Genomic DNA, 72,089 nt, shown 5'->3' with positions numbered 1-72,089 from the left:
ATGTGCCGGATTGCTAGCGAAATTCCCAGGAGTTCCACTTCTTCCACAAGCCCGTATGTATTGGAGACGTGACGGGATCCATTTATTTGGGGGATATCTGTAGAGGTCCAGGCTATGGCCGCCGTTCTTCCGTCAACCGTAGCGTCCGTGTAAATGTCTGCCTCATCTTCGGCCTTGTCGTTGACGAGGGTTCGAACATACTGCTCTCGGGCAGTTTGCTGAGTTCTCCTAATTGGTCTGCGACGCGGGATGCCGATCGAAGGTCGCTCCCACGGAGGAATGGGCGGTGGAAAGTTCATTTGGTTAAAATTACTTTTTAGTTGATCCCATTCGGTAAGCACTCGTCCCTGAGGAGAATGCTCCACATGATTCTGGAATCGCAGCTTTGTTTCCTCTGTAAGGGTATGAAGGGGCGGAAGGGGGACCACTTGATGCAGAATATCGACTCGCGTGAAGTTAGGAAGGCCACTAACCGCACGGAGAAGATGGCGATTTAGCTTGTGAAGGTCATTAACATGGGATGGACGTAGATCATACCCTGGGAAGCCGTAGCATAATCGTCCACGTGCCACTGCGCGAGCGAGCATGCTACAAGCGTGTTGGTGTGCCCCACCATATTTACTGGACAACCGGGTGACAAGGTGTAAAGTAGGGCGCCAGGTCTTCCTAAGTTGGGCTACCCACTGTTTCGGGCTGTTGCAACTGCTAACGGGAAGACCGAGCAGACGAATACTGCCATTGTGAGACTCTATGGGAGTGTCTCCTACTTGAAGAGAGATGGTCTGGTCCTTATTCGTTGCACGTTTACCGTCGACACTGAGCAGTTGCGTTTTGGCAGGGGATAACTGGAGCTGGAAGCGGGACAAGCTGTTCTCCAGGCTGAATATCGCAGCTTGCAGTTCACTCTGCATGGGCTCTTTGGAAGGGAAATCGCTGGCCTCGGGCCATACCACGACATCGCCCGCGTAGAAAGCAAACCGGGCGGCAGTGTCTTGCTCCAGAGTATGAACCACGCGATTCATCGCAAGATTAAAAGTAGGGGCCCCAAGATTGATCCCTGAGGGATACCCCTCAGGGATAAGTGGTAAGCTGATGTGTCTGGGGGTTGAAACGAATCGGGCGGTGCTGCAGGAAGTTCTGAACCCAGGCTTGAGCCTTCTAACTCGGAAAGGCAAGTGCGAGTTCTTGAAGAATGTCTGGTTGACTAACGTTGTCAAAGGCTTTATGGGTATCTAGTGCGAGGAAGTAGTCAGACAATTCCTTGCGGGATGTGCTATTAATGACACGTCTAAGCAGCCACAAGTACTCATGAGTGCCAATGTGAGGACGAAAACCTGTGAGTGCAGGATGAAACCAGCCTGCACGCTCGAGATGATATTATTATTTATAAGTCGTTCAATACCCTTACAGATGACGGGTGTTTGTGAAATAGGGCGGAAGTTTTGGGGATTGCGAGAATCCTTGCCGGGTTTGGGAATGGGGTGGATGATGGTGACCCGGAGGACCTCCCCTGAGTCCCATAGCTTGTTCACCAATTGCAGTAGAACATCTAGGCCTTGCGGGGTGAGGTTGCGGGGGTCTTGCCACTTGACAAGATCATGGCCCGGCGCCGACTTTGGTCTTCCCTGCGAAATGGCGATCCCATGGTAAAAGGGGAATCAAGTTCTTGAAGTGAGTGGTCGATATCGATGACAGGAAGAGCCAGGAGAGTAGAAGGATCATCCACAGCATGCGGAAAAAAATGTGTGGATAAGGGTGTCTTCCACTTGACGGTAGTCCATTTGAAGACACATCTGGTCATCAAATAACTTTGTATTTGGCACTCTTTGCCCATGTCGGCCTTGCGCCATTAAACTTAAAACATCATCATCATGAAGACACATCTCGGCCAGTATGGGGAGGCGGGTCTTCGCACGACCACTCATACCGCGAAAAATGCGCCATAGTCGAGAGAGTCCGGTCTCGTGGCCAAGTTCCTGACAGAAATTGTGCCAATTCTCACTTTGAAGCGTAATTTGATATTCCTGAATAACACGCTAATGATGTTTCAACTGCATCAAATGATGGTGACGTTTGCCCTGTGTTCTATAACGCTTGGTAAGGCGTTCAGCCTTGCGAAGAAGTTGAAACATGTGCGAATCCAGGCGGTCAACTTCAGCGGTACTGGTGGTTGTTTCAGTAGCGAGCGAACGGATCATGTTCAAGGACGAGACGAAATCATCCAAGGTTGAATGTGGGCCAACCGCGAATCGCTCGCGAAAAGAGTTCCGGTTTACGCGATGGTATGTCGTGCTCGTTCTTAATTTCTTGCCGTTAATTTGAAGTAGAATCTGGTAGTGACCACTTCCCCAGGTGCTGTCCAATGTGCGCCATGTCTTCAGTGCTCCGGGGGTGGTGATGGTCAAGTCCGGTGTTGTATCGTCCTGGGAATGGTGGAGGCTAATACGGGTGGGGACTGCATGCTCATTGCGGAGTTGCAAGTTCCCGAATTCGAGGGTTTGCTCTAAGAGCCGGCCCCGGCGGTTCGAGGAGGAATAACCACAGAGAGTATTTCGGGCGTTAAAATCCCCCCTATAATGATGGGGCCTGAAAAATTAAGAGAGGTATCCAATGCGGTATCCAATCATACAGAGTGGAAGGGATGGCGCCCGAGTTCGGTTTATAATACACCGACGCAATCAACATAGGTTTACCGCCCGGGGGTGTAATACGTGCAATGATGACTTCTCTGGTTTCATTGCAAGCGCCATCCCAGCGGTGTTGTACCGCTCGGCAGGAATTATGCACTGAGATCGCAGCCTGTCCCGGGGTTTTTCGATTACGGCATCGAGTATAATGAGGTATAGTTGGATCCATGAATGTGGTGTAGTTGGGTATCTTGCAGGGGCCTCGTGTTTCTTGGAGTAGGAGGGCAAGAGGACGCAGAGTTGACACCTGGGATTTTAGGAGCGGTCCCGACTGTTCCACTGTAAAATGCACCGATTTGGGGGATGTACGGACGACATATTGGGTGTTTAATGCTTCTTATTCCTTTTCGATTCACTCGGAGAGGGCGTTAGGGGACAGGGGACTTGAATGCTTTGCTTCACTAGCTCCATGAACTGGCGAAGTTCTTCTTTAATCGAGGTAACCTCGCCTTGGAGGGCGACTATCTCACTTGACGCTCTTTGCCACTCCTTGCTATTTTCGAACTTGATACGGGCGTCCCGCTGTGTAAGCATCTGTTCGGTGATGTAATTTGGGCTAGGGTCTCCAGTTTTCAGCACTGCATCAGAATCGGGCTTGCGATGACTCGTACGCGAGCGACTACGGCGTGTAGGGGCGGACTTATTCGGCGCTGGAGAGACCGACTGACGGCGCGTTGAGACGTTCCGAAGGGCTGTGAGCTCTTTCCTCATGGCTGCCATCTCGGCGCGTAGCTCGAAGAGGGTGCGGCGAAGTTGAGAATTTTCTATCACCAACGGGTGATTGTCGAGCAGAGAGACAATTGGAGACAACTTCGGGGGGGGGGGGGGGGTTCCTGTTACAGTAGAAGCCCAGGTGACAAACACCCTGCGGTGTAGAGCGTGGGCCAGTTGACAAAGCCGCGTCAGGGAGTTCTTTCTTAGTCGACATTGACCTAGTGCTGCGCTCGTCCTTCTTGGGCATGCGACTCGGGCAGACTTTGCTAACGGCAAGGCGACCGGTTTCTTTACATGCGACGCAATACGCGGTAGAACCACATTCCGCGGTCTCGGCATGGGAGCGGCCACACTTTTTACACACCCTCGGAAATGGACAGAACTTGGCCATATGTCCCAGACTGTGGCAGTTAAAACACACCAATCTCAATGGTCGGTACTCAGCTACTCGTACCAATTCCATGTAGTACTTGACTGTTTTAGGAAGGGTGGGGGAATCAAATGTTAGAATGGCTCAATCTGTCTTTCCGATTTTCTGGACCTTAATGACATCTGCTCGTTCACAGAGCCACCAGTTTAGAATTGCCTCGTTGCTATCGGCGGGGTCGACTTGTATGACACCGCGAGTAGTGTTCCTAGTCGAAGGGGTCAATTCTACCACCACATCGATTGTCTCAACTTTGCCGTTAAGCCGGACGGTGAGGTGGTCGATTTCCGCGAGGCGAGCAGCATGATTTTCGTCATAAAGTGCAATGTGAGCACTATTGGCCGCGTCGTCGAACGTGACCGCGGCCATTTCGGCCTGTTCTGCACTAGGAGCTGTGCGTCCGATTACCGTGGCTATATCTTGGCGGGGAATTTTGCTTATTCGGACTTTGTTGAGTGGTCTCGATTGTAAGGTGTAGCGCGTCCGACTCACCCTGTCTGTGCGCGTAGGCCTCTTCTTCGGTAGATGGACGCGCTGCCAGCCGTCGTCGTCGTCATCTCCAGTTGGTGGCTCGTCGGAGTCTTCCATGTGCCCTTCAGCATCTTCGGCATCTTCTCGGTTGTCCATTTCTGAAACGCCATTGCAGGGCGGTGCTTGGTGTGGTAGGGAGGCCATTTGGATCGCCGATTCGTTCTGCAGAGCACTTAGTCCGTAGGCAACCTGTTGCGGCGTAGTCTCGTGGCTCATCGTCGTCGTTGTCCGCGCTTCGTCGTTCCTTGCAGCTGGGGTGGCAGCCGCGCCGGCCGCTGGGGGCGCGGCAGCTGCGGCCGATGGAACACTTGATGAGCGTCGCAGCCGGGCCGTTAGGCCTAACTGGCGGCCTGCCGCGAGGTACAGTACTGGCTGGGTCGATTCCGAAGGTCTGGTAGGCTTGATTGGGCCAATCTTGGTGTCGATCAAGTCAGCGCATACTCATAAACATAACAAAACCACAGACGGTGACAGGGACGCGTTATTTACGCGCACAGAGCAGAAAACAGCGGGAGCACATGTGGGGCGCAACCGCTCGACGTTCCAACGCCGAGAATATAAGAACGAGGCAAATAAAACAGATGCGCCACTTGATGGCGATTACTCACAACAAACTTTCCATTTTGCATAAAACGGCCGGCATTCATTGTGTAATTCTAACATTTTCAACGACAGATATCAAAAGAAGCAATCAAGATAAAACATTACAGAGGCTAAGACACTTGAAAAGAGTGAGAAAAAAAAAAACAATTGAAAACGCAAATATTTCATCATTGAAGATTGTGATACCTCCCGAGAACTAGGGAAAACACAGGCGGAACACGTGGAAATTGGGCAAGGGTGCGAAAGAATTACACTTTTTAGTGAGATAATAATCAATCGATAATAAACATGTGTGTCAGCCCATAACACGAGTTCTCAGGAAAAACAGTTTAGTGTTAGCTTTCACTTACCTCATCAATTATTTTCGCGAATTCAGCTGATGAAGTGATTTTGGTGATGTCAGGATCCAACTGGTCCCATTCATGCATCGCATGCGAGAAAAAATGAATATTTAAATGTATCATTCTGACAGAAGTATTCTGTTAAAGTGTAATCGTGTAGATGTCGCGTTCGGCGGGACCGTGAAAGTGAAATATACTAGGTAACGTCGATTTTATAAGAGTTATGAAGCATCTGGAACAGAAATTGTCAGTGTATGCAGGCAAGAGGGTGACAGTAGGTTGGTGGGTGAATCAGTGCGCCTAGACTTATTATGAATGAATCTAATAGCTTGTAGCTGCACATTTTCTAAAGTCATGATATGAGTTGTAGTATGTGGGAACCACTCTGTACTGGCATATTCAAGAATCGGTCGAATAAACGTAGTGTAAGCTAATAGTTTGGTAGATGGTGGTGACAGTCGTAAGGATTTTTTAAGGAAAAATAGTTTTCGAAGGGCCGATTCAGCAATGTCTGAGATGTGGGTGTCCCACCTGAGCTCGGACGTAATGGTTATTCCTAAGTACTTATGTTGACTTACTTTATCTAGAGGGGTGTCGGTAATTTTGTGCGTGAAAACAGACGGACTCTTTCGTCTAGTTACAGACATGGATACAGACTTTGATGTTAATGGACATTTGCCAGCTAGAACACCGCTCGGCTATTTGGTTAAGAGATTTGTTAAGTTGAATGTGGTCATGGTTAGTGGTAATTTTTCTGTAACGAATACAATCATCGGCAAATAACTTCATATTACAGTCAATGTCTGAGGTGATATCATTAATTTAAATGAGGAATAATACTGGTCCGAGAACAGAACCTTGAGGAACCCCGGATGATACAGGCAGTGCTTTGGATGCCACGTTCTCAAATAAAACAAACTGTGATCTGTTAGTGAGATAATCTTTCATCCATTCTAAACTTTGTCCAGTACCAATAGCATTTTTCAGTTTGGGTAATAATTTGCTATGCTAAATTCTTTGCTAAATTTGCTAAATTCTTTCGTTAGGTCTAGTAGGATGATGTCAGTTTGGCCGCCGTTATTAATGCTCAGGGCAAGGTAATGGACTCCTTCGATCAATTGAGTGGTGGTAGATAGGCCACTGCGAAATCCGTGTTGGTTGGGAGCAAAAAAATTATTTACTCGAGAAATAAAAGCAAGTGCTTCAAAATAATACGTTTCAGTAGCTTACACGACGTGCACGTAAGGGAAGTAGGCAGGAAATTTCTAGGCTCAGCTGTGTCTCCCTAGTTTTGCAATTTTCCATTCGTGTGGTAGCTTGGATGTTGAAAGTGACATGCGATAAATTATTATGAGATACCTCCTGCACCACTCGGCGTATTTTTTTAAGAAATTCATTTGGGATATTGTCCGGACCATTCAATTTTTTTGAGCTCAGGTTTAGTAAAAGGTTTAGGATCCCTTGCTGTGAAATGTTTAGAGGATCTATGCGTAGGGGATTGGGGGGTGGGAGTGGAGGAACAATGTTGTTGTCCTTTGTAAACACAGAGTGAAAAAAATTCATTGCAGTAATTTGCCTTAGTAGTTTGTTGTTCCAATGATAAGGATGAAGACGGCGATTTAGATCTGCGAAAATTCCCCCCAAACTTATTTGGGCTGTTGATAATGAAACTGGGAAGGGTTGTATTAAAGTAAAAGTTCTTGGCGTTTTTACTTTTTTGCTTAAACTCTGTTGCCTCGTGTGATAATTTCAGTGGTGCCGCTGGGTCGTTCCCGATTTTGATTGAACGTCGTAATCGCTTACTCGACGTTTAGCTTGTATCACATCTCTTGTGATCCACGGATTATGCGTCTGCCCTCTTCAATGTTTTACAGGAATGAAGTTAGCGATGCAATATGATACAATGTTCCTAAATTGGAGCCACAAAGAATTCACGTCGGTGGTAGGATGAGAAGCCATTTCAGAAAATTTGCCGTGCTCATGCGCAAGGAAAGATAAGATACTACTTTCATTTGCCTTCTTAAAATTAAGTACAGTGGTTACGGCTGGCTCGGTTCTGATTCTACAACCAAGTGAGATGCTGCACATTGGAATTCCATGGTCCGATATGCCTTCTATATATCGACGGTGTATTGAGTGGAATGAAAGTGGTTACTGAGAAGATATAAATCAAGAATGTTACTAGTTCCGCCTTGTATGCCTGTCGGGTGCAATACAATCTGTTGAAGTTTGGAGTTAAACATTAGCTGTATGAGTGTGCTAGAGACTGCAGTGTTGTAATTCCTGGATCCCCAGTCAATATCTGGCAGATTAAAGTCACCTAGCAGGACAACCCTCTTATTCCGCACATGTATCTGCTTGAATTCCTGAATAGCAACTATGCACTCGTGGTCAGAAGACGGGCTGCGGTAAAGAGATCAAACAAAGATATGAAAAACGGCATCTGCTTCATCACAGTTAGGGAGAACTACAAACTGAATAGATTTTTTAACCAATATGGCGACACCTCCCCCTCGTGATGGGCGATCCTTCCTAATGACAGAATAATATGGTGGAAAAATTTCATCACTACAAATATCTGTTGACAACCACCTTTCGGTAATCTGGTTCATAATCGAGCAAAACGTTTTCTAGCTCCTCTACCTTGTTTAAGACACTGCGAGCATTCACAGTGATAACAACTAGGTCTTGGACTGTGCGTAGCTTCTCGTCACAGGCCCGGTGTTTGACTGGTCGTTTTTTGCTGCTACTGCGCTGTCGCCTTTTCCCAACGGTACCTTGTCGTTCTATTCATCCATTAAGATATACGCGCGCTTATTAAAATATAACTTAAGGCAAGAGATACTTTCTCCTGGTTTTCCCGGTTGGTTTTCGCGCTAGCCTAAAGTTTTTCCCTTATATCGCGGACTCTCTTTGAGAATTCTTCACGTATGGATACCCAATTTCCTTCCTCTTGCCAGAATTTGTGATTTTTGTCTCCAGTCCAGTAATTTAAAGATGTTTTGTTTAAAGATGCCTAGTTTTGTTTGGATCTTGTTTTCCGATCCTATGTACGGGTTCGATTTCCACCGGTTCATTTCAAGTATGTCCTTAATTACATTTTGGTTGATGGTCTTCTCTAGCATCTCACTCGTTTCGTCTTGTTCCTCGTTCAAGCCATAAACGATCAGGTTATTGCGTCTGCTACGATTTTCAAGATCATCGATTTTACTTTAAAGAATTTCAATAGCTCTTTTCACGTGTTTCATGTCTTCTTGAAAAGTATCAACTCTCCTCTCAAGTGCGGTTAGAGCATGTAGTTTTCTTTCTATTGGGTTAAACGTTGCAGCTTAATATCCTAAATGTCCCGATCTATGTCATTTAGTTGTTTCGCCAGTAGTTCCAAGGCAGGATCCGGATTAGATTCTATGTTACCACTCCGGAACAACAACCTTTTGAGAAATATTACAGTTTTCAACAACAAAAAGCATGGCCATAGGCACGGCAGCACTACCAGAAAGGGATCACTCGAGCGAAAACATTTTTCGTGTGGTTTTATTACCTGCACGATGAAAAGGAACGGATTTCGTCCGAGCAGCATGCTAGCAGTGCCGGCGTGCCCAGTTTAGATATGTTTCCCCGAAGGAACAAGTTAAGACCATTTACAAACTAAAATGCATCATTACGTAACTGTGATGTAGTTGTGTGATTGTTGAAGCATAAGTGGGTGAATGTTTATATGCGCACTTTATGCCTATGGTTTGTATAATACACAGGAAGTGCATTCGTGCGTGTGCTTTTGTGTTCACATTTGTGAACATCAGTTTTCTGGCTATGATTGGAGTGATTGACGCCTCTGTCAGGTCTCATGCGCCTGTTGGAAATAGTAGCGAGGAGGAAGAAGTGGCCCCAGCAACATACCTCTCGAATCATCATCATTGCACATAGTGTTCCATCCTGTCCCATTAAAGCGGCGGCTCCCGTTCGTGGTCCCGACTCGGTCCTTTCCGCGACATGGTGCCGAAACGACGGGAAAAGCGGCTTTCACAGACGTGAGACACCTGAGACGTGAGACACGTGAGACGTGAGACCCTCGAGAAGAAGTTTACGCCGCTGCGTTTGTGTCCTCGTTTGGAGCCGCGCCAGGGGAACTGAACGGTGGAAAGTCCGAGCGGGCTACCAAACAATGACAACGTGAGCCGTGGGGCAAGGACCGTGGAACCTGACGCAGAACGAGCTTGAAGCACGAGGGAACGACCCGACGGGAACGATCTTCAAGCACATGAACAAAAGGCAATCACAATCAAGGCATCACATTCCTCCCATGTAACGACGCATGCTTGATCGTAGCCACCACAAGGAACGCCTAGCGGATTTTCCTGGACTTGCTCCCAACGATCTTTAGGACTAACCAACGCCGAGAAAAACGATGGATAATCTTTTTTATCAACGACTCCAGGTACGTGAAGAAGTAACGGCGATTAATACGAGTTGATCTGCATCTTTCATATGGACCACCCTCGCTAGTGCAGCTCTCTAGCTGGAACCAGTCTTTGATAGAGAAAGAAAGGAAATGGACGGTAAAATCGAAGACCTTGTTGCCATTGACAAGATTGCCGAGGAAATCGAAAGGGCCAAAACATGGGCAAACACCATCGTAACGACAAAATGGAAGTGTTATTAAGAATTTGCGAGCCTGTCTAAAAAGCACAATTCGCGAACGAATGAGACGCAACCTGAACCATGGAGGCCTACCTCCGTTTCCAGATTACGGGTCAAACAGTGAGAGCACGTCTGTCGGCGGCATTACTGAGGGGCGTAACTGACGAAGCATGCAACGATAATCCTATTCATGAGCTTGATAGGCGAACCGGAAAAGGACCTTAAGCGAGAATCGGACACGGGTAATTTTTCAAAGCGCTTTATTTCCTTCAGCACTGCCAGCAACTTGGAACTGCCACAACCCCAAAAGTGAATTACCCGAAAACGACACAGGAAACGACCGCGCCACCCAAAATACGCTACCCCGCATGGTATCTCCTGTCGTCGCGGACAGAAAGGCTTCAACGAATGCTAACGTTGCTGATTGTCGGGGACGTTCAATAACTACTACAAGATAAATACAGGACGCAACGAAAGTGCAAACAGAGAGAAAAAGGGAGAAGCACCAAACAACAAGAAGAAAGGCAGAAGAGGGGCATCTTCTGGATTTTCTGGCAAAAAAAAAAAAGAACCGCTCTCACGGCGGCAGCGAAGAAGGTGCCCCGACGAAAAACGGGGAAACATTCCAAGCAACGATATGCAGGCCAGATACTACACCACCTCAAGGCGTTTCAACGACTTCAGGCGAACTCTTCGCGCGATGAGCTTCCTATGCACTGTTGCCGTGACAAGGTGAGCTATGTGCCCTACCTAACATGGCTCGCCTCTACACTCCGTTGTTTGGGCAGACGGTACCAGCACCGGTGGCGGAAGAAGTGCGCTCGGCGCTGCCCCAGACTGAAATAGGACTGCCCCAACTCGGCTTTGTGTTAACCCCAAACATTGGAACGATAACTCTGTGCTTGATATTATACTTTACCTCTTTTCTTCGAGGTCCGCAGGATGTTGGAAATAGTAGCGAGAAGGAAAACGTGGCCCCAGCAACATACCTCTCGAATCATCATCATTGTACATAGTGTTCCATCCTGTCCCATTAAAGCGACGGCTCCCGTTCATGGTCCAGGCTCGGTACTTTCCGCGACAGCGCCTTTAGTCTTGGCCTCCGCTTCGTTTCGCCAAAAAATCAAATCAAGTCAAATAAGAAAATTAGTAGTGGCTCTGCTATGCCAGGATATACGTAGCGTGAGCTAAAGTTCAGCAATCCAGTCTAGTCCAATCCAGTCCAATTCAGTCTAATCCAGTCCATTCAAGTCCAGTCCAGTCCTGATTGATTGATTGATTGATTTATTGATTGATTGATTGATTGATTTATTGATTGATTGATTGATTGATTGTACGGTTTAACGCGCCGACGCAACGCAGGCGATGAGGCGCGCCGTAGTGGTCGAGTCCAGTCCTGTCCAGTCACTGCTCCTCGCGCATGCTCAGCATGGCTCTTCACGAGCCACGCGATACGGCTATCAAGCGACTCCGGTGCAACGTCAGACTTGCCTACTGCGGAATTGAGGCGCACACCTGGGAACGCGCCGGCGCCAGTGCGTCTGCCGCGGCTATGACGCAACACAATCCAACACAACCCACTTTAATTCAATTAAATACAATCCAAATCTAATCCAATCCATGCCAAGCCAAGCCAATCCAATGCCCCTAGCGCTTGGGCAGAACGGCCCTTCACGGCACACGCGAAACTGCTCAACCTCGGCCAGTGTAGCTTACGCTACAAAAAACCCTTGCTGGTGCCAGGCGGCTGGCCTGCCATACGTGGTTACCGAGGTGAGCGTCCACCATGGCTGCGCATGTCTCCATGTGCATTCGTGGGCCTTGGTGGCGCTTGGAACAGGTACAAGGCGGCGCTGGGCCTCTGTGCGGGACTACAACGCTTGGGAAGTTCACGCGCGCCTTGCACGGGAAATCGCTCCTGTGTTGCGGGGTGGTTCAAAATGCGACATCCCCCCCCCCGCCATTTAAATTTTACGCTTCTGCGCAATTACAGCGAACTATAACTGTAGCGCAGTGTATATCCTGCATGTATCCTGAGTTGCCAACGCGTGATAAAGAACGGCACAAGGTCGCGGGTTTGATTCCCGGCCGCAGCGGCCGCTTTTCTGATGGAGGTGAAAAGCAAAAATGCCCGTGTGTACGAGATTTCGGCGCACGTTAAAGATCCCCAGGTGGTCAAAATTAATCCGGAGCCCTCCACTACGGCGCGCCTCATCGCCTGCGTTGCGTCGGCGCGTTTAACCCCACAATCAATAAAGAACGACACGGAAAGTGGGTGCTAGCGAATACGCGTTCGAAGGCGACCGAAAAGAAGCGCGCAGCATGCCTATTTTTGTCTGCACCCTTTGTTCAGATACGGAAGTAGGCGGCAAATTTTCACTTTGCGACTACCGGACGTCTTCTGCAGGCAGAGCCTAGGTCCTAAGCCACGCATGTCGTGCTTCCTGAGGGCTTTGTGAGCGCCAGCCACCCCTAACAGACGTGGTGCAAGCAAATGGATGTAGAAATTCGGGACTGCTGATTGCTGAACTTTCAAACTGTAGCGCAGAAGACCAGGGGCAAGGTGTATTTCTCCTCTCGTGTGGCCAACAGTGCGTTGGCCAAACTGGTCGATATCATAATGAGCGTCTTCGCGAGCGTAACCGCAACGTGGAAAGTAAAAATGAACAAGACGGGTGACCATGACACCGGAACAGGTGTAAAGGTTGCGGACCGCTCCTTGATGAGTTTTCCGGAGTTGGCAGAAGCAACGACGAGCGCACAGGGGAAATTATTGAAGCAGGAAAGACCGCCAGACTAGAAAGTTTTCGTGTGAGCTCCACTTCAGTCAAAATATCCCAAAAAAGGAGATTGCCGACTTGCCTTCACGCTTGTGTACCCATGAGTGCGTCGTCACGGGATTGTATCGCTTATGTAAGTGCGGAAATCTCGTCCATAAATTTGTTGGATGTCGGCGCTGTGTGCGTCTGCCCGTTCTTTTCCCCTGGCCTTCTGCGCTACAATCTGAAAATTCACAAGTGGAACGAATGCCGTCGTGCGGACAAGTGCTCTCGCCGTTGCAAAACAAACAAGGAGAGAACAAACCAGCACTCCGACTGTCTGTTTCAAAAGTGCGCTGTGCACTACTTTCCATTTTTGAATCTTTGCCATACCGACGTTGTCACGAGGCTTGACACTTCTATGACGAAATATTCGGCATGTGGGCAAGTTGGTATTGACTTAACGTCTGAGGGGCAGCGTACGACGAATACGCGAAAAAAGAAAGACAAGAGGACGCTCGTTCTCTTCTCTCCTGTTTTCGTCTAGAACGCTGCCTTTCACGATGTTAAACACTTCTGTTATCCCTGTTAAATGTAGCTCGAGAGCAAATTTTTGGAGGGACTTCGTCTCAGAATTTTCGCTTTACAGATTTCCGTCGTTGCGATATCACCTGTTTAGCGCTAGCATGGCTTGAGGATGGTGCTTTATTTCTAAAACAGCCACTACCAGTGCAAAAAACCCTGGTGTGTATTTATTTAGGTGACAGAGAACTTGCTCTCTCGACGAAGGTCGCGATTGAAGTTTCCGACGAAAGTCAGGAGATACAGACTATCCTCCTGAATCCGCACCTGACCGCATACCGATTGAAAATAGGACGCATTCGCATACCGCAAGTCGCGTTGCTGAAAGGCTCAATCTCATGCAAACACATCTTCATTGTTGCCCGATGTACGATTTTTCTTTCAACCTAACACAATAGAAGCATGTGAGGAAGTCCTGGCCAACTCTTCCCTCGAGACTCAGCGAGATCCGATTCGAAGATCGGGGCAGCCGAAATGGGGAGCCTGTGGAGAGGGCTCCATTCACTTGCCAGTGTCGTTACTGCCCTTCTGGCTGACTAACATTCCCCGCCGACGGCTTGAGCTTTGCAGGCGGAGCAGGGCACTAAACAGCGCACGCGTCACCTGTTTACGCGCGCCTCCTGCGCGTCACTGGCACTAGGGAGGCCTTCTTTTTCCCGCTCATGTAGTCAGCTTCCTTTCAGACACACACCGTCTGATTGAATCGCTCCGTTTAGTTTTCAAAGCAGCGCCATGTTCCTGCTTTGGGTACAGACACGCATCGTCGGAAGACGGCATAATTCATTCCTGCAGCGCAGGACACGCTTGGCGACTTCCCGCTGCTACCTTCCTACGTTCGCCCTGTTTTGCTGCGCGCCTAGGAAGCCCCAGGAGCACATAACCAAAACGGTGCGCCCCGGATACACGGCCGCACACGTAAGTCCACTGGAGTCCCACGGTCTCTCAACAGCGCGCAGGTGAGAAGTACAGCCAAATTGCTGACACCGACCTGTTTCGCATGTCGGACAACCCTGCCAGCTCATCTGTCAGTTCAGTCAGAGGGTAAAAGCAAAGCGGAGAACCCGTCCCGGTACGGCACCCGGTAGGCGACCAGCGCAATGCGCATGCGCAAAGGCAGCAGGTGCGACGGCCGTGTACCGGGTGCCGTATACCGGGACTGGTTCTGCGCTCTGCTATGACGTATCGTTACGCCACGTACGGCTCTGTAAGAATCTCGCCGACGACTGTGTGTGACCTCCTTACTAGCGCTTCACGTATTTACCGTCATTTGAAGAATCTGCTTAAGAATTTGGTCAAGTGACTCCGTTATTGTCGTAAATTTGCTTTAGGATATGGCGAATGCGTTTTGTTTCTCGGCAGTTTGCTACGTGCTAAAAGCTTGGTTTGAAGTTCCCCTGTTCTTTCCTTATATTTTGTCGGCCCTAATAAAGAAGCCAGAGCTGTGACTTATTTGAGATATGCTAGGAAACGCCGAACTCCTCACATTTTTAACCATGGTCGCAGTTTTCGACAGCCGGGATACCAAAAATCTGTTGGTGCTTCTAGCTTGATTTACGTTTGCACGCGCTCTCAGATACCGGATATAGCGTATAGTTGGCGATTCCTTCAAAAGTTTTTACCAACGATTGCTGCACAGCGAAAGCATACTCGTTCGTTCCTGTTGGTTGTGAAGCGATAACTGAATCAATTGGTGTGCGTTGTTAGAGACAGGAAAATAAGTAAAAACGTAAAAAAACCATAGCGCTTGGCTTACATATTCCTTCGTTGTGTTCTTGTTTTCAGATGGTATTTGCACACTGGGCCCTTCAGTCAGTGAGGTGCGCGCAATACGGGGGCCCACACGGTGAATTCCTATGGGTTTTGTTCATTCTTGTTGAACTATTTGCGTGAAACCTGGCCCTTGCATCTCAAGGTCATGAGGGTTGAGTACGAATAAGTTCGCTTCTACACAAATGGTTTATTATCAACGCTATAAGCGCATACAAAATCGTTGCATTCTGCATAGTATATCTGAGATTGTCGCCCGGCTTAGTCACTCGGACGTCACTTGCAATTTTGTTAAAATTGCGTGAACTGCTACGTCACCATTTTTTCTACACATTTTTGTTTAAGCTGCAACAAACGTTTATCAATCGACTGCGGCTCCCTACAGAAGCAATTTTATTTCTGTATATTTTTCAACCAATCCGTTAACTTCTACATGATGATGATGAACAAACGTTTATTATAGAGCAAAGGGTTGGGGGAAGGAGGGGGTGTGGTCAGCCTCCTATGTCCAGGAGGCCGCGAGAGGACGCCGCCGTCACCGCCCGGTCGACCAGCATGGCTTGATCTTCACGGTCGGAGCTGGTCAGCAACCTCTCCCACTGCTCACGGGAAGGGGTGGGGGTCAGGCGGGGAGGGAGGGGTGGAGAGTGCGGGCATTCAATGACAAGATGGAAAGTGTCTAGTGGGGTATTACATGGTTGACAGGTTTTCGGGTAGAGCGTAGGAGCAATGTGGTGAAGTCGTGTACAGTTGTAATAGGTATCTGTTTGTAGGCGTCGCCAGGTGTATGCTTGGGCGTGCGTGAGAGAGGGGTGCGGCGGAGGATATTTGTAGCGGAGGTGCCTGTAGTGGGTGAGAATTGCTTCAGTGGTGGTCAGAGGTTCGGTGGTGATGTCTTCCGTGGCTGCCGATTCGGATGCTGAGGATACCCGGTTGTGGATCTCGCGGGCTGCAGCATGGGCTGCTTCATTCCCCAGCAGGCCGGTGTGAGCAGGGGTCCATATTATTGTGATGAATAGTTGAGGGGGAAGCTTTTGCAGAAGCAGAATAGCTGCGACAGGAGCTTGTCCACGACGGTAGCGTAGGCATGCCTGTAGAGAGTCCGTAACAATCGTGAGGGGGTGTTCACTGCGGTGCGTGGTAGCGGCGTGAGCTATTGCGATCGATTCAGCGGTAGTGGAGGAGATTCCACGATAGGTGGCAGCAGTCATGGTGGTACCCGTAGAGTCGAGAGCCACAATTGTGGTACGCCGGTCGTGGTGAGTAGACGCAATATCTGTATATCGGACGTGTGGATCCTTGTCCAGTCTTCTTTGTAGCATTCGGACACGAGCTATTCTTCTGCCCCTGTTATGACTTGGGTGCATGTGCCTCGGGATAGGAGCGATGTGAATACGTTGACGCAAAGAAATTGGGATCGGATTGGGCGTATCCTGAGCTCTTGGGGTGTCATGTCCCAGAAGACCGAGCAGGTGTCGTCCTGTTGAAGTAAGTTGAAGGCGATGGATTTGGGTCGTGCGTTGTGCTTCAAGAAGCTCCGAAATAGTATTGTGAGAACCCAATTCGAGGAGTTTTTGTGTGGGCGTAAAGGTGGGCAGATGAAGGGCCGTTTTGTAGGCTTTTCGTACTAATATATCAAGTTTTCTCAATTCGGCGGGTTTGAGTGCAACATACGGCGTCCCATAGGTGATGCGGCTAAGCAGCAAAGCTTGTATGAGCTTGCAGGATTCATTCTCCCTTAGCCCTGCATGTTGGTGGCTTACACGTTTTATCAGATGGGTAAGCTGGGCGCATGTTTTGTTCAGTTGCGGGATAAGGGCGGCACCAGAGCCATCGTGATGGAAAGGAACGCCGAGAATACGTAGAGTAGGCACTTGGGGGATAGAAGTGTTTTGGATTTTCAGATTAGGATTTATTGGGGGTTCAGGAGGTCTACCTCGTGTGCGCGAGCGAAGCATCAGCACTGCAGACTTCTCGGCTTGACAGCGAAGCCCTCGTGGTATGAGATACGTATTGATGGTGTTTATGGCTTGCTGTAGGGTGTCTTGTTGGGCTCCGACTGACCCTTGAGTTGTCCACAACGTGATGTCGTCGGCATAGAAAGCATGGTGAAGGTCCGGGATGTGGTCGAGCTCTACGGGTAGATGAAGTAAAGCAATATTAAAGAGGAGGGGTGAAATGACGGAGCCTTGGGGTGTGCCGCGCGCAGGCATGTTAAAAAGGGGGGTCGAGTGCGGGCCGAGTCGAAGTGTGGCCGTTCGGTTGTGGAGGAAAGCCTTGACGTAGTTGAAGGTTCGATGGCCGCAGTGTGTAGTGGCAAGATTGTCCAGAATTGCAGAATGGTAAACGTTATCGAATGCCCCCTGCACATCGAGAGTCATGATCATTTTGGGATGGCTGCGGCTAAGGGTTTGGATTACTTGCTCTTTGAGTTGTAGCAGCACGTCTTGAGTGGATAGTCCAGTACGAAAGCCAAACATGGTGTTGGGATACTGTCCGGTTGTTTCAAGATGCGTGGTTAGACGTATATGAACCAAGTGCTCAAAAATTTTGCCAACACAAGACGTAAGAGAGATAGGTCGGAGATTGTTGAGTCCTAGGGATTTGTGGGGTTTCGGTATGAGGATGATATCCGATCTTTTCCACTGTTCAGGTAGAGTTCCGTTTTCCCAGTGTTGATTGAAAAGGTCAAGAAGGGCTTGTATGGTTTCGTCGTCGAGATTGCGGAGTAGTCGGTTAGTTATTCGATCGTGTCCAGGGGCACTGTTGCGTGTTAACATTTGTAGCACCTGATGGAGTTCTTCCATGGTGAACGGGGAGTCTAGCTCTGCATTGTCATTTCCAGTATATCGCTTGGAATCATTTGATGGTGGGTATTGGGATTCGTGGCCAAAGATCTTCCGCCGAACGGATTGAAGGAGTTCCTCAGGTGATAAGTCTGAGGTTTGTACTAGGCGGTGAATTTGGTTTGAAGTAACGGTGCGCGTCTGTTCTTTGTCGATGAGAGAGCGCAGTATGTGCCATGTTTTCTTCGTGCTTAGCGTACCTTGAAGCTGGTTGCAGAAAGATGCCCAGTTTTGTTTCTGTAAAATTTTGGAGTAATCTTGGGCTTGTTGGTTTAAGATAGCAATACGTTGCTTTAAGCGCTTATTGTGCTTTTGTTTACGCCACCGCCTAGTAAGACTCTGTCTGGCTTCCCAAATGTGGAGGAGATGTGGGTCTGCTACAGGGTGTTCCGTCGTCAATGATATCGTTGTCGTGTGCTTCCGCAGCCGTTGTTCGAGTGCATCAATCCATGCGGCGAGATTTTCTTGCGGGGAAGGGAGAGGGGCGTTATCTTCGCGGAATTTTTGCCAGTCGGTGATTCGAGCTTGCCCGATTCGTATTGGATTAGTTTGGTAAGTTAGTCTGATGGAGATAATGGCATGATCACTGCCTAAGCGATTGGCTTGGCACGTCCACTGTATTAGCGGGCAGTTCTTCGTAAGGGTGAGGTCCGGAATAGTGTCACGCGTTACGCTATTTCCGATGCGGGTAGGTTGAGTAAGGTCGTTTTGGAGACAAAGTCTATGATCGTGGATGGCTTTCTGTAGGCGCGTGCCTTTCTTGGAGTTTTGGTGGTATCCCCATCCCATATGTGGAGCGTTGAAGTCACCAAGTAATACGAAGGGTGCGTCTCTTGCTACTGTAATAGCTTTTTGGATGAGGGTATTGACATCGCTGAGTTGATGGGTAGGTGGGCTATACACGTTGAGAATGAAGAGTGATGTTGAATTTGTTGTTGTCGGCAGGATTTCTACAAACGTGTTGGGGGTATCAGAGGCAATGATGTGAGTTAACACCGGGAGATGAGCTTGTACAAAAGTAGCCGTCCGGTGGTACGGGTCAGTTGTGAACGTTTGGTAGCCAATCAGTTTAGGTTGCGGGACATTCGTTTCTTGAAGGGCGACTACGTCTGCAGGATCAGATGCGAGGAAGAGATCTAGTTGATGTTTCTTGCTTGTGAAAGATCGGCAATTCCATTGAAGGATGTGCAGCGGTACGGTGGGTTGTGTCTTCATGGTCCAGGTGTAGTCCTAGTGTCCTGGGAAGTGTGTGTTTGTTGGATTGTGTGTGAGGGTGGAAATACGAGCTTGGCTTTTTTGATGATCGGTGTGGCAGGAGAGGACTCGGATTGTTGGTGCGGAATAGGCTGTGCATCCATGGATTCTTGTTCTTCGTTGGGTACGGATAATGTGGCGTGTTCTTCGTTGGGTACGGATAATGTGGCGTGTATAGGAGCTACTGCTTGGTGTATGGTGTTGGTAAGTGTGGCCACCGCGGCCTTTAACTTGAGGTCAATCTCAGTCACGAGGTGTGTTTCGAGGGCAGAAACCTGTTCGGCAAGGCGGTTGTGCCGCTGCAGGAGTTCCATGTGCTGTGCATAGACATATTCGAGTGTCAGTTGTGTTGACTGTGATTGGTGGTTGGTGGGAGGAGAGGGGTTGTCATGGGGGGGAAAGGGTGGAGCAGTGGAAGAGGAGGCAAGAACAGCTGACCAGCTCACCTGGTGGCGGGGCGCTGGCTGGTTGGTCTTGGGTAGAGCCGGGAAGTTGTCCTTGTCCAGTGGCAGAGTCGAAGTGGGCGAGTTTTTTGCGTAAGTCTGATCAGAAGTGCGAGTCGGGGGTCTGATGGGGGGGGCGTGAACGTTGTGGACAGTCCTTGTTTGCAGTTGGATGGGGACCGTCGCATAGTTTGCATTTCGGTACACAATGGTGAGTAGCAGAGGGGTCCACAGTTGCACATTGTCCACAGATGGTCTGAGGGGGTGAGGGGCACACATCTCTTCGGTGTCCAGTGTCTCCACAGTTGGTACAGACTTGCGTCATCCGGCGATAAGGATGGCACCTGACGAGCTCACATCCGAGTTTGACGTAGTATGGGACACGATAGCCGTCAAATGTTAGTAGAACCGACCTCGTCTGTCCCATAAAGCGGGCGTGGACCAGGTAGGGTTCATTGGGGGCTAGGAGTTCATGTAGAGTCGGCAGGTCAATTTCCTCCGAGACGCCATTGATAACGCCTCGCGAGGTGCCCGGGGGAGGCTTCATGTAGGCACGAACTTGGTATGTGGTGGAGAGGATGGTCAAGTCCGTGATTCGGGATATGCGGTCGATAAGATCGATGTTCTTGAATCCGATTACTACCAGGTTTGTCGTGTCTTGATTTATGATAGTTACCTGGCGTATGAATTCTGCGCGACCGAAGCCGGTGGTGGTGAGAAGGCTGTTGGTGATTTCAGATGTGGCCCAGTTTTTGACGCACACGTTGCCGGTCGGTCGTATTACCGCGACGAACTGGTCGGCCGGTATACGCGGAGTAGGAAGTCTTGACGCTTGCGTAGGGGGTGCTTTCTGGTCCGTTTTCAGTTGTTTGGAGGCATTGCGTTGCGATCGCTTGCTGATAACTTGTATCCAAGGGTTTGCCGGTAGAGAAGAATGCTCGCTGTGCGCTGTGAGCGCTGCACGTTCCTCGTCGCCGCAATCCATGGTAGAGATGTCACGAGCTCCGCACGTGGGATGCAGCCGGCAGCTGAAGGCAGCTGCGGCGCGAGGCGAGGCCGATGCTGTTCCTCGCTGTGGCGTTAGGGTTAGCCCTCCGTTGGTGGTCGTGAATTTTGCAATAGACAGGGTTACTCGCCTGTTGGATGGATCACGACGAAAGTGGTATCAGGGGAATCCGTGCATCGTACCGGTTCGATTGGTGGCGAAATCAGGTGGGCAGGAGGTGCCCGTCCGCGGGTGGCGAAGCGAGAAGCGGGAGCCGAAACGAAGCGCGTGTGGCTGTGTCGGCCCCCTAGTGGCGAACCATCTTAACTTCTACATAACTCGTTTCTTTTAAGCTAAGCATACTTTGCATTGAGTAGGTGGTTGTACTGGGTACCAACCATCTGATTTAGTCTGCGCTGACAGCCACGACCCTTCGCTAATATCAGTAACGTCCAGTGTACCACAAGGATCGGTGTTTTAGCAAGCATATTTAACAATATTTATTAGGAACCATACATAACAACCATGTATACCCGCAAGGAAGTAAGACAGAGAGATACCACCTCGTCAAGACTGTTCACAGCATGTCTGGAGAAGATGTTTAGAAAGCTTGACAGTGAATGGGAAACCAGCGCAAAATCTAGTCCAGCGTTGTGTTGTCTCGTCACTCCTTGTGTTTTGCGCCGTCTTTTTCGCTGATTTCCCATGCGTCAGTGTGTACCAACTGGCCCAGAAATCTGCACTTGCTGACTGGGAAAACATATGATTAGGGAAAAACGGGAAATACTTCAGCCATTTGAGGTTTGCGGACGACATAGTCTTCCTGATTGAGACTGCACAACACATGCGAACAATGCTTGAGATACTACAATCAGAAAGCACGGCTGTGGGGCTAAAAATAAATATGAAGAAATCTAATGTAACCAGGAATAAGCATGCCAAAAAACGTCCTCTTCAGCTTAGGAAACGAAATGCTAGAAGTCAAAGAATAAAACTACCTCGGCCAGATGGTCAGTGCTGACCCCAAACACGAAAGAGAAATCCGGCGCGAATAGGTATGGGTTGGGGAGCACTCGGCAAGCACTCACAAATGGAATGTGAGCAACCTCCGTCCCTCCATAGAAAAACCTAGAACATAGTGCACACTACCGGTGACGATATACGGAGCTGAAACTTGCCCCTTACTGAACAACTAGAAAGCAAACTTAGGTCGGCTCAACGGGCCGCGGAACGAATGTTTTTAGGAATAACACCCAGGGGGAAGAACGAGCTACCTGGATCAGAGAACAAACTAGAGTTGAGGTTATCCTAGTTCAAATAAAAAAGAAGAAATGGACTTAGGCTGGCCATGTAGTGAGACGAACCGACAAATGGGGGACAATTGGGTAACAGAGTGGATATAAAGATACCCTCGAACACTGCCGCCTCCAACGCCGCATCTTGGAATCTCGCCGCCCATGGCAAGTTGACTAAGGAAGAATGCACCCTACCGCCGCCTTCAAACCAACACATACCCGCACGGCCCCCTCCCCCACGCCATCCACCCCACCTGGCACTCCGTCACCTGCAAGTACTGTCCCCAACCCTGCAGAGTCTACCATATGATCTGGGCGTGCTCCCACACACCGTCCCTCCCCCATCCCCTCCTCCAACCATGGGCAGTGGGAAAGCAAGCTAGCCAGCCCGGACCCCGGCGATCAGCTTCGGCTGGTGGGAAGGGCCCTCTAGGCAGCGATCTCCCAGGGGCTTCTGGACTGAGAAGACCTTCCATTGCCATGACTCCAGAACTAATACGCAAATAGTTTATTCCTCCTCCTGCCCCTTCGGATGGCCATGTAGTGAGACGAACCGACAATTGGGGTACAAATGGGTGACCAAACGGATACCAAGAGATGTGTCTGGAGAAGGGGAAGGCCATTGGCTCGATGGGGGGATGAAATTGTAGACTTGGCTGGTCGTCGCGTAAGGAGGCGGGCCTCCCGCGCCCACAAATTCTGAGAGAGAGAGAGAGAGAGAGAGAAAGTGTTTATTAATATGAAAATATTTACAGGGCGAAGTTTTGCCTCTCGGTAGAGGGCACAGGTCTCGCCCGGGGAAGACGGAGTGAGAGGGAATTGTTAATTAAGTATGATAACAGGCTATGTACAGACTATGTATAAAAGGCTATGTACAGACTATATACATACGCTCTCAGGTTACCTACAGCCTATTTACACACACACGCACTCACACATACACAGCCACGCACACAAGAGGGCTAACAGACGGCGCCTGAGGCCGACAGGCCAGGGCCGCGGAGTACGGAGACGCAGACGCAGTGCTGGCGTTCGAGCCTCGGGGGCCTTCTTCGTTCTCTTCTTTCTAAGCCCATACAACAGCCGAGCGATAACGATGGTGCTGTTGCGGATGCTGCTACAGATGGCCTGTCCCCTAGTGATCAGGTTGAAATGAGCGATGAAAAGTGCTGAGAATGGACATGAGCTGAGACATAACTGCATATATACGGTAACTATGCGCAAGATGTGACAGAAGAAAGCGCTATAAATCTGTACAGATATGTAAAAACGATGTCCTTGTCATTCGAGATCGGTGGTTCAGTGTTCATGTCCAGTCGGGGTCCTTGCAGCACCGGTAACACAGCGAGTTCCGGACGTCTGGGCTGGGAGTGCGGCAGCGGTCGGGTGGCGTGACGGATGATGCTGTTACACAAATTCCGCAGGCAGTAGTGCATAAGTCCGGGAACAGGGACTCTCGCATGAGTTGGAGAGAGCATGATGGTGCGGGTACGCGCTCGAGAGTGGGCAGGTGCAAGGAGAAGCCAGGGTTTGGGATGGTGCCGATGTCGAACGTGGATTCGTCTAGAAGCAGACAGGGACGTGGAGATTGAGTGACCACGGCGGCGACAACACGCACGGTGCTTTGGACGTCGTTCCCTCTTTCTCGCAGCCAAAGCGAATGCCTTCTTCGCGCCACGGGGCTCAAGGACTGGGGAGAAATTCGCGGGTACAAGGACTGGGGAGAAATTCGCATGAGCAACATTTAGTTGAAACGCCGGGCACATGGAGACCACGGTTGCTGGTGCGAAAACCAATGGCGTGAGCTCTACGCTCGCCTCTAGCAGTTGAAGAGCAACTGTGGTCAGGATCGACAGAAGCACACGACAGTACATGGATTCCGAGAACTGTCGGAGACACTGTGGAGCTCACATCAGGAGTGGAGAACGGCTCTATAGTTTCAGGGGCAGAAGCGTGCCGCTCAAGATGAATGAGTGCGCAATCAATGACGCAAGGTTGTGTCAAGGAGGCACTCGTTGAAGTGTCAGTTCCGTGCGGTGGATTGGGCGTCTTCATTTTGGCGAGCATAGAACGGGTTTTAACGTCTTCATGATAAGTCACGGTGATTGGCAGCGACGGAGACGACGATTTCACAATTGACGACGTCTCAACTGGAGCGCCGTTGTCAGTGAGTTCGGGGAAATCGGTAGGAGGCTCGAGTTTCGGCATATGCGCTGGCAGTTGTGCCTTCGAAGTGGGTGAGCTCGGTTGGGTCGCGAGCGGCGGAAGACGAACCACTGGTATGCTGAGAGAGAGAGAGAGAGAGAGAGAGAGAGAGAGAGAGAGAGAGAGAGAGAGAGAGAGAGAGAGAGAGAGAGAGAGAGAGAGAAATTACCCCACCTTCCCGCGAGAACCCTGTGGAGATGTGACGCATCTTGGGGGTTCACTTGGTGTTCACGTTTACGAAGTTCGGAATAGGCTGCTCGCTTCAATCGCTTGCGTTCAGCATCACGTTCACGCCGCTTCGCAGCCTTCTCTTCAGTGGTGCTACCATTCCTGTTATCACAGTGATCGGTGCTTGTTACGGTTGTGCGGGCGATAGCAGAATTGTTAGGCTCCATTCAACGCATCGATGGAAATCGGAACGCCGCTAGTGGTACGACCGCGGCTATGACGCAACGTGGCGCGGCTATGACGCAACACAATCCAACACAATCCACTTTAATCCAATCCAATCCAAATTCAATCCAAGCCAAGCCAACCCAATCGAATCCAATCCAATGCCCCTCGCGAGAGAGTGTTCGCTATCGGAGAGGAGAGGAGGTGAGCGGCGGAGAGCGCAGCTCGAGCGGCGAGGAGAATGGGGGAGGGGTGTGGACGGACACCAACAACGCCGTATGGAGGGACAAGGCGAGTGAATGAGATGCAGTCGCATCTAAAAGAAACAACTTTATTTATGCTCAGGGATCAGGTGGGGGGTGTGGGGGCGGTCCACAGGGCCGCCGCGACCGCCAGGGCCCGGGTGGTCACCAAATCTTGACTCGATGCCTCCGGGTCGCCCAGCGACTATTCCCAGACGAAGGGGGAAGGAAAGGGGGAAAGGGGTCTGCTGGGCACTCTCACAAAGAATGATAGTGCGTGTTGAGGGCCCCGCAGGCAAGGCATGTTGGGGAGTCAAAAAGGTCTGGGTGGGTGTGAATGAGCTGAGTGCGGTGGGGGAAGATGTGGGTCTGGAGGACGCGCAGGCAGTGAGCTGCGTCTAGGGTGAGTTGGGGATGTGGTGGAGGGTACTGGTGGCGGAGGAGGCGGTAGTGAAGGGTGATGTCCCTGTAATGCAGGAGCCCGGTGGGGCTACCGAAAGGGGCACCGCGTGTTGGTGTAGATGGAGCGGTTCAGGAGCACGTACGCTGCTAGTTCAGGAGCACGTACGTTCGCCACCTCATTAGCGCCTACGCCTGTGTGGGCTGGAGTCCACAACAGGCACACGGTGTCGGTTGGGGGATGGGTGGTCAGAATTTTGAGGGCTTGTGGGGAGATGTTGCCCCGGAGAAAATGGCGGATGGCTGTCTGCGAATCGGAGAGGATGTAGAGGGGGGTGGGGCGCTGGGAAAGCGGGAGGGCAATAGCCTCCTCCTCCGCCGTCGTGGCGTTAGAGGTTGGAATGGTGGCAGTGGCTGTGCTGTGAGGGGAGTGATGCCCGATGACTGCAACGCAGTGCGCGGGCCGGTTGGGTACGGAGCGGCGTCGGTGTAGAGGGTGTGTGACGCTGGGGGGTACTTGTGTGAGTGGGTGACTGCTCGGGCATGCCGGCGAGCTGCATGGTATGTGGGCTGCATGTGTCTAGGGAGAGGGCGGATTTTAATGTGTGCGCGGATGTAAGCTGGTATGGGGGTGGGAGGGGTAGGGAGTGTGGGGGGCGTGGTGTTAATAGCTTGTAGGATATAGTGCCCTGTTGGAGACGAGGCTAGCCGCGTGAGTTGAGACGTGCGGTGATCCTTGAGGTGCTCTCTGATGGTATTGTGGACGCCTAGGGCTAGGAGTCTGTCATTGGGGGTGTAGTGCATGTCGATAGGTTTTTCGCAAAATGGCGGGTGTGAGACGAAGGTAAGGGAGGTAATACATAAGGCGGTTAATGAGAAAGCTGTGCACGAGCGGTAGACGATCCTGCTCATTGAGGCCGTGCTGCTTGTTGGCGATACGCCGTATGAGGTGTGTAGTCTGCGTGGTGTAGCGTTTAATGTATTGGAGGGTGGGTACTGGGGAGCGATTGTGGGTAAGAGTATGGTCCGGGAGGCGGAGTTGCGAGACGTGAGGAACTGGGGTAGAGCGGATGTAAAACTGTATAGGAGCGCTAGGTGGTGGTTTCGAGTGCGGCGGGGCGAATATGCAAGGGCGGATTTTTTGAGGAGAGCAGCTAAGGCAAGGGGCTCGATGTGGTGGAGAACTGTGTTGAGGCCAAGTTGCAGAGTTGTCTCAATACAGTAGTCGGAGCCGGAGTGCACCCAGAGGTTAATGTCATCTGCATAAAGCGTGCTGCGGAGAGTGGGAATGGTGAGGAGGGTGCGGGCGAGGGGTATGAGTTCTACATGGAGCGTTTTTCGCCTGCGAATTCGGTGGAATGAACATCCGCACTTGCGAAGTTCGCACTGCCCGGAAATGTCGTCTACATGGCCTCTGAACGCCGCGATTTTCGCACTTCAGAAACGCATTGTTTGCAGACCGAATTAGGTCTGCCACGAGCGAAGCTTGTTGTAATGTTAAAAAATAAGTTTTATTCTACTTTCTGGGGAAGTTGTTTCATTTATTTATTTATTTATTTATTCGAGTACATACAGCGCCCGAATTTGGGCATTACAGTAGGGGGGGGGGGGGGGAGACATAAAACTTGAAATTTGATACAGGGTATGAATACCGATAACAAAACAAGTGAGCATGCTCAGCTTATACAGTGTGTACACATTCTTGCGAACACGAGGCAATCAAGGAAAAGTAAAACACAAACAGAAATGCAGACAGAAATTGGCATCTTTCACTTCAACAAAAATTGTGATAGAGCATTTTGAAATGAGGGTGGCGGGGTGGATACAATATATTCTGGTAGGTTGTTCCATTCGTGAGTGGTTTTCGGGAAGAAAGAGTTTTTGTAAGTATTTTTACGACATCGGTATTCCCGAACTTTGCGGGAGAGATGTAGGCGAGAGGATACATGAGTGGGATCTTTAATGTACACGCCTTTATTTTGAAGGATCCCCCTTCGAGCATGAAGGGTTCGCGAGCCCGAACCCGCCCGACGAAGTAACGCCGATCCGCATGAGAACAAATCACCGGTTTATTCCGGGAAAACCAAGGTAGGAAAAAACAAACAAAGCAAGTTGGGAGCAATATAAAAAAGAGTACAGCAAGCAAGCACGGAAAGCGCGTAAAGAACACATTTTTTGATAATTGATAATACCCTCAGGGTACATTGAAGTACATTGCAGAGGGGCAGTCGGCGGTTGGCGCCCTGCTTGTCCAGAAAGTTACAGCATGGTGCTGTACACTCACGACGACGTCTTCAGTCACTTGGGCCGACGACGGGTAAAGAGCGTCCGCCGCGGACGCTGGTTGCTCCTCGCTGTCCGGGCGTCATTGCTGTGGCTGGCCGCCCGTCGGTCCCGTCCGCAGCCCGCGGAAGCAGCCGCTCTCGAGTGTGCCCCGGTGCGCACTCCCCCAGCGCTCCTATGAGCGCCGCTTTTACGCCACTCCGTTGGTTGTGCGCATGTTCCGGGTTGTATGCGCACTACACGTATTTGTCCCGTCTCACTGTTCATCACACACGCGCGCACGGGCTCATGACGCACTGACGCCACTACCGCTGTTCGACGCGCGCACTTCACCGTTATCACCCTGCGCGTGCGCTCGTAGGGGCTGCGTCCCTGCAATTTAAACCAGTGCTACCAATATAAATATTATGAAATAGATTTAATCTTACGAATTTGCGTCTGTCCTGCAGGAGAGGCCAACCCAAATGTTCGCAAATGCACGAAGAGCGGTTAGTGAAATGATAGTTACCAGACACAAATCGCGCTGCTCGTTTCTGAACCCTTTCTAGCGCATTAGTACATATTTTAGTGTCTGGATCCCAAGCCACACAACCGTACTCAAATTGAACGAACGTTAGAAAGATAGAGCATTTCCTTTAGCTTGGGTGAGGCCTGTTTAAAGTTACGTCTTAGGAAGTTCAATACACGGCTCGCTTTGGCACCGACGTATTCAATGTGGTCGTTCCAGGATAGGTTGCTCGGAAAGAAAACGCCTAGGGCCTCATATTTAGACACAATTTCCAAACAATTGTCTCCTAGAAAGTAATTCGTATTTAGAATGTTCTTTTTGTTTGTGAAGCGAACGGTATTACATTTTGAAAAGTTGGTGCACCATGATAACACAACATTTAGATCACTTTGTAGTTGAGCAGAATCTCGAGCAGACGTGACGTCACGATATATGCAGCAGTTATCGCATACATGCGCATGCGACTGGATACTTGTTGGCTTATGTCATTTATAAATATCAGAAAAAGAAGGGGTCCCAGAACAGATCCCTGGGGGACCCCTGATAACACATCGACTTCAGATGAATACACTCCCTCGAGAACAATCCGCTGTTTTCTACCAACAAGATACGCTTCAAGCCACTTCAGCAAAGAGGGAGGGATATTTAGAGCAGACAGCTTAAGTAATAATAAATTGTGTGATACAGAATCAAAGGCTTTTTGAAAATCTAAAAATACACAGTCCACTTGGCATCCATTGTCGATCGAGGCAGCTATATCATGACTAAATTCGATTAGTTGAGTATCGCAGGACAACCCTTTTCTGAAACCGTGTTGCGTAGTGCAGAAAAAGTTATTATCTTGAAGATGGGAGATTAAATTGGTATAGATAATGTGTTCAATCTATTTACATATTACACAAATTAGCTAGATCGGTGTGTAATTTTTTGTTCGCGTTTTGTCTCCAGCTTTGAAGATAGGGGCAACGTTGGTTTGTAGTAAATATGAGTTTATTAGCTGTTTCATTTAACAATCGCCAAATATTTTTTCAATATACGCACACATATCAGAGAAGACAAACACAGCAAGCAACCCTGGGTTCGCTTTTTGTGCGTGCCTAGCACATTTTGGTGTACTTCGGACGGGATTTATTCGGTGTGTGCGACATGCGCGGACACCGATTAAGCATTCGTTGAAAACGGCGCCCGACATCGTGTTGTGAACACGCCTACGTTTGTGTTGGTGCGCCCGCGCTTACGCCGATGATGATGATGATGATGATGATCGTTGTGGCCAGACACCCTTTGTATCGGGCGGACACCGAAATGTCCAAGCCAGGTGAAAAAGAATACACATACAAAAAGAAAAAAAAAACGGCTGAATGCCTAAAGTCAGTGTACCGTCCCCACCTGCGAGAAAACTGCAGTCTTGTGCATATGGCACACTGCATGCGTATGTACGTCCACTGCACTGTCACTATTCACTGCAGTTCACTCGTGCGTTCACTGCACCGTCATCACAGCCGCACCCAGCCGAACCGATCGCTGCCAGAGTTGCAGTCGTTCTTTCGTCGTGTGTACATCCATGGCATTGTCGACGCCGTCCTCAAACCCTAGCGCCTGTTGTACAGTGGCGTTGACTCTGGCGGGTGGGCGCAGCTTGTGCAGTGCAGCACCAGGTGTTCCATGCTTTCCTCGTGGTCGCCGCATGCCCTGCACTTTGCTGCTTGTACCTCTGGTGTGCTGTCGTAGCGCCGGCAGTACAGCGGTACAGCAGCGTGCGCAGTGCCCCCGCACGGGCCTCGAAGAGGAGTGTGCGGCCGCTGCTGTTGTCGCAGACACGCATCCGGCCTATATCTTGCCTGTGGCTGCGGTATAGGGGTATAGTTCCAGGGTAAACTTTTGGTGCATTGCGGTCTGCCAGTGAGCGCGTTCCTTCTCTTTCACTCTGGAGAGCACCTTCTCCGTGATCTTGCGCGTATGCAAGTAACGCCATCTGGTTGCTAAGCGTGCAAACGGTGATGTGTTGTGGAAGTAGAGGAGGAAGAAGGGGGCGTGCACACTATCACCATTAGTAAATAAAAGGAGGTGGAAGTGCGTTCCCAGTTCTGCCCTACCCTGGCGTCCTGGTTTCTTGCGGTTCACAACAACATTGGTGCAAGAAACCCGGGAACGAAACCCCCTCGACGACTCGGAAGTATCCGACCTTGGGTTCAACAACGATGGAAGCCAGAGACCCCACCGATGCCGACGGACGTGCCTACATACCGAAGGGCCCATGAGAACTGTTTACTACAGCGGAATCTCATCGCGTGTTGTGGAATTTGGGTGAGTCAATCGAGAGCCGCATTTCACTGTGGAAGAATATGACGGCGGACGCGGGAAAAGAGGACAGTTTATTGAAGCTTCCTGCTATCAGAATCATTACCATAAAACGACAGGCACTTCGTGCACTAATACAGAATATTCGAGCAGAAGCCCTTGCCGCAGTGACCTGCCCGCAGCCCAGTGGCCTAGCGCTCAAAAGCCTTCTTTATCGCCTCCAAGAACACGAAGCCAAGCTGAAACAGCTTGACAAAGAGCTTGAGCCCCACGCAGCCCCCGAATGTCTCGAAGAGGAATTTAACACATGCTTTGAATATGAGGAGATTATCATCGACACGAGAACAAGATTACGGTGCGCCTTACAAGACGGGATTACAGCAGAATATCAGCGTACTGCTGATGTATTATCCGGCATCTCCGACTCTTCGCTCGTAAAGAAGTCTTCAGGTAATCGTGCTCCGCATAATTCAATTCCGACACCGCCCATTACAATCGAGTACCCCGCTAATGAAGCCGTTCCGGGTGAAGCTTCAGCAGAAGATTTCCCAACTAAAAACCGTGAATTTATTCGTCCCAAGCACTCAGAGAAAACACCTAACGACAGAGACCAATGCCAGCGTGAGCCACCTTCAACAGTACTCGGCCAGGAGCAACTCCCACGGGGCCCGGATTATGACATGCTTCAGCGGATACATAGCGCACGCAAGGCAGCAGCAAGGATAGGCCTGAAGAACCGAGCCAAAGCCCTTTCTCCTTGCCAAACGTCATTCGCATCAATCAGACCTTCTCCCAAGCGCTCGACCCGTTTGGCAGTTCAACTGAGGAAGCGCATCAATGACTGGACACTGTACGAACGTGGAAAGTTTAGGAGACCACCGAAGTCCTTGATTAGGCGCACCAGACAGACAAACCCTCGGATGCAACAGAAAACTCCTCTGTTAAGCAAGGACCCCACAGCAGAAGAATACAGTGAAACCAGCACGTGGGATCTACACAAGTATCATCATCGACGGCTTCTGATCCCAAAGAAAATCGGCGAAACTCATGAGGAACTTACTTTCGTCCAACAAACTGTGATTGTTGTCGACAAGTCCGGAACTGCACACAAGTATGTTTGTCGGAAGCGCAATCGACGCTACAAACACCGCTGGAAGATCAAGCTGCCCTGATGGAACTGGACGAACACAGAAAGTGACTATGCCAGTGAAACGGACTACAGGGACGGGACAACTAGTTTATTCACTCTGTTGGGGCGGGGAGGATGTTGTGAAAGAAGATGTTCTCCGATCCCCGCGCATGCTGCCATTATCATCATCATTATGTAAATAGAATTCATGGTTCCCTCTGCACGTCCCGGCCCTTTGTCTCCTAGTTTTCCACAACAGATGCCGTGACGTGCCCTTGACATTCACCTAGCTGTGTTCCTATTGGCCGCAAGTTCCGGTCCCTCTACCACCTCCACGCCGCGCGAGCGGCGTTCGCCGGGGATGCTCGATCGTTTCAAACATTTGACACTTTGCCGCAGCAACGGAAAATGGTCGAATTCGCAGGGAAAATGGCACCATGTAGAACGGGCTTTAGATTAAAAAGCATGGGGGATAGAACAGCACCTTTCGGGGTGCCTCTGTTTGGCATGGTGAACCCCGCACGGGGCACCTTGAGCAATCTTGGTGACGGTACTGGCGATACCGCGGACCCCGAGCCCCCAAACATAAGCTGGATCCAACCGTGGCGATGTGTTTATAGGTGGAGGGTTAGAAACCACGAACGGTGGCCGTCGGAGCCCAGGTCAAGCTCCGGCGGATGGGCTCCCTGTCTGTTTACCAGGCAGGGAGCTCCGGGACCTCTCAGGCTATCAGGGTAAGGTTTGAGAAGAAAGTACCCCCGTCCCCTGCTTCTATACTATGATGTATGGCATTCTCTAACCCCCCCCCCCAAACGTGATCGGTCCCTGAAAAGGGGCCGCACCGAAGTATCTTTTCCTTCATTGCCATCTTTGACATTTCCTGAACCAGATAATTTTTCTCGATTTCTTGTCATGGAATCCATCAATCCAACCCACCCTCTTGCATCTCAGTCAGTCTTCTTGATTGCCAAGTATCTTGAAGCCATAGTAGGAAAATCGTATAAGTGCAAAAAACAAAGGTCTGGTGAACTCCTAATCGAAATAAATGACAAGCAGCAGTCTGCAAAGCTTCTAGCTCAGACTAGACTGGCTGATCTCGACATCAGGGTCACACCCCATCGGAGCCTCAACAGCTCGCAGGGTGTGATATCCGAAACAGATCTCCTGAACGAAACAGATGCGGATCTCCTTGCCGGCTTGAAGGATCAGGGCGTCACTGCCGTGAGACGCATCACTATCCGCAGAGACGACAGGGAGATTCCCACTGAGCACATTATCTTGACTTTTGACCGCGCAGTTCTTCCACAACACATACATGCAGGTTTTATCCGTTGCTCCATCCGTCCGTACATCCCGAATCCGCGGCGCTGTTTTAAGTGCCAGCGGTTCTGGCATGGTACAAACTCTTGCCGTGGCCGAACGACGTGTGCAAAATGCGCGGCGCACGATCATCCGACTGACAACTGTCCATCCGACACCCTCTGTTGTGTGAACTGCGGCGGTCCGCATGCAGCGTACTCCCGCAAGTGTGAAAAATTCCAACTGGAAAAAAAGATAATCAACATAAAGGTAACTGAGAACATCACCTTCCCAGAGGCGCGAAAGAGGTTCGCCTCTTTCCCCCTGGGGAGGTACGCCGACGCGGCTCGCCGGGGGGCGGAGCGGCGTCTGGTGTCCACAGGGACCCAGTTCAGCGAGTCTGACCTGGTCCCTTCCTCCCCCCCCCCCCCCCTGGGTTGCCTCTGGCAGCCCAACCCGCCACCACGCCGCTTGCTGAGGCAGAAGCGGTTGTGGTGGCAACGTCTTCCGTCGGGACCGGTGCCGCTCCCGCCTCTGTCTCCCCATCCTCCAGTGCGTTGGAGGGTACCGAGGTGATGGACACCACGGGCCCCGCACCGGCTCCCACCGCCACCGCACCGCCCGTGCCACCTCTGGCACCCCGGACGCCCTCGGCGGTGGCGTCTCAAACGAAGGGCTCCCGAGGGGGGGCCAAGTCCGGGGGGCCCGTCGGACATCCGACGATGAGATGGATGTCGGGCCGTTCCTGCTTGCAACGCAGCGCAAGGAGCGGCCACCGACTTCCAAGCCTACAGACAGGCCCAAAAAGCCCAATCCCAGAGTAACAGCCCCGAAAGACGACACATGAACACACACGAACACACACACTCCAGTCATTCTTAAATTTAAATAATGGGAACAGAAAACATCATTCAATGGAACTGCAGAGGCCTCCTTAAAAATCTTGACGATGTGTATGAGATTCTGCATGCCAGTCAGCCAAGTATCATGTGTCTGCAGGAAACCCACCTCAATTCTACGATGTGTATGAGATTCTGCATGCCAGTCAGCCAAGTATCATGTGTCTGCAGGAAACCCACCTCAATTCTAAACAAACAAATTTCTTAAAGGGGCCCTGAAAGGCATTTTGAGCACACTAAATGAACTAGCGCAATCGCTAGATTGGGTCGCCAACGTCACCTGTGCCAAGTATTACTCTTTTACGCGCAGCGGAAAGCTCACACTTTTGTTGCAAAGTTTGTCGCTTTTTTCTCACCCTTTCCTTCGTGTTTTTGGACGCCGCCATCTTCACATGTCTACATCATCGATTCCCAGATGTTCGTCATGAGCTAGACATCCTGCTATTGGGCGGCTTTTTCACGCACTTCCGGCAAAGAGATGAGTCGTCTGCTCAGCGTCGGCTCGCCGGCTGATCTGCCAGCGGAGTGCCGGAGTGCTTTGACATTTTACGACAAACGAAACAAGAGTAAACAAACGCTTAACCGTTTGTATTGAATGCAACACGGCCATAACACGACGGGGATTTTATCTTACGTGAGTACGTACCATAAAGAAAGTCCCGTGGCACTTCTTTGGTGCAATCGCAGAGAACGCCCTGAGCCGAATGCCCGGGTTTGACGCGTACATTTTATTCAACTTCAAAACAATCCAGAGATGCGTTTCGAACGAACGCAACGTCACAACATGCGTTGCAAGTCTGAACCGCGATTGACAGACGATGAGTTACCTCCTCCTGCCCGTCGTAAATTCGGCACTCACCTCACACCGAGTTTGCGGGGACGAGCAGCAAGTCACAACTCTGGCGCGCAAGCGAGAAGGCTTTTAGCCAGGCACACTGCACATACCCCATGCGAGGTTGAGTGGTACGTCGTTCGAGAAAGATAATCCAGACCATGGGAAGCACTATCCACCCGCAGAAGTACAATGTCGCATTTCATCGCGAAACGAACGCGTCCACAACACACAGGAGGCGATGCACACACACACACACACAGGTTCGGTCGCTGCATTGGCTTAGCTGCAAGCTTCGTTCGGACAATCAGCGATGCTACGACGATACAGAGCTGCGTGAGGACGACGTGTTAACCACTTCAAGTATTTAAAAACACAGGGGCAAAGAACTAGGTTCATCGGAAGCAAAAAACCTTTCCTCCATTATAGTGCCTGAAATATACTGGCTAGTGTGCCAATTTACCTTGGTGTGCCGAGGGCGGGCTCCAGGCGGGCGCCGGGAGCGATGTACGCGGCCGTCTGCCGCTTGGGGCGCTGCCGTGCGGGAGTGTGCGCGTTCATCCGGCCCGAGCAGATCGCGCGGTTACCTCCGAGCTGCGTAGCAGACGGCAGCGGCAGAAATTTCCATTCCCGCTTGCGACGAAAGCGAGCGAAAGCGACGGGAATTCTGTCGCGCAACCAAAATTTGTCCCGACCATTCGACAAAAACGATCGTCGCGCGACAAAGCGACGGAATTCCTGTCGCTCTCACTCGCTTTCGTCGCAAGTGCGAACGGGCCTTTATGCGCAATCTCCGCCCCACATAAAACAAGCTCTTGCTTGTCGCCTGGGCATACGGTTGGTATCTGACTACGTTACACTGTGCTTGCCAGTGTATTTAAACGATGTCACTAGGTTTGAAACGTACGCGCTCGGCGTGCAGCTTTGTAAACGCAAGCGGTTTCACATACGCACGCTATTTTGCTGCTAATAGAGTTTTAGTACAGCGTTTGTGGCCTTTGCATACGCTAAACGCTAAATTTTTGCGTCCCGCTACGTGACACCGCGATGGGAGTTTTAGTAGAGCGTCTCATCAGTTTGGCGTAGCGACACACTAATGCATACGGCGCCATCTGTCGAATGTTTTCCGAAATGTCTCGCCGGCTGATCTGCTAGCGGAGTGCCGGAGTGTTTGGACATTTTACGACTATCCAAACAAGTGCAAACAAACGCTTTCCCGTCAGTGTTGAATGCAACACATGGGTGCAGCTTGTCAGAACACGGGTTCTCGCTGATCGAGTGCAGCGTTGGTTTGCTCTTCGCCTTCACGTTCATCGCCGCTGATAAAGCGATCCGATCCGGCGCGTTTTGTGCACGGGTTCTGTGTCGGTTGAAAATGTCTTTTTTCACATGCCGCCGGTAGTAGGAATTACAACCACCGCAAAATAACACCCGGCACCAGCGGGGCCACATCTGAGACCGCGCTTTTTGGATAAACAGTGCGCGGTGCACCAAAGGGAACGAGCGCACGATTCTCCCCACGCGGCTGCGAGTTCGCCGCCGATACCAACTACAGCTACGTAGTACACCGCGAAAGGGCGAGGCCAGGCCGCACACATGCGGGCAGGTCATTCGTTCGCTTTTCCAGCCTGTGTGCATAGTGTCTACAGAGATGAAAAATCCGAAAGAGCTGGCCCGTAGCAGACGGCAGTCTGTGGGAGCGCAATAGCGGAAGTACGTCACCGCTGAGGAGCGGAGCATCATGGGAGGGGAGGCCAACAGCGAAGAAACAGTTGAAAGGAGGAGGAAATACGGCGCGACGATAATTCGCGGTTTTTGATTTACGATTTCTCAGCTAATACTCATCGCTTTAACAAAATTCTTGCAGGAGGAGATTGCTAATACATTGCTTTATTTGGTTACATGTACATCCATGCATCGGCGGAAGGCATTTCAGGACCCCTTTAAATAGGTACATGGTATTCAGAAAGGACAGGGTTGGCTGCACCCACTCTTCAGGAGGTGTGGCCATTATCGCCTTGAAATCATTAGCATGCCACCCTCTCTCTTTAAACACTGTCCTCGAGGCTGTAGCGATCCGTACGATAATATTTAACAGGTTGATAACGGTATGCTCCATCTACATTCCTCCTGATCATGCACTTTCGAGCTCTGATTTCGAGGCGCTGGTCGACCAGCTTCCCGAACCATACATACTAACAGGCGACCTCAATGCGCACAACTCTCTTTGGGGCTCCTCCAGAACGGATGCCCGAGGTCGCCTGATAGAGAAGTTTCTTACATCCTCCAGAGCATGCCTTTTCAACAAAAAACAGCCTACATACCATAACTTAGGACACAATACATACTCGCATCTTGACTTGGCTATTGGTTCCGTAGTTCTCTTTCCATGTCTTGAGTGGGGTGTGGGCACGGACCCATATGGTAGTGACCATTTCCCCACTTCATTAACGTATATAGGTACAGGCCCAAGCAGTCCATCTTCCCATAAAAGGTTTAATGAATCAAAAGCAAACTGGAGCACATTCACACAAACATCTCAACTACACCACACATCCATAAAACACCTACACGTTGAGGAAGCCGCCCAACTCGTCACGGCGCACATCCTCGACGCTGCCGAAAAGTCCATTCCCCAGGCCTCCAGTGGGTCCCGCACCCCAAGGAGGCCCTGGTGGAACGAGGACTGCAGGCGGGCGCGAGAGGCCCAGAACAAGGCGTGGGGTGTCCTTCGCCGGTACCCGACGTCACATAACCTCATTTCTTTGAAACGGGCAAAGGCTTTTGGGAAGCGAGTGCGTCGTGAGGCGAAAAGGGAGAGTTGGCGCACCTTCCTCACTTCCATCAACTCATACACTGACACACACAAAGTCTGGACACGAATACGAAAACTAAAAGGACAACAGACACACAGCCTGCCCCTGGTTAGTACAACAGGGGACACACTGGAAGACCAGGCTAACACACTTGCACAACACTTCGAACACGTGTCCAGTTCAGCACACTACACCAACACTTTCATTAAACACAAAGCATCATGTGAGAAGAAGTCCTTGCGAGACACTAATAAGTCGAACTCATCCTATAACACCCCCTTTTCACTTCATGAGCTGAAGGTCGCACTCGGTACTTGTAAACCTTCAGCTCCAGGTGCAGACAGGATTTCATACACAATACACAATACACAATACACAATTTCATACACTTACATGCAGACACACTTGAAACACTTCTTCACCTCTACAATAAAATATTTCTTTGGGGCACTTCCCACGCTCTTGGAGGGAGGCCATAGTAGTGGCTTTCCTAAAGGAAGGGAAGGACCCTTCCTCTCCCGCCAGTTATCGCCCCATTGCCCTGACAAGCTGCCTGTGTAAGCTCTTCGAGAAGATGATAAACAGGAGACTCGTGTACTTCTTAGAGTACAACGGTCTTCTCGAGAGCTGTCAGGCAGGCTTTAGGGCGGGGCGATCTACGAACGATCAACTCGTTGCGTTAGAGTCATATATTAAAGATGCTTACCTCCATAAGCAGTACTGTATGACAGTATTCTTTGATCTTGAAAAGGCGTACGACACTGCTTGGTGGTACGGCATCCTCAGCGATTTGAAGTCCTTTGGTATGTCGGGTAACATGTGGAACACGCTTGCCAGTTACCTCTTTGAAAGAACGTTTCGCGTGCGAGTTGGAACTGCACTCTCTAGAGTTCATGTGCAGGAAAACGGTGTTCCGCAAGGTGGAGTTTTGAGTTGCACGTTGTTTATTGTAAAAATGAACTCTCTTCGGAAGGCTCTGCCACCAACCATTTCCTGCTCAATCTATGTAGACGACGTGCAATTATCCTTTAAGTCTTGTAACCTGTCTATCTGCGAGCGCCAAGTCCAGCTTGGTGTTAACAAGCTACCTGGCTGGGCAGATAGCAACGGTTTTAAATTTAATCCAGTGAAGTGTACTTGTGTTTTGTTTTCGAAAATGCGCGGCATTCGGCCGGATCCAGACATCAAACTGAATGGTGTCTCAATTCCAGTCAGAAATCAACACAAGTTTTTAGGTGTAGTCCTTGACGAAAAGCTCTCGTTCATTCCACACATAAAACAACTTAAACATAAATACTTAAAGGCCATGAATATACTCAAGGTTCTCTCCCACTCTTCATATGGGGCTGACAAACAACTTCTTTTACGTGTTTTTACCAGCCTGATAGGTTCACGATTAGACTATGGAAGCGTTGTTTATGGGTCAGCAAGTAAGACATCCCTCAAAATGCTGGACCCAGTGCTTCATCTGGGGCTCAGGTTGGCATGTGGCGCCTTCCGGACTAGCCCGGTCGAAAGCCTCTATGTGGAGTGTAATAAGTGGAACCTACAACGTCAGCGAGCATACACAGATCTTTTTGCTTTTAAAATTTCATCTATGCCACACCATCCTTTTAAATCGGCTTTTTATGATACGTCTATTACTGCACTACTCCTAAACCGACCATCGTTCTCTGCGCCCTTCTCTTACAGAGTTAGAAAGGAAGCGTCAGAGCTTTCTGTCTCCTTTTTAGACACCATACAAAGTTCTCAAACAGATTTTATAGCACCATGGCATCTCCGCCCTGTATCATGCGACGCATCCTTCACACATGTAGATAAAAACCGAGCTCCCACATGTGCAATTCTGCAGCACTTCTTGTATTTGCAGCAGAAGTATCAATTTTCTGAATTTTATACGGACGCCTCTAAAACTGCCACCTCTGTGTCCTGCGCGGCGCATGGGCCCGGCCTTAATGTCACTAGAACTGTTAACAGTAATACCAGTATCTTTACGGCAGAGGCTTATGGTGTACTTCTTGTTGTTAATCATATCCTTCAAAGTCACATCCCACAATCCATTATATATACAGACTCCCTCAGTGTCGTGCGGGCGTTGTCGTCAACAAAGTCTTCAAAAAATCACGTTGTAAATCTAATAGTCAAAGGTATTATGTCTGTGTATGTCCACAAATTTGAACTACTCCTTTGCTGGGTCCCTGGCCACTGTGGTATAGCCGGGAACGAAGCAGCGGATCGAATGGCCGCTGCTGCTACACTCTCGAATACAGTAGACATAACCACATTACCCTACACCGACGTGAAACCACACATCAGACAACAACTTCGCAAAACATGGCAAACACACTGGAGCGAACAAACCGACAACAAGTTACACGTAATAAAACCACACTTGGGACCATACACCACCGACACACGCAATAGATACACTGAAGTCGCCTTGGCTAGATTACGGATAGGGCTCACTCACGCAACGCACTCGCACCTGCTCACTGGATCTCCAAGACCTCTGTGCAGCAGGTGCGGAGAGGCCCTATCCGTGATCCACATCCTCATAGAATGTAAGGCACTCGACACTACACGACGCAAACACTTCCCTCAACTACACACACGACATATTCCACCACACCCATCATACTTCTTAGGAGATGATGCCATGTTTTCTGTTCAGCGCACGTTTAAGTTCCTATCAGAAGTTCACTTTTTACAACTCATCTCATACCACCCATAGCTATACCCCTGGTCCTATACACCAGCCACCTTATTTATTTTTTAACCACTCTTGTTCTTCACCCTGGCCCTTTACACCAGCCGTACTCATAGTTTTTAACTGATTTTATTTCGTGTTGTCTCCTCATCAAATAACTTTCTGTTTGGCGCTCTTTGCCCGTGTCGGCCTTGCGCCAATAAAATCAAACCATCATCAGCATTGGCATGGTGAAAGGAGCTGATTGTGTGTGTCCGAGGCGTATGGTGGCGGTGCGGGCAGAAAGGAAGTTGTATACATAGTGGTAGAAATGGGTGCCTAAGTTGTGGGGTGAGATGGCTTCTAAGATGATGTGGTGTGAGATGTTGTCGAAGGCCTTTTGGAGATCAAGGGAGAGGAGGGACGTGTGATGGCGTTGGGGTGGGTGAAGATGGAAGTGTTGGTGTAGTTGAAGGAGAGCGTCTTGGGTGGAGAAAGCCAAGCATGTTAGGTGGATAGGCCTGCGTTCTCTCTAGGTATGAATTCATTCTGGTTTGGAGAACGTGTTCGAAGAGCTTGCCCAGGCAGGATATAAGGGAAATGGGGCGGAGGTTGCGGATGGATGGGGGTTTGCGAGGCTTAGGTATAAGTGTCATACTGGATTGTTTCTATGCAGGTGGAAGGGTGTGGTATTCCCAATGGTGGTTGAATAGTTGTACGGGACGTTCGATGACGTCTTCGGTAAGGCACTCTAGAACGGCGTCTTTAAGGTCGCAGTAGAGATTTGGTCCCGATGGTTCCACGTGGAGTTGGGTAAAGACTTCGCTCGGGAGAGCTCGGCACGTGATGTTGTACCTTGTGGCTTGGCTAAAGAAGCCGCGGATGTAAAAGTGGCTCTCCATGAGCGCGAACCATAGCTCCGGGTCCTTGGGGTTGAACGGTGGCATGGGAGGGAATGGCGAAGATGGCGGATCGCTGTAGTAGCTTCGCTGATACCCCGGCAATGAATTCATGGTTGCGTTGAGTCCAGTGTTTCCGGGTCACCACTTTTGTAGGCTGGGCTGGCTGTCGCGTAAGGAGGCGGGCCGCCCGCGCCCACAAATTCTGCACGACGCCTGTGTCGAACGGGCCAAGGCCGCGGAGTAAGGAAGGAGACGCAGACACAGTGCTGGCGTTCGAGCCTCGGGGGCCTTCTTCGTTCTCTTCTTTCTCAGCCCACACAACAGCCTACCGATGACGATGGTGCTGTTGCGGATGCTGCTACAAAATAAAGAAATTCGGAGATACACTGTGGACTCGAGCCAAGCAGGACTCAGGAGCGGTTCGAGGTCAGTGGGAGAGGCCTTTGTCCTGAAGTGGACCTGAGTAGGCTGATGATGATGATGGTGATGGTGATATAAACATTCAGCTTCTTGTGTGCCATTGTGTAATTTATGCGATTATACAGAGTTATGAGGAAATTATTCCGCTATACAATCAGTGGGGATGCCCAGTTTGACGGCTGAACTTCACGGCAAACGTTCCCGATCGGCCTTAATGCGGGCTAATTTCACAAGATATCGAACATGCGGGTACTTGGGGATTGTTTATTTTCCTCCTATTTTTATGAGTTATGCACAAGCCAGAAGCCAACTAATTGAAGTCTGTTTTCCTCTAATGTGCGTGCTTTGCGAGAAAAAAAATTGGCCGCGTATCTGCTCCTTTCGTTGCAAATGCCGTCAAAAGACGATAGTCTTTATCGGCTTTTGCGAAGTAAATGCCTCCCTTCGCTTTCCCGCTCACCTCTCATGTTGTTCCTCTTGCATCGCGCTCCTCCCAAGGTAAAGACAGCAAATGTTTGCTTAAATCATTTTAAATTTCCCGCGTTCCACTGCTCCAAACCGGGTGTCTCGATGCGAACGCTGCCGTACGGCGAAGACGAGCGTTAATCGAGACGCCCTACTTAAACGTTTATAGAACCGCGTTTCCCTACTCCACGTGCGTTGCAAGCAGAACGTGAAACCTATCTAGTGGAACCTTGCGTAACTGTTGCCGGTTATTTCTTAAAATGGCGCCAGAAGCTATAGTGGCGCGGGCGACAGCAGGCGACGGCGGAGTGAATTCTTTTTCTGCAGTTGATGAAGTATTTAATTTCGCAAAAGTCAAGCCTGTTTGATTTTTAATCAAGGAACACTGCAAATATCACTTCTGTATTGATTTGTTGTCTCATATTTGCGTAATTTCGTGTTCTTCTTCAACAATCTTGACAAGTATGAACATTACACCGGACATAGACGGGTAGATTTAGCTGTGACTATATAAGACTATTTCGCAGGCATTGTTTTGCTTTGGCCGGTTGGCTGAATCGAGTCACAGATAGACAGACGGACAGACATACAGACAGACCAAAATTTCTGGGTTTAAGTAGCCCAAGAAAGACTATCGTCTTTAAAAAATGTGAAGGTGGCATGGTTGACGCACGGTTTCCGGCGGGTACAGGTTTTTCCAAATTTGGGACTTTTCGCACTGCAAGGTGCAAGTGTTCTGATCAAAGTTCTTCAGAAATAAGAAACTAAACCAAAATGACAGCCAGCGCAGTTAGAATACTTTGAGTTCTGCTGAGAACAATCATCTCATGTCCACTGCAGGGCGAATTGACGTCCAACTGCTCCTCTCCTTCGCTGCTCGGGTCCAGAGTTTACCCCTGAATTTCCTTATTTCATCTACAAACATTTAGAAAAGAATCGTGAAATTGGACAAGACGCTAGAGTGTAGCTCACTTTGAAGCCCTCCATCTATCCGTATGTGAAATTGAAATATTTGGGGTTTAATTTTTTGTTAGCTGTAGCGGAGGTCTCCGATTCCTTTTGAGCGCTTGGGCATCTTTCACAAAGTGCGCCGAAGTCTCGACACACGGGCGTTTTGGCCTTTCCCCTTCATCTGAGAAGAGGCCACAGCGGCCAGGATCAAAACCGCGTCCTTGGGATATTTGAAATAATGACCAACTTGTGCTACGTAATGTCGTCCTGTCGAGTCCACTTATAACGATGCCGTTTATAACAATATATCGGATATAACGATGAACAGCTATGGCACCGCCCGCTTTTTATGCGTACCATGAAAAAATAAACCGCTTATTACAATGCTCCAGTGCCGCGATATCGAATATAACGATTGAATCCTGTTATAGCAAGCCCTGAAAATGCGACCTGCCGCCGGCTTTCCACGCCAACCACGCCGACACCATGCACCGTGATGCGCTGCGCATCCCGTCCACCCCTCAGAAAACGAAGCGAGAGGAGGGGAACAGTTATCCTTCCAAACACCCCTCCCGATGCCGCCGCTTTGGTCCGCCCCCGTGCCTGGTGCTTTGAATTTGACTGGGTGCCTCTTCAAGTACCTACGTTTTTCAGCGGCATCAGACGTCAGGGCCGATGTTTCGGAAACGTCTGAGTGCCTCACTGAAGATGCGAGCGTGCGAGGATACGTGCTGCGGACAGCGGTGGCAGTGACAACTCTGACGACGCGGTTGCGGAGCCTACTCGGGTACACTCGGTGACAACTTAAGAACGGCACCGGAAGTTGCCGCTGTGCCTTATCACCGTAGCCGGATGGTTCTCCGCGCGGCGCAAGTAGGGCGTTACTGGGGATATTTTGAACATGGCGTGAGCCGTTCCCGTGATTTTTGGACTTAATATGCTTATAAACGACTCCAGTGACGACAAACAAACTGCGTGAGACAAGGCAGACGATATCACGCATTCATAGCAAACCCCTTTCAAAACGCGCGCGCACTGACATCACGGGTCCGGCGCTTTGGCGGAGTAATACACTACATGAGGTGGTGCCGTTCTTGAGTTGTAACCAAGTATAGCATCTTCGCAGGAGGCCCAATGCATGATACTCTCTCAGGGAGCTCGTTTCCACCAAGGACCCTTCGCACAGCCAGGTGCAGCACCTATTGGCTATGAGGTCGACCACGGGCGGCGCTGCGAAGCGCGCCTCCGTGACGCCGGCTTAGGGATTCTCGCATTTGTCGTCTGCTTCACTCGGGCCCGCTCTACCAGCTATTTCTTTGCGCTCGGTTGAAGTCTGATGCTATTCCGCATCAGATTTTGTGAGTGCGTAACTTTCTATCATAACAATCGACTTAAAAGTGCATGAAATAGCCTAGGGCGTGAGTTTAAGTATACTTTTGGATACCGCTACGGAAGAAACATTGCCGGCGTCGCCCCCCTTCGTTGCAAAGCCTGTGCGGAGCGCGAAGAGTCGGAGCTAGGCGTCAGTTTCTGTATTAAACAATCTTTCGAACGAAAGGAAAAGCCAGCTGCTAGTAACCGACAACAGCGAAGGTACAAGACCAAAACAAATTCCAGGCCTTTGGGGCTGTCGGCTTTGGCAGAAAGCATTGTGATTCCCGGTAATCATATGTAAGGTAGAACAGTTTTTGCAACCTTACCGAACGCTTGAAAGTGTTGCATAGCATCACTTTACGTTGTCATGGCATGGAAGTATGCCGACATGCGCTATGGCGCGCGAAAAATGTAAATTGAGTTCCAAATAACCCACTTAAGCACAGGCGCGGGCTTGTTTTATACCAGGCTTCCAACCAGTATGGAGGTTGATTGAGCAAAACGAGTAACGTCTACGGTAAAGATACAGTGACACTATGCTTGTTCAGACCTGGGGGGCTATTTTGGTACATTTCCCGCAGCCATATCTTCCCAACATTCAGATATGCGTAAAGGAAAACTGCACTCTTTTGAGGTGGAGGAGGAAAAGGAGGCGAAGGAGGAAACTTTGTTTAACTTTAAAATAAATCTGATTAGTGGGCTGGGTCATCAGTCCAGGACAAGAGAGCAAGAGTAATTCTCTTGAATTCATCGGGCGCCATCGCGAGTAGATCAAGATTTCTTTTTTACGCCTGGAAGGGTTGGAAAACGATAAAAAACTGCTTGGAAATATTTATCGGTTTCAATTCTTGTATTATATGCACGTATGCTATTTATTGTGTTGTTGGCGTGTATATCAAGCCTTCAATACGGTTATCATGTCATAATTGGTCGGGTTGAGAGTCAGTTCGTTATGATCACGATGGTTTCGACAGAAATTCGGAGCACAAAAGCCGCCTTCGAGTACACCGGACAACGTTGTCTGGGGCGCGATCGCGGTGGCGTAGCACAAACCTTCTCATTGTATTTGCATGTGAATAAGCAACGCACGCTGCGGATATATGCACCTTCTTGCACGCATTCATAACAAAAGCCTATTTGTGAAAAAGGGAATGTATGCCATACAACCCTAAGATAATTTTCACACAATCCCTGTGAGCCTACCAAACATTCCCAAACCTACTAAGACATTTGTGACGTGCAGAAAAATTAATGCACTGGGAACATTTAAAAAAAAAACTGTCATCGGATGCTAGTCAACAACAATGAAAGAAATAGAAGACGGCCGTTTTATTTCCTGCTGTGCGATGCGCGTGTATACGGAGGGACCCGCTGCTTGGCGCGTAGCATTAGACTGTTGAGTCTTCATAAGAGCATCTCAAAAACAATTCAGGGAAGCCTACGCATTTTGAATATTTATCGAGGAGCTCTGAGCGCTGAACCCCACGAATAAGCAAGGAAGGACGAGTTATAAACGATCTTCTGACCGAGGCTCTCAATAAAGTTGTTCTCTCTCTCCTCGTCTGTTGCAAACTTGTGGGGGAGACAGCTTCAAATTATTCAGAGGTGTCAGAAGCTGGCAAAGATAACTGAATTACTAGAAATATGCTTTTTGATGCACTAAAGCATCAAAGCGGGTGATTTCTAGCACAGGCACTGCTGCTCCTCACAAGCGGAGTGTAGCAGACGACAGGGGTGCGAGTCCCTAAGCCGACGTCAGAGCCAGGGGGCGCCACTCAAACATCTCATCGCCAACAGATGCTCTTGAAAAAAATGTGCACCAGCTTCATGTGCAGCAAACAAAGCTGACCGAGTATAGCTTATTTTCCACAAATAGGTAGTAGTACAACCTTGCTTGCCTGCAAATAAAATGTTTTGGTCTCTGCCCCGTCTTGTTATTTAGCTGCCCGCATATAACAATCATCGGTTATAACGATGGGTTTCCTTGGCACTTGGATATTGTTATAAGTGGACTAGACTGTATTTCTAAACATATCTGTAAAAGTTGCTTGTCTAGAAAGAAATTTGACAAGATAATCGACTGCGGTGATTTTTCAAGAATTGCTTAGTTTTAAAAAGCAAAATATAAAAATTCACTGCGCTTGTCCTTGTTTTCCTTCTCCTTGTTATTTTTGTGCCCTTAAGATGACCATTACAAAATACGAAGCACGCTCTCCAGTTTCTTCAAAGCTGGGAAAACGAGGCTGCTAAGATGGACAAAAACACTGCTGAAAAACATGTTGCATCGCTTTGTTCAAACTCAAGTTGTAAAGGCTGAACTCACGCGTTCGAGACCCATCTCGCTGCCATGTGCAACGTTGCTGCTGTTATTTTTCTCACTTCGCGTATTTATAAAAAAAAGCGACTGTTCACTTTCCACGGTGTTAAAGGACTGAGGCGAGGACCGCGGGACGTGAGTGATCTCTTTTTAATGGCGGATGGAACTTCAGAATGATGGTGATAGTAGGAGGCGGCTGCCAGGCTACCTCTTCTTCCTATAATATTTTGAACATCCTCCCGGCCGGCCGATAAATGAATGAAGGCTAACTTAACCAGGAGTTACTTTTCAGCGGTTATCCAGCTATCCTGCCTTATTTGGAGCCAACATCAAAAACACTATTGTCGAGTTTCCCGAAACGGTCCGTTGTAATCAGAAAAGACGTCAGGTCCATGTTAGCCACACATTCTTCTGTTTCTACTTATGTTTCCACCTTCTGTGGCACATGCGTTTTGTGGAGTTGGGCCAGGGCACGCGGCTTGTCTTGACCGTCGTCTATTTTGGACGACCTGGCAGTGTTCGTGCATGCTTGGTGTGACATGAGCGGTGGATCGTTTGTCACGTCGAGGAATTCACGCACTGTCTGGATCCTTCCACGGGTAGAACGATCCTTCTTCGTGAGGCTGCTTTTTTCTTTCTCGTTGTACCGATCAGCCGGCATTTGGTCACGTGCTTTTGTGGAGCCTTGTTTGGGGAAGTTGCGTCTGCGCATCGCAGGCCCGTTCTGTTTCGCCATCTTCGCGCCCTTTGTTTGGACGTGGGGGTTTTCAGATCTTTCTTACGTTCTACCTTGGTAAAAGAAATTTCCTCTGAAGCCGTGCTGCTGTGATGATATCTATTAGGCGACTCCACGGGTGAGCCTGAGTTTCTTCTGTGGTTTCGATAGCTCTGCTGTGCTTCTGCGTTAACCTGTGCTTTTTGTGGTCCTTCATTAGGCCGTTTCTTGCACATTGATCTTGTTGTCTTGTCGCTAAAACCTTGCACAAAAGACGGTTCGGCCGGTTCCTTCACAGCGTTCTCATTGCTCTGATTATTCGTCATTTTTGTGGTCGAACTTGTTGGGGTCGCAGTCGTCTGAGCGAGGAACAGGAACCGGTGCCTGCGCTTGGTTATTCCATGAACTAACGCCCCTTTCTTGTAGGAAACAACTTGCTCACTGACTTCTGGATCGTGATGAGGTTCTTTGAGAGGCGTCTGTTTTCGTTTATAAGATGAATGTTCTCCTAACCCGATTCGTTAACGTTTACGATAACATCCTGCTTTTCAGGGCTATTGTAACAATGTCATCGGCAGAATGCTTTTCCAATTCCGGGAACAATCGCTCCATTCTAAATTTGGTCAACAGGATAAGATCTTTAAATTCATAGGCGGCTTCATATTGTTCCTCTAAACCATGCAAGTCGAGAAGTTCTTCAATCACGCTGTCCAGATTCTTCAGAATTTTATATTTTCCCATTAGGCTTTTCTTGAGGCAAATTAGCTCACCGATTGATGGTGTCTCGGAGTTCATCCGTGATTTGATGTCGTTGATCAGTGTGGTAGCGTCGTTCCGGATTAGGCTTCTTCGTTTCCAAAGGGCCTCCATGTCGATGTTTGGCGTCGTTAATATCTCTAGGTCGCCGTGAAGAGTAATGGTAGGCGATAAACCTAAGCAGTTTCTTCCGTTGGTCCCGGCATGCGTCCGTTAACAGTCGGTAGCGTTGGTGAGGGCGTCTGATCGTTAGTTGCTTGGCGAGCCCTCAACTGATCCTTGGGTACTCACGTCCGCCTGCGGTGCGTGGTCAGCGGTCACAGTTTAGTCCCATCGCAGCCGTGCCACTCGCGTCATCGTTGATGGCGGTCCGCAAACTCCGTTCTTCAACTGTGTAGATCTTCACATCCTGGTCGCGGCACCAAATTGTTTGGAGAAACGGAAGCGGGGGACCGCGGGACGTGGGTGATTCTTTTTAATGGCGGATGGAACTGCACAATGATAGTGATAGCAGGAGGTAGCTGCCAGGCTACCTCTTCTTCCTCTAATATTTTTTAACATGCGGTAACACCAAGGACCGTTCAGCCGTTTACGGTCCTGTGAAAGACGAAGCCGTGTGTTTTTGTTTGTCTTTTTATTTGCGAGGTTTCTCCGAGTATGCGCTGCCACAGTTAGGCTTCCGGCGAAGACTCGACAAAAAGCGCGTTTTGCGGAAGTCCCATTCTTTTTATTAAAAAGAAGGAGCACTGTGACGAAGCAAAAAGTTTTCTCTGCTAAAACTAATACATTTACCCAGAGTCGCATGTATTAAACGCTGCAGAGGTTCAAAATCAAGATCAAACAAAATACTCAGTACGTTACACTTAGCCGTCGAACCTTTCAGCATTAGATTGTTTTCACAAACGTTAAATTTTGCAGTGAAACTTTCAAAATAGCTCCAATACGCGATCTCCCACCGACACACGCACACACACGCATGAACGAACTCTCGAACAAAAGCCTTGTGAGTAAGTATTGACAAGGGTGTACGATTTTACAATTGTACAAGGGTGTACAAGGGGTTTACCCGCTGTGGATAACGCTACTTCGAGGCGAATTTTTGCTTCACAGCTGCCAAAAACGCACCCTGTTTAAATATCTTCTTAATTAAAGAGGCCGTGGAGACAGAATTCAAGTTTGCTTTATAAAAAATTGGCCGCGTATCTGCTCCTTTCGTTGCAAATGCCGTCAAAAGACGATAGTCTTTTGACGGCTTTTGCGAAGTAAATGCCTCCCTTCGCTTTCCCGCTCACCTCTCATGTTGTTCCTCTTGCATCGCGCTCCTCCCAAGGTAAAGACGCCAAATGTTTGCTTAAATCATTTTAAATTTCCCGGCGTTCCACTGCTCCAAACCGGGTGTCTCAATGCGAACGCTGCCGTACGGCGAAGACGAGCGTTAATCGAGACGCCCTACTTAAACGTTTATAGAACCGCGTTTCCCTACTCCACGTGCGTTGCAAGCAGAACGTGAAACCTATCTAGTGGAACCTTGCGTAACTGTTGCCGGTTGATTTTTTAAAATGGCGCCAGAAGCTACAGTGGCGCGGGCGACAGCAGGCGACGGCGGAGTGAATTCTTTTTCTGCAGTTGATGAAGTATTTAATTCCGCAAAAGTCAAGCCTGTTTGATTTTTAATAAAGGAACACTGCAAATATCACTTCTGTATTGATTTGTTGTCTCATATTTGCGTAATTTCTTGTTCTTCTTCAACAATCTTGACAAGTATGAACATTACACCGGACATAGACGGGTACATTTAGCTGTGATTATATAAGACTATTGCGCAGGCATTGTTTTGCTTTGGCCGGTTGGCTGAATCGAGTCACAGACAGACAGACGGACAGACATACAGACAGACCAAAATTTCTGGGTTTAAGTAGCCCAAGAAAGACTATCGTCTTTAAAAACTCTGTTTTCCCTGTATAACAACGTTACCAATTTTATCGCAATCTTCAAACCAATACCCGAAATTTCAAAGAAAGCCGATGATGTTCGGTTGGCAGCCGTCGACATAATCCCCCCCCCCTTCCCCCGAAACATGAATGGACGGTTGTAATGGGGCTCCCCGTTAATCCTGTATGTTGACGTGCAACCTGAATGCTGACGTGCAGCTAACCACACTGGCAACTATGTTTTCCGTGCTGCCCAGTACTACGTCACTACTGCCCATGCACGTCACTGTAGCGCGAAATTTGACATTTTGAATATTTGCTGCGTTTTTACGGTTAAAAATGCCTTTCGTGGCTTGAAAGTATTCGAAGCGAGCTACCAATTACTAAATCTTTCAAAGTAAACGGAGTTGTAATTTGTATTCATGGCACTTTTAAGGCCTAACGTTGTCGACCGTTTCGTACAAGGAAACATATACTAATTGTACTTATCATACCTCGAGCTGCGCGCACAGGTTGGGGCTCTGAGACTTCAAAGCAAAACTTTAAACTCAAGCACCGTACGTATTCGAAAGGTGAGCTTTTTTATACTGCTGAGCTGTCGGAGGCTGCTGCCCAGCTGTTGACTGCGGGACGGGACTCTCCTCGTGACCCGGGCGAAGACGGCTAGGGCAACGCATGGATTCCCGGACGAGCGCTGGCACTTCTCACCTATCAGGAAATTACTTAATTTAACCGGACCACCAGACAAAAATTTCCGTGCCCTCACCCATCCCTCAGCAAAACTCAGGAAATAACACTCCGACAATTACAAGCAGGCACGTACGTTCACCCGGTTCGAATGAATTTATTGTTTCCCACACAGTACACCGCGCTATGCAAGTTTTGTCCACAGCTAGGTACCCTCCAGCATATAACTGTGGAATGCGCTCACAACCCAGCCCTACCACCCCTCTCCACCTGTTCCTTCCCTGAGCTGTGGGAGACACTGTTGACCAGCTGTCAACCGGAGGACCAGACTCTCCTGGTGACGCGGGCCAAGACGGCGAGGACAACGCATGGATTCCCGGAGTAGGGTCCCACTCTCACATTTGAGCTCATTAAAATGTTTTCTCTCTCTCTCTCTCTGGCACATTCTTACAGTGGGCTGCTGGACAACGCTTTATACGCAGGAGCGTATGCTGCTGCAGCACGCGTTGCTACAGACGTCGCCGGGACATGCACCAAGCAATCCGAGGAACAACAAATTAATTACAATTAATGCAAGCTACAGGAGGGTAAATCTCAAGAAATCTGTGCGTGTGCTCTTAAACCCGGCGAAGTGTTGCATAAACACGCAGTAGCACGCACCTGCGACGGCGAAAATGCTCCATTGCCAGGAGTGTATGCGGCAGCAGGCGATATTGTGTGGCTGGCGCAGTCAAAACCCCCCCGCCCACCCCTCCCCTCCCGAGTTCTTTTTTTTTCATGCTTTTCTGTTTTTTAAGTGCGGGATCTTCTGTTTTCTCTTTCGATCAGAGCTAAGCTCTACTTTCGAGCAGTAAGTTAAATTATGCGTATTTCTGTAAGCTTCCTTGCGCTTTTATGGCCTCTGAAAAGGAGCAAGAGCAACACTAGGGCGTTGCATTGCAACTCTCGCAAATCTTGTACTTAGTAGGGAAAACCTGTTCGGCGTTTATTAAAGCTTTCTTTCTCCCGGCACCTCGCAGAATCTGCGGCAGATGAGCATCGTGATGCACAAACCGCTCCTTTTCCTGGCGCTACCCTTGGGCCTGCTGCCGAATGTCATCACGGGCAGTGACCGGAGGACCAGCCTGGGAATCGTTCGAGGCAACAGAATCAGCCTCCTGAACCGCGTTGTGGAAGAGTACCGTGGCATCCCGTACGCCTGTCCTCCCGTCGGCGACCTCCGTTTCCTGCCTCCAGTGCCGGCTCCGCGCTGGGAGGGCACCCTGGACGCCAGGAATGGCCGGACGGCCTGCCCGCAGGCTCCCAACCGCTTCCTGATGGACGCCATCGTGCTCACCGAGGACTGCCTCTACGTAAACGTCTGGACGCCTGTCCCGCGCTGGGCGGACGCAACGGCTCCAGTGCTGGTTTGGATTCACGGCGGAGGCTTCACGACCGGGTCCGCCTCGTACGACAACTACACGGCGGCGGCTCTCGCGGCCAGGACAGGGTTCGTCGTCGCCTCCATGAACTACCGGCTGGGAATCCTGGGTTTCTTGAACGCCGACGTGCCCGAAGCACCTGGAAACTTGGGCCTGATGGACCAGCGCCTGGCTCTCTGGTGGTTGCAGAGGAACGCGCGCGCCTTCGGCGGCGACCCGGCCATGTTTACCGTCATGGGCCACAGCGCGGGCGGCATGAGCGTTCACAGCCACATGCTGTCTCCGGGGAGTCGCGGTCTCTTCCGCAGGGCGGTCATGATGAGCGGGACCATGAGCGCGGTGGACTTCTTCGAATCCGTTGAGCAAAATATGGTCAAGGGGAGGGTGGTCGCCGAGCTGGTCGGATGCTCTGACGCCGACCAGACGCTCGACACCCACCCGGCACAAGTTCTGGCGTGCCTGCGAAGCAAATCGGCTGGAGAGCTGGTCAGGGCGGCTGCGAAGGCCGTCGCTCCCAGGTCGTTCCACTTCCTGCCGACGTTCCACAGCGACTTTTTGCCGAGGATACCGATTGCCGGGGTGGCGAGGGGGTTCGTCACGAACATCGACATTCTCACGGGCGTAACCGCAGACGAAGGATCCACGCCGTTCGCGATGCTGCTGAGGCCGCAGTTCCAGTCGGAGCGCCTGACAGAGGCGTCAGATATGGCGCTGAGGAGTGCGCTGCAATATGTGGTCCACTCGTGGACTCAACGGGCCGAGCCTGAATTGCTGAACAGGTACGCGAGCCAGGCTGCTGACAAGGAGTCCCTGAGAGAGAGGCACGTGGCTTATCTGTCGCACAAGATGTTCGTTTGCCCCATGCACTTCACCGCCGAGCATCACGCAGCCAGGGGCAACGCCGTCTACACGTATGTGTTTGCACACCGATCCCAAATGAAGCCTCCTTCGTGGAGAGGAGCGGGCCATGCCATGGAGCTCCCGTTCTTCTTTGGACGGCCCATGGTCGACAGGGACGACTTCGCCGAAGAAGACGTACGGGTTTCCGAGGGAGTCGTGAAGATGCTTTCGACATTCGCTGAAACAGGGTAAGCTGATGCTTTACTTGAGCGGCATCGGTAGCTAGAAAGTGCACAATTTAAGGTATTCATGAATCCTTTGCAGAGGAGAATAATAATACGCCTCTAAACAGCCATGCAGCCAATGTAGAAAGCAATGCGTATATTGCACGTGTATTAGGTCATCGGTGTTATGAATGGGCCGAGGACCACGCAGGCAGAGAGAGGACACTGGTTAACACGTCGAAGACTATATTTAAGAGGACTAAGGGCAAGCACAGGACAGTAGACGCTGGGATGTTATAGACTGGACGGGCTTGGGTCACACGGACGCGCAGGCCGTAGTTAGAAGGTACACAAAATAGTCTCGTAGTTGGGAAGGTCCGAGAGCAATGCCCAAGAGGCAAGTTAGCTTACGCTCAGTCGCGCGCGTTTCTACCGGCTCCAACAGCAGGAACGGCAGCGCCCAACAGCCTGACCGGAACGTCAGCAGTCGGCACACCAGCGCCACGATGACGGCGCCCAGACGCGCTCTCGAGCCTTGGCGGAGGGCAGCGACGGTTGTGCTCCACGTGGCCCGTGGACCAAGCGTCCCACGGGGTAGTTCCCACGCAACCGCGCCCTGTTCCGCCGCTTGGCTTCCAGCCGTTCGAGTACCCACTTCCGCGATCACTTACTCGCGGCTCCTCTTCCTTGTCATCTTGTCTGTCGTTCTGGCTGGCTCACTTGCGCGGCCAATCACTCACATGGCCATTCATCAAATCGGCACACCCATTGGGCACCTTTCGCTGCAATCTGAACGCTTAAACATACGAGCTGTAGGGACGACTATTAATGATTATTATAATTATTTCTATAAGCGACGTTGCGGTACACTGGGGATTCTTTAGAAAAGTACTCTAAGGCGAGGTGCCTTCTGAAATTGAATGTAATGGTCATGTAAAAAGTAAGTAGGGTAAACAAACGGGCGACACCACACAGGCACTAGCTACTTACCGTTCAACTAAAAACGTTTATACATACAAATGGAGAATAGTGCAGACACTACAACTAAGAGTAACATGTGTACGAAATGACATCGATTTTGCCATTGGTCTTTAAAAGTATCGACGAAAACTAAAAAATAATGATTAGCGATTGGTCCTTGCCTGTGTTGTTTTGCTGAAGTTCTTCGAAGAGGTTACCATTGTTTCGTGTAAAATGTTTGTCCGCAAATGACACAGTATTGTAACAAGAAATTTGGAGTGATCGTTCTGACAGCTGCTCAGGGGATGTGAAGCATAGAATGAATGAATGAATGAATGAATGAATGAATGAATGAATGAATGAATGAATGAATGAATTGATCAATCAATCAATCAAGAAATCAACTATTTTAATAGCCAAGAAAAATAGTGAAGTACTAGCACACTAACAGAAGTGCAAGAATAAGGTGACATGACGCTCAACACATGGTTCGCTAAAAATACGCTACACTAGCGCAGTGAAGTTCCCGCTGATCATTCTCCTAAAGCGTCATGTATAAATGCTAGCACATTGATTGCCAATAGGCACCAAAATGTATAAATGGCACACTGTACACAAAAAGCAATTTTCTTTTGTACAGCCTTTCAGAGCACTCACCTAATACCAATAACATTCGAAATTACGATCAGCTTGGTGTTCCCGGTAGGGAAATGACTGAACCCTAATAACAATTGACCTATTGAACATCATTCTTCGGAAAACCTTGCTTTGCAGAAAATAGAACAGCTCCCGAAAAGGCAGAATACTTCCATACGCTAGAGTTATTACTGAACCCGAAGTATGGCAGAACATTGGTGCTTTACGAGAAACAGAGCTGCTATTTAAAATACAATACAATCTAACAGCCTTAGCATTAAATCCCATCCAGAGCATGTGCGCCCCGCAGGTGATCTCACACCGATAAGAAACTGATCGACGTTGACGTTGTGGAAAAAAGCCTTAGATTCGATTTGAAACTTTGCTATGGAAACTCGCCAAGGAAACCGACAAACGACTGTAGCACACAAAAGCAGGAAGTGCAAGGTGAAAAGCTCAGCTCGAAAAGTTCATTTCCCTCCAGGTGCACAAACGAGTTTTCGGGGGGCTTCTGGCAACCACTCGCCATGCATGGCTAACACGACACCACCAGACTCGGTTTCCGACCCCTGCGGTGCTCCTGTAATGTCTTAAAGGGACACTCGAGTGAGTTTGTCAAGCTGTCGTTTTTGCTTTCACTGCGTAGACTGGCTCAAATAGGCACACTTAGCATCGTTTATCTCGGGGATAAGGAGGTATTTATTTTATAAAGTCAGACAGAAGAGACACTACCATGCACGGTTTGCGGTGGCCACACCAACTAACAGTGACGTCAGCGAAAGGGGATACGTGATTGGACGATATCCAAGATAAGCATGCAAACAAGTTTCGGTTTTGGCTCTGCGAAACAACATGCTTGACATTCGATGTTATCGTTGGATGGACATTCTCGATATCTCAGTAATCAGCATACCACACTTCTGTCGTGTTGTCGGCTGCAAAATGCGTCAGATAAGACTACCAGAACGGCTTGGAATCGGAGCAATCACTAGCCAAGGCTTACGCGGTGGGCGAACGCCCTTTGCGTTACTGCAGACGCTCAAATGCGATGCTCTTTTACCCCATTTTGGATTTTGCCTGGCTCATGCCTGTATCGTAAAAAGCGTGTTCGCCCAGGCCATTTGCCTGCTGATTCAGGACTGTGCCCACTGCCCGCAAGTAGTCGGTGATTATGGCAACAGCACGTCAACCATAACTCGCTAGCGCGTCAGTGTCAGTCTGCGCGGGTTCTACGAACTCGCTCGTGGAGCAATGAACGTCACAGCGCAAAAATGGTGAATTAAGTATAGGAAAAATAGGCCAAAAACAAAGAAATCAACTTAAAAAAAAAGCACGAACTCTAGGGGATTCGAACTTACGACTTGCAAAACGACATACCTCGCGCTCCAGACCACTCGGCCAAGAGCAGGCAGTGTCAGGGTAGGAAATATAAAGCATATAATGTATAACCAGTTTACATTTTCCTTTAGTCTTGGTATTTCAAGCAGCTTAGACGAGTATTTCCTGTGTAGCGCTCGTGCAGTAAGTGTCCCCCTTATTCACACAATATCTCATGTCTAGCAACTGCATTTCCTGGACGGAAAGCGTTCGCAGGTGTGTGGTAGTACTGCTGACCGCTGTGCTTGTTCATCAAGCGCCAAATGTGCCTCCTGCACCCTAGTTTTACGCTGTATGGCAAAAAGTTTCGGTTGATATTATTTCCTCAGTACCCATATTAACTTCGCTGCCTGTTCTCCAGCCTTCAATTGGCCTGAGATTTTATAGCATACCAGTCAGCGAAGCGTCGCATGTGCGCTTGTGCAGTGCTTGTGTGGAGCGACGTGGACTAGGAGCTTGATAAAGTATACAAAATAACACGTGGAGCGATAAGTACACAAAATAACAAACTAAAGTCACATTCTTCTATTCAAAAACGTGTCGTGGCATCATTTCAACTGAGGGAGCGAACTGCGACGACACTTCGCCGGCCGGCGGACCGAACGCTGGGCCGACTGACCCTGTTGGAGGTTCGGCGAGCCGTGCAGTAGCGCAGTCAATTTTGTTGTGACGTCGTGCGAAACGCCACAGAAAATGGGCGAGGATGCAGAGAGGAGGACAGCCTTTTCAAATTTTTTTTTATTTGCGACAGTATGCCCGTTGGCATAAATACTATGCTACAAGTATAGGTTAACTCCCGTTTCGCGAACAAACGCAAGAAGGGAGTGGTGGTGGGGTCCCCATATCCACCGATGGAGGTCAGGTGGTCTGCCAGGGTGGAGGCCTGTGCCTCGAAGGTGTCGTGTTCTGGCCGCTTGCAATGAAGGGCACGTCCACAGCAAATGTTCTGTGTCGGCATCTTGGGCAGGAGCCGTGCAAAAGGGGCAGCTCTGGTCGAACGGGGCATGGTAGCGTGGTGGCCACTCCCGGGTAACAGCGGGAGAGAGGGCTACACCAACACGAAGTCTTCGCAGCAAGACCTCCTCCCAGCGAGCGAGTCGGCTAGGGAGGTCCGTTCCACACGGTGGAATTAGAGCTCGTGTGGCGCGACGAAGATCTTCTTTCTTTTGTAAAAACTGTCCTGGGGTATCTAATGTCAGTAAAGGCAATGGTCGTGGAACAAATGTAGTGTGGCAGGCACCATCCGCTGCAATGTGAGCGGGAAGCGTATTTCGCCGGACCCACGAGAGCCGCAGAGGGTAGGGGTACGTATCCAGTATGTCATGAATGTCCCTCGAGATAGCCAAGTTGTTATTCACTCGACGTAAATCACGTATGGCCGCCGTGCAGTCTGTATAAATTTGTAAAGTAGTACCTCCAGGGGCTTGATGAAGAGCAGGAGTTAGTGCTTGCAAGCCGTCCCGGATGGCCGTAAGCTCAGCCAGCATAGACGGCAGGGTGCGGTGTGTTTCGTAGAAGCACGTTTGACAGGCCTCTGGGTGGGAAGGACATTGTAGTGTTGTCGTCACCACGTAGTCCTTGGCCCCAGCATCCACAAATGCCTGCACCACCTGGGGTTGAGACTCCGCCGCCAGTTCTTGCGCGACCGCGAAAAGCGTATCAGTATGTCCGTTGCATCGATTGTGAAGTCGCGTTAGTGGCCTGTTGTCGGTCACCTGGTGGTATAGCCAAGGTGGCCTGGTAACGACGCAGGCTGGAGATGTGGGTAGTGAACGACCCATGTAATTTCCTAACGCCGCTGCCTCAGCAACAAAGGTGAGTTTATGCATGCGGGCGGACCGACGCTGATGGACAAGCTCATCCAAGGTGTTAACTTGAGCTTCAGCCTGAAGAGCCGGGATCGGTGTTATCCTAGGGAGGCAGGTAATTGCACGCATTGCGGCTCGGTTAACTGCCTCAAGTCGAGCCCACTCCGCCTGGTTCAGGTGTTGGAATTGTGCCTGGTAAACAAGCCGAGGCTGGAGTACAGACCGCACCAGTAGACGGGCCATTTTGGAACAGGAGCCACCAGACTTCTGTGAGATGGGTCGGATGAGGTGGAGCATCTGTCCCGCTTTTTGGGGAGCTGAACGTATCCACATAGACGCTGACCCAGACGCATAAATTTCTAATCCAAGCACGCGAAGTGAGGTGGCAGTGCGTACGGGTCGCCCGCAGAGTTGCAATGCGATTGGAGACATCGCCAGTCGGCGACGGCCCCAAGCACTGGCCACAGGCAGAATAGCTGTCTTTTCGACGGAGAGTGTCAGTCCAGCATATTCGCACCATTTCTGCGTGTCAGACAAGGCTTGTTGGAGGCACGCGGTTTGCCGAGTCAGGTCTGGGTGTACAGTCCACACTGTGATGTCATCCGCGTACATCAGAAAGTGCATGTCAGGCATAGAGCCGAGATGCCAGGCCAGTGGTAACATAATAACATTAAAAAGGAAGGGCGAGATTACCGATCCCTGAGGCACTCCGCGGACAGGCGTAAAGTGACCGTAATTGATTTTGCATGTGAATAAAGTCGCCTGAGCACAGCGAGAGTGGTGGAAACATGGCCTACCGACTTGAGACTACGCTCGTAATCCCGCAATGTTTACAAATCACTTCAGTGTCCCTTTAATCCGTCCATCCCCATCACCGACGTGCCTACTGGCGTCGTCAACCGACGTCTTCCCATAAATTTCACTTTATGAAAAAAAAAAAAAAATATGGGCAGCTTCGCACTAGCGGCCAGACAGGCGGGCAGGCCACTAGTGGGCACCGGGCGAACAGCGAAGGTGGCGGCCACTCAGCTTATCCTCGGTTCGGCTAAGTTTGTGCGGGGTGGTGCTGGGAGATGCGGCGAAGTTTTCTGCGTGATTATACTTCGTGGCTCGGTCAATTTTTTTCTGGGTGTCGTCGTACAACAGCAATGAACACTCGATGTGCGATGTACGCGAGCCCACCGGCTTTGAGGGGAAGCTTCAGGAATAAGGGAGGGCGCAGCGGTACGAGCGTTTGCTGAAAATCTTTCAACTCGTTCGGTGGTCACCGTTCGGCTTGTGTGGTCTGACGCATGGAACGCTAACTAAGAAGTTGATAAACCTCATCGCTGCTCGGCCTTTTGGTTTTTTTTATTTTGGCGTTAACTTTTCTCATTTAATCGTCTAAACAGTTCCACTCGTCGCAACAAGCAATTGAGCGAGCCAGCCCACGACCCGTTTCCAAAGTCGTGCTTGTACCAGTTGTATCGCCCCTCCGACATGGGGCGACACGAACCTTGCCCGCTCGGCGAGGATTTCCTGAGCAGTTCGACGGCCCAACCACCAGCTTAAACAGCATATAAGATAAAGCGCCTAACGTTTCCAGCTTCTCGCCAGCCCTGTTTCCGCTTATGTGTTTTTTAATGTAGTGACCACCGACTACGCAGCGTTCCGGAACTGCCATCGGGGGCTCCGTGGCCCCGGTACAGCAGCAGCGAGCCCGCGTCCGTGCTGCTCGGAAACTTCTCCGTCGTCACCGAGTTCCAGCGGACGCAGTGCGACCTTTGGCGGCAGAGCCTCGAGGCCGCCACTCGAGAGTGCCACGCTTGAAGGCAACATTGTGCCCGGTCCGGTTGCTGCTCGGTGGATCGAGTGTTGCTTCGCAAAGCATCTGGCTGGTTAGCGTGCAGCCATGTGGTATCATTTGGGTACTGGAATTATTATTGCTACTCGTTGAAGTAAATCAAAGAGGCCATCTTGTTGCATTCAGCCCACGAAACCAACACACCACGACTCTCCAGACCAAGACAGCCTTCTGCTGCCCCTGGCACGCCTCTCCTGTCTCATCTGCGCAGCTTCCACCCCTCCTGTCTCGGTCCCAAGGAGGTTAAAAAAATTGCTTGACATCCGCGCCGTCTGGGTTGACTCCCACTATTCCAACCGTGTTTTCTGATTCATACTTGCTGTACGCGTGGCAATGCCAGCGCTCAGGCGTAGAAATAAATGATGACGTGGCCACGATATTAAAAAATATCCCAGAAGGTCATCGATATATTTTCTGGAGGGGAAGTCACCTATACCAACCAATGGGCTCGGTTAAAGCCGCGGCGGCCATCTTGCTCGGGGAAAGAAACCAGATGCCGATTGCTTTGCAGCAGTATTTGCCGACTTCCCCAGCGGTTTTAAATTACGTAACGGATTCTCATGCTTTAATTCAACACTGCGAGCCCTGTCCGACGTCTCCGTATTGATTTCTACCACAGAAATTTCGTTAAAAGTCAGATCTCCGAGTACAGGGACATTGTTTTTTTCACCTTATGGCTCGGATATGCAGCTGCCACAAAGTAAAAAATACGTAAGAACTCGTTTATCTTCTTTATTCTAAACGGTTCAAATGCAGAAATTGGCCGTGAAAGTTCTAAGAACAAAAAAAAAGCAATAGAGTTACAACTGTAATGTGAAAAACAGCAGTCATGACCAGAAAATGCAGCATTTTACGAAAAACAACATGAAACACCCAGAATTATTGTGATAATAGACATAATGGAGTGACAAAAAACCGATACATAAAACTTTCATGAGTGTATGATAGCAACCAATAGTATTACGTTCATTGCATTGCTGCCCAACCTAACACACAAATAAACTGCAAAAAAAGAACCACCAATCTTTCTGGTAAATCACACCATGAGGTTACATTGCCAGTGACATGAACTACCGAAAAAAGCTGAACCAATTTGTATTTTTGGAAACAAAGTGTTTATTTTTTGAAAGAAGACAGACTTATGATACCAGACGTCAATGAAACTGCTAAAACATACTATCAAATGGCGAACAAAAGACACTGACAAAGGACAGTGACTCAACATCTTTCGGAAGCCTAGCAGCAAAGAAATTAAACATTGTAGGCGCATACTACGCGACACAGTGCAACGAGCATGACCGCAGTTTGGAATCAACTTGCACGCGTGCAAGTTACGTGCGCAATGCGACTCCCGGGGCCGGGTTCACACTGTTTGTACAACCGTAAGCCACACACGAACCAACCATACTTGTTTTGATCTCGTTACATGGCGCGCACACGAATCAACAACACTTTTTCGTGCACGCAAGGAACGCGCGCTGCAACAACTACGCGTCTTCTCCCCTAGCAAGATGGCGTCGCGGCGGCTTCACTTTGCGGGCGCCCCTTCCACTCCAACAATTTTTTTAAAATGCAGAGCATTTCAGTAACTCACGATGTCACCCACGTTGACGTCCGTAGTCCGCACCGTCGTTGTCCCTACTATATAAAAAAAATACTATCCGGCGCTCGGTTTCGATCCCTCGACCCTGCGGGCGGAACGCAAGGTACATGGTGCTCTACCCACTGCGCCACAAAGCCGACACAGAAGGGGACGCTACGAACGCGCCTTATATCGTTGACTCACTCAAATTACTGCTGACGAGCGCTCTCTCGTCAGCAGTTGCCACAAGTGCAACAACATTAACGTAACGCAAACTACTTAACGTCGTGCGCCCCCGGAAATGCTCTGCATTTGATCGTGCCCCTCGCGAGGGGGATGTTTCACTGCGTCTTCTCTCGGTGGCGGGACCCCTGGCGCCATCTGGCGGAGGCGCGGCACAACTCGTAGCACTTTGCAAAGATGCGGCGCCAGCCAGCTGTGTGTGTGCGTTTCTTTTTAACCTCCTTGCTCGGTCCTCCTATTGGAGGTTTGTCGTGTTCGCCCTGCGGGCGCGCCACCTGATGGGACTTGGCGTCGAGCCACGAGCTAGAGGCTCGGGCACCAGCCGTGTTTGTATTTCGCGGGTAAAACATTCTTTTCGACGGTATTCTAACAGCCGTACTGCTTATGCTTGAGCACGGCGGGACTCGGCTGCCTAAATTTCCGCGCTCCCTTTACAGCCTTCGCATTGGGGCCCGCCGCCACGGGACTCGGGAGTGGCGTTGCTCCGCCGCCAAGCGCGTTCACAGGCGCAGTGTGTGCCCCGCAGCGCTGGCTACTGCCGCGTGCGTGTCGCGGGAAGTTCATGGTCGCTCATAGCTGCGAAAACTAACGCTGGCGCCATGAAGAAATGGAAGATCGGCCACATTGTTAAGAAGTGGCTTCGTGTTCTACAGGTTGAGTGCAAGGACCTAAAATCGCTGCAAACACGTATAGTGAGCGCCTTATGGCACAGCTTTTGCCTTCGAACAAGCTGTTATTTTCTCAGTTGAAGCCTCATCGTTCAACTGCTATTCACTCAACGATCGGGTGTACGATTTGTCAAGGATGACTGCCAAGATGTATATAAAAAACAGGCCTCACCAATTTTTTCGAGAAAAAATTTGCACTCTAATAACTTTTAAGGACGCGTTTTCAAACTTAGTTGCCTGATGGACTCTATTGTGAAGATGAGGGCGGAGTTCTGGGAAAGTTTGTATTGCATCGTAGACGTGCAATACCTCTACCATGCGGCCACAAATACACATCGCGGTGCCTGAACGTGCGCTTGCGCGAGCATCTGCGGGACGTGAAGAACGGCTTACTGGGCAATCGTAGCGCACATTGCCGGAAATGCAAATGCACGCCTGCCTTTAACGAAACTGTAGTGAGAGGAATGCATAAAAACCAGCTCGCAAGAAAACCATAGGGACGTTTTAAATGGCTTGCCTTGGTCACGCTTGCATAAGCGTGCCGCCTTTTGGTTTATCGGCCGAATAAATTGCGTGTCATGCCCCGCAATAATTCCAAGCGGCCGCACACTGCTTTCTCTGCCTTCCTGGTTTTTCTTGTTTTTTTTTCTTTTTAACTTAGTCTTGTTTTGTTTTGTGGTACCGGGTGTCACACAATTGTCGGTTTTTGCCTAGTTATCTGCAATAGCGCGAGCTGTGTCAGAAAATAGTGATGTGGTTGCCTCACAGATGGTTATATACGCTGCGAAGTGTACTTTTTGCTGATGTTTGAATTTTTTGTGTAATGTATGAGCGTTTTTACGAATAAATGCTGATTGATTGATGATGGGGTTCAACGCCCCGATGCTACGCAGGTGATAAGGCGCACCGTAGTGGAGGGCTCCGGATTAATTTTGACCACCTGGAGATCTTCAACGTGCGCCGAAATCTCGTACGCACGAGCGTTTCCGCTTTTGGATTCCATCAGAAAAGCGTCGCCGCGGCAGGGAATGGAACCCACGTCCATCGGCTCCGAATAAATAAATGCTAGTTGAAAGTAGCGTCGGAAGTCCCTGTCGTCCTCCATCGTTATTGTTGTAATTTGTGGCGCTCTGCACGTCCACATTAGGCAGTTCTTGTGGGGGTTGGTTTTTTTTTATTAGGATATAGTCACACGGCATATGCTTCTTTCTCGAAATTGTATAAAGCGTGTCATAAAATAAAAAGAATTGCCTCCAACCCACCCTGTAGGTGGTTGGATTGCATAGCTAAAAACGACACCCACAACGATTACCCATACGACGTCATTTGAATTCCCACACGTGGCTCTAAAAAGCGTGAAACCAAAGGCTCTGGTAGCCATTTCCTGGCTTTCGCGGGGGCAGCGTACGAGCGTAGCAGCAACGGCGGAAAGAAAAGAAAGAAACTTAGAGGCTGACTACGAGGGTTCAACTTACGTTTAGGAGGACTCAGCGAGCAGTGCAACGGAAGATGATAGGTCTAACATTAAGGGACAAGAAGAGAGCGGAGTGGGTCAGAGAACAAAGGCTTGTTAAGGACATATTAGTAGAAATTAAGAAGAAGAAATGGACAAGGGAGGACATGTAATGCGAAGGCAAGATAACCCTTGGTCATTAAGGGTAACAGCGTGGGTCCCTAGAGAAGACAAGCGTCGCAGGGGGCGCAGAAGGGTAGATGGGCAGACGAGATCAAGAAGCTTGCGGGGATAAATTTGCGGCAGTGGTCGCTGCGGTGGCTACCGGCACCAAGTCAACGGCAGCGAGCGTGCGGTGCACAGACGCCACAGACGCCGAGGAGAATCGCCATCGCTCTGGCGATCTCCGAGACCGACCGTGCTCAGCGATTCGACGAACGCGGTGCGCAACTTTGCCAAGGGGCAAGTGTGCGCACCGGCTGCCGCCATCATCTGCAAGTTGCAAGCTTCAAGACCGAGGCGGCACCATCCGTATCAAATGGTTCCCAGCTCACGAGTGAGCAGCCTCGCAGAATCACAGCGAGACGGCCCATGCGGCGGTGCCAGCGCTTATGACCGTTCTGTGTGGTGTTTCGAAACAAAGGACCGAATGGCCAGTTATGGCGAAGTGACTAAGTCTTACCGCCTAGCTCGACGGACAATGCCGCCTCCCCACCCGGCGCTCAGTCGGGAGGAGGCCGTCATCCTAAGGCAGCTACAGACCGGGTCACTTCCCGCCCCGGCAGTTCTACACGTGCTTCACCCAGAACACTATCAGAGCAGAGTGGTGTGTGCAGTGTTTGTGCAGTGGGTCCGGAGGACCAATGGCACATAATGTGGGACTGTGGTAGGTTCCCGAACGAAGCTACCTCCAGGACATGCCCGCCCGAACTTCAAAGTGCAGTGTAGTGTACAGACAAGGACGCTAAAGACGAGGACGCTTCAAGGGCGCACCCCGGTCCGGCCAGCAGGACCGGGGTGCGCTCCAAAAGCACAAGCCCCATTACCCGCTAGAAACGGGCGGAACTGGGCATTGCAGAGGAGGGCATAACCCCGGGTCGACGCTTGGCCAACGTCACGACGCTTTAAACCGTCGGTTGCCGGCATTTAATAAAGTTCCTCCTATCCTATTCTATCCTTGGTCGCAGGAGCACAGGACCGGGATAATTGATGATTAATGGGAGAGGCCTTTGTCCTGCAGTGGGCCTAAATAGGCTGGTGATGATGATGATGAAAGTTACGCCTATATGGTCTAATATAGGCCGCCTGGCCAAAGCCCCACAAACTCGTGGTGAGTGCAGTCTGTACTTTACACCCAACTGGGAAAACAAACTAACTAAAGTTATTCCTATCCTATTTGAAGCAAGAGATCCATAGATAACGGATATTTGCGTTGTTATTTCAATTAAAAAGTAAAAAAAAGGTTCCAGTAGATGGCGTGAGCTAGGGAGCCCAGCGGAAACGAATTGGCGCGAACGGAAATCGATGTGCTAGCTTTGAGGAGTGCTGTGAACCTTAGCCTTGCGATTATTGAACGCCAGACAGCTTCGCAGTTCACAGCGTTCGCGCCGCGAAGGCTGTAAAGCTGGGCTGATCTTTTTCTTTTTTTTTGGAAAATAGGGGTGGGGTAGGGTGTCAGGGGTAAGAGCCAGGAGCTCGGCGCAAGGAAGGAAGGACATGGCAGATGAGAGCGGATGAGCTCGTCCGTTCCTCCGCCCAGAGCTGGAGCGGTTGGCCCCAGACGCCCGCTCAAGGCTTGCTGAACGCCCGGTGGTGCCTTCCCCTTGAAGGGCTCCTGGTGTCTTCTTGTACCGGCACGAGACGAGCACGCTTCGCGCGCCTTCAACATTCAAGAAAATGACAGATTCAAGTCGACTGCGGCGCGTCTACGCGCCCTGTACAGAGCTTCCGGTGATTGTGTCATGCGCGGGTGGGCCTTAGTGCCGGCACAACCCTTCTATCTTCGTGCTAGTACACTCTACTTCGTGTGGCGATGGAGACCGGCGACAATTTGCGGTGAGATGCTTGAGTGGCGCCCCCTGGCCCTTACGTCAGCTTTGGGACTCGCGCTGCTGTCGTCTGCTACACTCGCTCCGTAAAACTCGCGGCGCTGTCGTCCGCTTGTGAGGGGCAGCAGTGCACCAGATAAAATGGTTTTAAAGACGATAGTCTTTCTTGGGCTACTTAAACCCAGAAATTTTGGTCTGTCTGTCTGTCTGTCTGTCTATCTGTGACTCGATTCAGCCACCCGGCCAAAGCAAAACAATGCCTGCGCAATAGTCTTACATAGTCACAGCTAAATCTACCCGTTTATGTCCGGTGTAATGTTCATATACTTGTCAACATTGCTGAAGAAGAACAAGACATTACACAAATATGAGACAACAAATCAATAAAGAAGTGATATTTGCAGTGTTCCTTTATAAAAAAATCAAACATGCTTGACTTTTGCGAAATTAAATACTTCATCAACTGCAGAAAAAGAATTCACTCCGCCGTCGCCTGCTGTCGCCCGCGCCACTATAGCTTCTGGCGCCATTTTAAGAAATCAACCGGCAACAGGTACGCAAGGTTCCACTAGATAGATTCCACGTTCTGCTTGCAACGCACGTGGAGTGGGGAAACGCGGTTCTATTGACGTTGAAGTAGGGCGCCTCGATTAACGCGCGTCTTCGCCGTACGGCAGCGTTCGCATCGAGACACCCGGTTTGGAGCAGTGGAACGCGGGAAATTTAAAGTGATTTAAGCAAACCTTTGGCGTCTTTACATTGGGAGGAGCGCGACGCAAGAGGAACAATATGAGAGGTGAGCGGGAAAGCGAAGGGAGGCATTTACTTCGCAAAAGCCGATAAAGACTATCGTCTTTTGACGGCATTTGCAAAGAAAGGAGCAGATACGCGGCCAATTTTTTCAGTGCCCATTGCATTAATTCTGCAGCATCACAAATGTCTTATTACAATATTTGTGAATTTGTCTTTGGGAAGCTCACAAAGTTTGTGTGGACATTTTGTTCAGATTCTAGCGCATGCAGCAACTTATTCAAAAATTGCCTTTCGTTATGGCAGCGTACAACATGGTGCATATCCACAGCTTGCATTGTTTATTCTAATGCATTTGCAATGAGATGGTTCGGGCTACGCCACCGCCAAACGCATCAGACAAAGTTGTCCAGAGTACTCGAAGGCGGATTTTTTGCCGCGAATTTTTATCGTAACCATCGTTATCGTAACGAAATGAATCTGAACCCGAACAGTTGTGACTTGATTACAATATTGAAGGCTTGATATATTGTCTAACGAACGCAACAAATAGTATACGTGCCGGTTTTCAGCACGCAAGAATCGAAACCGATGAATTTGTCCAAGCAGCTCTTTATTGTTTCCAAACACGAGATGACGTTTCAAATATTGAAGAAAATAAATACACTGAATAAATTTGAGGCGATAAACAACGGGGATGAGAAGAAACACGTAGACATAAACAAGGCGCCACCTCCAACTAAGCTTCATTAGTGAAAAGCCCCACGTTAAATACACTCTCCTGACGTCATGAAAACGTCAGCCAACAACGTGTGCCAACCTACATGTCTCCATCTAAGAACTCGAGTTCTTGAGTGATAATGCGACCGACGGTGTACTGATGCAATTGTTTCCCGCCTTGTGAATGAAGTACGCCTCCACAATCTCTCTTGCCTCTCTCTCACCCATTTTAAAAACGTGGCTTGTTTGAAGAGCGGAGTGCAGTTTGGACCCTGCAGGGTGCACCTTTTGCAGTGCCCACCAATGTGGCCCCCAGCGTTGTTATTTACTGCCCAACAGTGCTCGCACGCTCTGTCGTTGAAACATCTGTCTGTTTGGTCAATATAACACTTGTTACAACTCATGGGAAACTCGTAGACAACTCCCTTGGTGCATTCTCAGTAATAATTCGCCGTGCTTCATGGGGCCCGATTGCCGCTTCCTTTGCGTCATCATAGGGGAAACCATCGCCAATTTTCAGGGCGGGCGCGCTAAACACCACATTGACATCGCACCTTTGCGCAACTATTTTGAGGTTATGCGATATCCTGTGCCAATACGGGACAACGTGAACGTTTTTTCTTTCTATTTTCTTTGACATGTCATCTTCCCTCGGTTTTCGTTTAAATTTTTGCAGAAGTGCTTCGCAAACGCCAGAAACAACTGCAGAAGAGAATTCCGCATAACACAGGCGGGCAATCTCTTCATTAAATGCGTCTTGTACCTTGTGCGCACACGACTTGTTTAAGGCTGACTTGATGCATGTCATGGCCACACCCCTTTTGATTCATTCCGAGTGAGCGATATCAAATGGAATCAGCTGCTTTGTTAGTGCGCGGCTTGTATTGCGAACACACGTGCGTGTTCTGAAAAGTCCGGCTCAAATCTAGGAACCGCAGACAGTTATTGCGTGGCAGCTCCCACGTAAACGTAAGCGATTTTGAAGAGCTGACAAACGTTTCAATCATGCCATTTACTACATCATTCAAGCTGGTTCTGGCCACCTGATTAACCACAACAAGATAGTCATCCACAATCTAAGCATGGGTAGGTGATGCGCGTCTGTCAGTTTCGTCTTAACGCTCTTATCAAAGGCACTCAAATAAATATAAAAAATAATGGGGGCTAGCGACGGCAGGATAGATTGTGGACTTTGATAATTCACTCGGTTTGCATGGAAAGAGCCTTGTTTCTTTCTCCTAAGAAAATGGCAGACCTAAGTAGAGCCAAATTAAAAGTAGTGAAGACCACGAGCTCTGCTGTTTTTTTAGACCTCGCATCGCATCCGCGATGGAGTCGATCCTTTTAAGTGCAGAGCACTTTAGGGGCTCGCCTTGCCGCCGTAGCGCGGTCGCTGGACCCAAGTAGAGCCACACGGCGTTCCGTCGCCGCGGCGTAAACCCAGAGGCTTCGAAAGCCAAATGGTTTTTAGTCATAAGCGTTCGAAACTCGTGAACCGCTGGCATTTGTCATAAATCTTCCTGTTGTTTAGCGCGAAGACAACTGTAGGTACATTTGATGCAAAATATACGTAACTAACCGGCAGCGCCCACGTTCATTTGGTTGCGAACGCTCGTTGGGTTGGTTTTTACCATAGTACGCGACAAAAAGTGGCCTAGAAGCGCCGGCCCGTGTGGGAGGAAAAGCAAGCACAAAAAGAACAGAACTCCCGCTGGCGCAGTTTCAAGCAGCGGTCGCGCCAGCACTGCGATGGCGGGATATTTGAAATGCGTAATTGGGTGGTAGCAGTGGGCGGATAACGGCGCTACAGCCCTTTTTGACGAATCACTGGTCTGCACTGCCGACAGCTTTCTCATTGAGTGGAACGGCTATAGTTTTTAACTTTCTCTCGGAAAAATCAAACATGCACTGATCTAGTTTTATTTTAAAGAACACTATGGATTGGCGTTGTTCCCGAAACAAGACTCGATATATATTTTTTTTGAAGAATGTTGACAAATACTGAACATCTTTCTAGATTTATTACGTTGAAAACTTTTTGCCTATATAAAAGTCTCGCTGAAGAATTCTTTTCAACTTTGGCCGGGTGGCTGAATCAAGGGACGGACAGACAGACAGACAGACAGACAGACAGACAGACAGGACAAAGTTTTCGTGCCGAGTAGCCCAAGAAAGACTATATCGCCTGTCTTTTCAAGTTTCTGGCCGGAAAGACGTGGGGCGCTTACATGCGATCGATACCACACCTTTACAATGTGCCATTTCTCAGTGTTCTACGTTACATCCTGCCCGTATTGTGCGATACGGGAAAAGCCAACCTGCGCACAATTCAGGCGATGCAAACCCGAGGCCTCCGGGCGTGTCTAGGTCTACCGCGGTGCGCTTCAACAGTTGCAACCATTTGAATCACAAGAAGCGATCCGATAACAACCTACTTGGCAGTGGAGGCACTCCAGGCTCACATTAGACATCCCGCCTGGTTGCCTCATCACCACCTTGCATCCCCGCCGTCGATGAACTCACGGGCATAAGGCAGTCGCCTCTCACGGCGAAAGTCTCCCTTCAAGGTACACACCTGCGGCACGACCCTTTCAGTGCCTCTCGCAGCCACAACCAAAAGGTATTCAACAGCCCTCTCTCCTATTTGTGCACGAGTCTTACAGAGACCGGATCCATGTCTACACTGATTCATGTCTACGCCGCGGATGTACGGAATAACTGCAGTCGTGCTTCTTTCCTCGCTGGTGCCTTGCGCCGCGTTTTAGTTTTTTCAGGCATTTCTCCGCCACGCCTAGAAAAATCAATTCTAAAAAGCCGCTTTTCCTGAGCCGCTAGAGGAGCACGCTGAATTGTCTGTTACGGCGTGGTTGCAAGATATTGCGCGGGCCTGGGGATATGGCACCGGCATGGCTGTCAGGCACTTACGACTCGTTTTTCTTCAGGTTAGTTACTCGTATCGCCTTATCAAAGAAAAGCCGTTTAAAAAGTCGGTTCCAGATTTGAATTCGTTGTCCTCTTTGATTGCACAAAATTGTCCTCCGGCTCGGTTCAAACTTCGTGTCTTCCGTGCGTGTTGCCCGGATGTTGCTGCTTCTTTCAGGATATGAACAAAACCCGGACCCTCTGACACCCGAACAGGAAAAACAAATGTTTGATGTCATTATGAAGATACCGCCAATACAACAGCAACAGACTGAAATTCTCTCAGAAATTCGCTCAATTTGACCCGACCAACAAGCGTTTAAACAAAAGCTATCACAACTGGTAGAAAAGGTCAAGCTCGTGGAAGGTGACGAATCCCCTTTAAAGGATGACGTGCTCAGCTCCACACCCAAAATCACTATCTTACTGACACACGCGCCAAACTACGGGACTCGCATGGTGACGCAGACAGCAGATCCAGAAGAAATAACGCCATAGTTTATGGCCTGGAAGACGCTGTGAACGAAACATGGGATGAGTCAGAGGATAGGGTGATTTCGTTTTGCTCGGAAAAACAAAATGGCTAGATCAGCCCTGCTGCAATTGAAAGAGCTCAAAGGCCAGGGCGTTACGCATCGCCACATTTTTTGTCGTATAAAGACAAAGAACGTATTCTTGCAAACGCCGCAAAGCTACAAGGAACTGAGTTCGCGCTAAGTAAACTTCTAGTGGGAAGAAGAAGGCTGGTTCAGTTCGCCCAAGATCGCAACGCACATTTGAAGCTACGATACAATAAACTAAAAATTGGAAACCAAACCTTTGTATACAATGCTGAGGCCGACACTGTGACCGTGAATGCTCGATAACAACTATACATGATGCTGCTTCCCCCAAAAAGATATCACCCTGAAAACATGATCTTGTCTCTAATGCAGTAAACTGCAGAAGACTTAAAAATAAAACACCGGAGTTGACTTCGTTGATAGAATGATCGAAATCGCTCATAGTTATTGACACAGAATCCCGGCTTCACAACGCAATCAATGATAGTGAGATGTTTCCACCTCACTATACCGTATATAGAAAGGACCATAATGCTCATGGGGGTGGTGTGTTTGCTCTCATTGACGATAGCAATTTTATAAACGTTCATACTGAATCGTGCGAAAGCGTTTGGTGCAATGTACTGCTGCAAAATAGTTCCTCCGTCCGTTGGCTTGTTTTAAAGGCCTCCCGGCCTAAGGACTCCCCATTCACTCTTTCAAGTAACGTCTTATTAAGTTTGCAAATAATGCACGCAATTCTCGGAGGTGATTTTAACTTTCCGGATGTAGAATCGATGTCCTGTCAACCCGTGTTAAACACGATATCTTTCCCCTATACTGCTTTTATTGAAATAATCAACGTTTACTCATTATTTAAATTTGTGGAAACGCCAACGCGAATAGGCTGTAACGGTCCGAACATACTCAATTTATTTTACTGCAGTGAACCTGAACTTCTTTCTCTCTTTAGTGACATATATCCTGTTATTTGCTGTTCCGTTCTTTCAAAGTTCATTCAAAGTTTGATGTTCCCTTACAGTTCTGTCGCGACACTCACCCTTTGTGAGTGTCGCGACACTCACCCTTACACAATGCCCTGCAACAAGGGCCTGTAAGGTATTTTTAAATAAATAAATAAATTGTGTCTTCTATTGTAACAGTCAACGTTGTTGTCATGGTCGCTGTTGTCATGAGGAAGGATGCCTGACCATGAAGGAGGAAACGGTAATGAACGAGTTCGTGCTCTGGCCCGCGATGCTCATTTTCAGACAGCTTTCGTTCGTAACCTGAAGAACACAATTAAGGAAGGATAGAGCGATGCCCCGCAGACAGCGCAGCGAACATCTCGACAACCTCCGGCCAGCAAGAATGCCACTTCCTTACTACTCGAAATTCATGTCCCGCAGACACGCCACATAAACAGATGGGAGCAGGCATCGTCCCTCCCCTGTGATCTCTTCCTGCACTGGATGCAGAAGCATTCGGGTGGCCGTCCGCTCAGTCATCAGGAATGTGGCGGCTATCCAGATAATTAGGAACGAAAAAGAGACGCCAGCCAGTCTCTTTTTCTGTTTCTCTTTTTCTTCGTCTCTTTTTCGTTCCTAATGTACCCTACCGGCCGGACGGAATTCCGTCATGCTCTCTACTTTACTATCCGGATAATT

At 49.6% G+C, this 72,089-nt stretch overlaps 1 protein-coding gene across 1 annotated transcript; it reads left to right on the top strand.

Moving 5' to 3' along the window:
* The first annotated feature begins 14,128 nt into the window (after positions 1 to 14,128).
* Positions 14,129 to 63,031, top strand: LOC144141340 (acetylcholinesterase-like). Its single transcript, XM_077672933.1, has 3 exons — positions 14,129 to 14,241; positions 51,405 to 52,894; positions 59,298 to 63,031. Exons 2-3 carry the CDS (start codon positions 51,417 to 51,419, stop codon positions 59,458 to 59,460), a joined length of 1,641 nt encoding a protein of 546 aa, XP_077529059.1. The 5' UTR covers positions 14,129 to 14,241; positions 51,405 to 51,416; the 3' UTR covers positions 59,461 to 63,031.
* Positions 63,032 to 72,089: the final 9,058 nt, after the last annotated feature.

Source organism: Haemaphysalis longicornis, unplaced genomic scaffold (assembly GCF_048455015.1).
Source record: "Haemaphysalis longicornis isolate Haplotype H1 unplaced genomic scaffold, Haemaphysalis longicornis Haplotype H1 scaffold_6, whole genome shotgun sequence".
In the NCBI taxonomy this organism is placed as follows: domain Eukaryota; kingdom Metazoa; phylum Arthropoda; class Arachnida; order Ixodida; family Ixodidae; genus Haemaphysalis; species Haemaphysalis longicornis.
Note: the sequence above shows the minus strand (reverse complement) of the source record. Positions and strands in the feature narration are given on the sequence as shown.

What these genes read in the sequence shown, in the direction of transcription:
- LOC144141340 (XM_077672933.1), top strand. Translation starts at nt 51,417, where the DNA reads ATGAGCATCGTGATGCACAAACCGCTCCTTTTCCTGGCGCTACCCTTG. An exon ending in TCGACATTCGCTGAAACAGG is followed by an intron (nt 52,895 to 59,297) that starts GTAAGCTGATGC and finishes CCGACTACGCAG; the next exon opens with CGTTCCGGAACTGCCATCGG.